This window comes from Eretmochelys imbricata, chromosome 13 (assembly GCF_965152235.1).
Source record: "Eretmochelys imbricata isolate rEreImb1 chromosome 13, rEreImb1.hap1, whole genome shotgun sequence".
Classification (NCBI taxonomy): Eukaryota; Metazoa; Chordata; order Testudines; family Cheloniidae; genus Eretmochelys; species Eretmochelys imbricata.
The window spans coordinates 24,879,804-24,947,473 of NC_135584.1; the positions used below are offsets into that span (position 1 = coordinate 24,879,804).

Here is a 67,670-nt window from a genome sequence, read left to right on the forward strand (position 1 = left end):
GAGTGTACACAGCGCTCAGGTACTTGAGGGTTAGAAGACAGGGTAGAAAAACATCTACATCCTGTCTACATAGTAATCTCTGGCTTGTGCAGAATTATAGGCTGATTTTTGGAAGTATAAGAGACAAAGCCTGTGTGACACTGAAGCCTATCTGTGATTAGTATCTAGCAAATAGGGAGTTGCATATTGCAGTTAGTAAAAATCAAGGCTACACTAGTTACAGCAGTTCCACTGCATACAAATCCCTGCCCTCTGACTGGCTACTGCTCTTAAACCACCATCCACATGGCAAAACAGCTATGATGGTTTCAACTTCTATTAGGGGAATGAAATGAAAAGGAACTACATAATCATGAGATTTCAGTGTAAGTGGAAGGATTCCTGATAGAGGGGGCCAGGAGCCACTGTCTCTTAATGGATGCTAGTTGTTTTTTTGTTTTAAAGGAGAGAAGTGCATGGTTATCCCTATCTACATATCAGCTTGGGAAGCTTACTCTGCAAGTTATAACAATTTAGTGAAAATGCTTCCCTTTGTTTCAAAGCTCACTACAGTAGGCCCATGAGCAATGCAAACAGGGACACCAGATATACTGAAGGATAAACCCTAGCTCTTGGTTGGTCACACACTGCTTACTCTGCATCCTTAGAGGGCCCTGCTGACTTATTTCTAAAACATATTATTGCAACAACAAGCACAGTTGGCAAAACACCTTTTAAAAGCTTTCTAAAGGAAGCATTTATTTACTGTCTAAAATATAAACACAGAAGAACAGCACAGGCTGGAGCTATCCATCACTCCCTAAATACCAGTAGGATTGCTGGAATCTGTGGTGCTTTGGTGAATGGTATTGACACAGTCTTGGAAAGATTGAGGTGGTTGTGTAAATCTTCCGCTGGATTGTACTAGCCAGTGTCCTGGGTGAACGGGGTAACTAGTTTGTAAGTACACAAAGCACACCAACCTTTTTTGAAAAATGTGATCTCTGACCAAGCATGATCATCTTCCACCACTGCCATAGAGCTGTTGGGGCGGACTGGGACCCTATGGAATTTAGAAGTTCTACACTTGTCTAAACAGTAAAGGATGCTGGGGACCATATTCATAGCTGGCACAAGTAAGCAAAAGCTTTTGAAGTCAATGGAATTGCCACTTCTGCCAGCAGCATATAGTGCATATTTGCATAGTGTCAACAGCATGCTAGGTGTTTTAGGCAGGAAAGAATGCTAGCTCCTCTTCCTGACAAGCAGCGTAAGCTAATGTTTTAGCATCCATGCCGGGGGGGTGGGCGGATTGGGCAACAGCAGAAAGAATAGGATTTTCACTCATCTTCACTACACCACTGAGGAGAGGATAAAGGTGAAAAGGCCTTTCCGAAGAAGCAACTTTGAAGGTAGTGATAGGGCAGACCAGGACTACAAGCAGGTGCCAGGGATAGAGGCCTGCATCTCAGACACGAGCAAAGAAAGGCGGTGGTTACTTGTGCATAATACACAGTTACATATGAGGAAGGGGTGCTCTCATGCAGTGCCAATTACAGGTTTAAAAACTATTAAGAAAAATAGATGTCCTTGCCCCTCTTGACACAAGCAGCTGGTTATTAACACTGGAAGAATGCGAAACCTTTTCATCATTTATGCTTTCGGTTTTCTTGTTTGCTCTACACTCAGCCCTATACTCAGCTTGTACAATTAAAGATCAATCACTTCCACTTTAATTTCAGTTCTTATGCAGCAACTCAGGGCTTGTCGACACTTACCTGGGGACACATGAGCAGCAACTGATGCATCGGCGGTCAATATAGCTAAATCGACCACCGATCGCTCTCCCATCAACTCCTGTACTCCGCCAGATGGAGAAGAGTAAGGGCTCCCATTGATATCATGTAGTGGTACACTGATCTAAGCTAAGCTATGTTGATTTGAGTTACGCTATTCACGTAACCCAAATTGCGTAGCTTAGATTGAATTTCCCCTGTAGTGTAGATAATGCCTCACGGTTGCAGTAAGCAGGTGGTAAATAGCCCATGGATAGAATAAATCCAAGCAAAAAGTATGGTGTGGCTTTCTGGTTTTGAAAAACACCTTACACTGTAGGCATTGTGTGAAAATGTTCCTTTTGAATTCTATGTATTCTTCCACATGGCTGCCCCTACCTTCTAAAATTTACATGGTGCCTTACACTTTACAAAGACTGATCCACAAAGAATCTTCTTATCTTTGCCTAAGTATACTCCTTTCCCTCTGTTTGGAAGCTCATCCTTTTCCTCTGTAGTGACAAACCTACTTCTCTTGACTGTCAATCAGGAGGCAGCCACAGGGTGAGAGATTAGCATATGAGTTTCAGTCCCAATTCTACTTATAGCTACATACTCTGCTCTCCAGCACACACACAAAAATAAATAAATAAATCACAGATGAGTGGCCTCTCTTCTACTATGCAATTAAAAAACTACAAGCATCTGTAAAACAAACATTTTATACTCAAACAAATTCTCCAAGCATTAGAGACAGGAAAATAAATACCAGAGACCGAAGTAGGGTTTGGAATGAAATATTTTCTTAACATAAGAATATTTCATAAATTACAGAATTATAGCTCCAATACAAAAATAGAAACAAGATTAAATATGGAATGTGTGTTACATAAAAAGCTTTTGAAAATTATTGCCACTTACAAGGCAAACCCTAATTTGGCATTAAAAAAAAAAGTACCAGTTTAAGACTTTATACATATTTACAACACCCAAAGGTTCAAAGAGAATTGCTGAGGCAATGTCAACCAATATATTGAATAAACAAGTAGAAAAATAATTTACACTGAGGGAGGTACAATAAATGTTTTTGCTAGGAAGGTCAGTCGGTCTCTCCCTCTGACAGGAAAATCCAGTGCTCAGTAACCATTCTGGAATCCAGCTTCACTTGTATCAATATCTTGTTCCTTTACAGGGGTGGGGAGAAGAAAGGACAATATACAGTAAAAGTTATACACTTAAAAACAAAACAAAACCCTTCACCTTTAAAATGTACTTTTACTGATGTAAACCTGGAAGCCCTATTAATGAAACAGCTGATCAGAAGGGAGGCATTCACAATTGACCCAGCAGCCCTAAACTTTGTAGCACCATCAGGAATGCTCTATTCTCAGTTACTGAGACCCAGAGCCTCAAAAGTATTTAGGCTCCTAACTCCCACTGAAATCAAAAGCAGTTAGGAGCCTAAATACCTTTGAAGATCTGGTTCTAACAGACTATAGTGACCTGGCTGGAGGCCCAAGCCATGAAGACAGAGTACCTTGAGTTGCAAGGAGGGAGAGAGAGACAGAGACACAGTAGGGCATGCAGTAAGCAGCAGAAGGGGGTATCAGATCTGAATGAAGCTAATCCCCCGACGCAGCCACAAAGAGCCGCCCTTTGCTGTGAGTAGAGCACCCCATGACAGAGGGTCATACCTAACATCATACTTTCCATACATTAGCTGTTCTGCTATTAAAACAATGTACCTGATTCAATTTCTTGAACTCCACCACTTGGAAGAAGATGTGCTCCAAGATATGCTTGGCATCTTGCTGCTCCTTTGGGAGTTTGTTTGTTACCCCTAAGATATCACCACATTTTCTGACATAAAACTCCAGGTCGTCTTCAGTACCTAACAAGGATGCACAGAGTGAGGGAGACAAATCACACACACTCTCTCTCTCTCTCTCACACTCACACACACGGAAATCATTCATGCATAAAGACATGGACCAGAAAGCAGAAGCAAAATGAGAGACCCATTAATATCAAATCAGCTGCAGTCCCACTACTGAGATTCACAGCAGGATCAGGGATTCTGACTGGCCCCACTAGATCCTGATACTGAACACTTTAAAGTATTTTTTAGAGTAATGTCCATCACAAATTAGTGAGAGGAATCTAGGATCCTTTAACATGTATGGCTCCAAGAATCATATTCTAGTGACCACAGCACTGGAAGTCATTCTGGACAATGACTGGAGAGGAAGGCAGGAGACTCAGAAAAAGAAGAGTCACTCTGCTATTAACATTTTGATCTACAACATGTCATGCATGTGAGAAGGATATTTTCCATGGACCTGATTTCCAGAGATACTGAGAACCCTTAACCCTAGATGAAATCAATGTGAAGCTGTAGGGGCACCGTACATCTGAAAATCAGGCCCTATATTCCTACTGCAGCTAAAATGTCTCAAGTTATTTTGCTAAAGTTTTTCTCAAAAGAATGGGACTTCTGTATAAATATGAATGTAATCCAACTTCAGAAGTTTGCCTTGCTTACATTTGTTTGTAATCTGTGCAAGACGAGCTTTCTCAGAGGAGAACGTTTCATCTAAGTCAAACAGGTCCAGACTGGGGGGAGGTAATTCTCTGAAAGCAGGTGGGAAAACCTACAAGAGAAGATTTAATGTATTTTACTGTCAAGTGTTTTCCTTACATGCTATAGAAAACTAGGAGATAGCTTTCAACTTGGATATCAGTAGAGCCTTTTGAAACTCTATGATAAGCCAAAACTCCACAATAAACTGAACACATTTCAAAACTTCATTTGTATTTCATATAGAGCTGTCGATTAATTGCAGTTAACTCGCACAAGTTAATTTTTTTTGAGTTAATCACGATTCATCGCAGTTTTAATCACACTGTTAAAAGAATACCGATTGAAATTTATTAAATATTTTTGGATTTTTTTCCTACATTTTCAAATATGTTTATTTCAATTACAACACAGAATACAAAGTGTACAGTGCTCACTTTATTTTTTATAACAAATATTTGCACTGTAAAAATGATAATAGTATTTTGCAATTCACCTCATACAAGTACTGTAGTGCAATCTTTATCGTGAAAGTGCAACTTATAAACGTAGAAATATTTGTGTTACATAACTGCACTCAAAAACGAAACAATTATAAATCTTTAGAGCCTATAAGTCCAGTCGGTCTTACTTCTTGTTCAGCCAATTGCTCAGACAAACAAGTTTGTTTACATTTGCAGGAGATAAGGCTGCCCGCTTTTTGTTTACTGTGTCATCTGAAAGTGAGAACAGGATTTTGCATGGCACCGTTGTAGCTGGCGTCGCAAGGTATTTACATGCCAGATGCGCTAAAGATTCAATATGTTCCTTCATGCTTCAATCACCATTCCATAGGACATGCGTCCATGCTGATGATGGGTTTTGCTCAATAATGATCCAAAGCAGTACAGACCAACACATGTTCATTTTCATCATCTGAGTCAGATGCTACCAGCAGAAGGTTGATTTTCTTTTTTGGTGGTTAGGGTTCTGTAGTTTCTGCATCAGAGTATTGCTCTTTTAAGATTTCTGAAAGCATGCTTCACACCTCACCCCTTTCAGATTTTGGAAGGCACTTCAGATTCTTAAACCTTGAGTCGAGTGCTGTAGCTATCTTTAGAAATCTCACATTGGTACCTTCTTTGTGTATTGTCAAATCTTCAGCAAAAGTGTTCTTAAAAATGACCTACAGGTGCTGGGTCATCATCCAAGACTACTATAACATGAAATATATGGCAGAATGTGAGTAAAACAGCTGGGAACATACAATTCTCCACTAAGGAGTTCCATCACAAATTTAATTAATGCGTTATTTTTTTAATGAATGTCATCAGCATGGAAGCATGTCCTCTGGATTGGTGGCCGAAGCATGAAGGGGCATACGAATGTTTAGCAATATTTGGCATGTACCTTGCAATGCTGGCTACAAAAGTGTTATGCGCACACCTGTTCTCACTTTTAGGTAACATTGTAAACAAGAAGCGGGCAGCATTATCTCCTGCAAATGTAAACAAACTTGTTTGTCTGAGCTATTGGCTGAACAAGAACTAGGACCGAGTAGACCTGTTGGCTCTAAAGATTTATAATTGTTTTATTTTTGAATGCAGTTATTTTTTGTACATAATTCTACATTTGTAAGTTCAACTTTCACGATAAAGAGGTTGCGCTACAGTACTTGTATTAGGCGAATTGAAAAAATACTATTTCTTTTGCTTTTTTTACAGTGCAAATATTTGTAGTCAGAAATAAATATAAAGTGAGCACTGTACACTTTGTATTCTGTGTTGTAATTGAAATCAATATATTTGAAAATGTAGAAAACATCCACAAATATTTCAGTAAATGGTATTGTTAAACTTATATCTCATAATATATAAGTAGTAGTATTGTTTAAATTTTTTTTTTAATTGCGTGGTTAATCATGGTTAATTTTTTTAATCGCTTGACAGCCCTAATTTCATAAAAATAACTAGATAGTCTACATATTGCCTAGGAACAAGCATGCCAGCACCTCTCCTTTTTCCCATTTCATTTTATTCTCTTAGTGGTTTTCTTTTTTAAACCAATTAAAACCAAGGACAAGAACTAGATCCTCTTCTGGCCTGGTTATTCCTATATAGGGGCCAAGAAACAGCTAGAGTCTGAATGTGCAGTTTCTATCGCATTCTTCTACTCAAGGCTCGTAAAAGATGTGTGTGTGCCCACCTCCACCCCCTTTCTACAGTCAAAGTAGCATGGGGTTCAGTCTCCAAAGCCTGTGATTCCTCGCAGCTGCAGGAACAGCTCTGATGTGAGCTCAGCAAGGATAGAATAGCTCTGGTTGCTCCGCTGCCTCCTTGTGGGAGCCCTAACGAGAGCAGGATGGGAGCCTGACTGCCTCTGCCTGAACCTAGGGAAAGAGTTAAGATACTGACTGTGGCCCCAGGACCTTTCTGAAATAACATTTGGCCTTCACACTAAAAACACTGGGCACCGCTGGCTCAGAGCAACATAAAGCAGCTAGGGAGACTTGTAGAAACACTAGATGTATGGAGCATTTTAACATCTTCAGGATATAGTGGGTTCTGCTGGCAGCTGTCTCAGTTTGCTTATCCTGTATGCACTTAAGGGGTTTCATTGTTTTCAGTCACATAATCTGACTGAACACACATTCATAAGACCATAAAGAGTGCTACGTCATAAAAGGCATGTATTAAGGCACTCAAATGGTTAATGTTCTACCGTTTGTCTCTTCCATATAGTTCTTTACAATAAAGATAGAATCCACCTTGTAACATGAACCTATGCCTCTCAGGGGTCAGTAAGGAGCTCAGTCAGGTAAGATTACTCACAGCTGGCTGGAGTGCAGGTAGTGGAGTCTCAAACTGAGGCTGAATGAGCTGGAGAGGTTCATGTTTCACATTCAGCTGTTCATAAGATCTACAATCAAGAAAAAGGCACAGTCTGAGGGGAGGAGATGATAATACATTGTCTGTTTACACTTGCATGTGTAAGATACAGACTGTGAATTTGAATTTGCCCAGGACACCAAGGTTAACACCCTATTTGTGAAAATATGTCATGGGTTCTTTTATGACCACACTTACACAGTAACTTTGATCTCTGCAACAACTACAAAGCAACTGCTTCTAAAAAATGGACAAGCACTCACTACAACGCAGATAGATTGCTCAGCTTTTCTATTTGTAACCTATGGCATGTTTAAATCCAAGTGTCCTAGGGTGAAAGTTCAGGGTATGCATCTAATCGGCATCTTACAAGATTACATTAAGGAAGTGAAAGTGTTTCCTTCAGTATAGGTATGCTTCCAAACACACCAAGAGGAAATGCAGAATAAGACCAAACACACAAACACTTCATAGTTGCTAACTTGATAACTTTAGGGAGGGAGGTTGTATCCAGCTGATAAATTGACATATCAAAAAGCGTTGTGAAATCTCGTGGGTTCTCGTCTCCCTCTTGTAGACACACTCGTAGTCGCTCAGACAGCGTGGCTATATCCGGAAGCATCGTATAGTCTGAAATCTGAACACAATGACACTGCTATGAGTAAGGGGAACTACCTCAAATACGCTCCTCCTACTTTGTACTTCACTTAAAAAAAAAATCATTTTTTCTAGATGAGATAACTTCAGTTCACACTTTTTCCCTCCCAAGACTCTTCACAATGCAGGTCACTATACTTCGTTAAGAATGTCACAGAGAACTATTTAGTTTTATGTGAAAAGAAAGTGAACACGAGCGCCAGCTTGCCTGCTGCAGGTGGAAGCTAGGGTGCCAGGCCAGTCGGTCGGCTGTCCCTGTGGCCCCGGCTAGGCGCAGGGGCGATCAGAGAAGCTCTGAATCTGTGTGTGCCTACCCCCAACCGCAGCCAATGGGAGCTACGGGGGCGGTGCCTGCAGGTGCACCACTGGCAGCACGCACCATGCATAGCTGCCTGGCCACATCGTGGCCGCTTCCGGGAGCGGCACGGGGCCAGGGTGGGGGGGGATCCTGCCTTAGCCCTGCTGCGCCGCCAACTGAGAGCTGCCTGAGGAAAGCAGCACCCAGCCGGAGCCCACACCCCTCCCTGCACCCCTACCCCTGGCCCCAGCCCTGAGCACCAACCCACTCCCAAAGAATGTACACCCACCCCAAACCCCCTGCCATGAGCCCCCTCCCACACCCTAACTCCCTTCCAGAGCCTGCACCCCAACCCCCTGGGGAAAGGATTGTGCCCAGACTAGGAAGGTGTCCAGTCTGAGAAAGAAATTTATTGAAGCATCTCTAAGGATGAGATTTTACCTGTATTCAGTTGTATTACTGTATTAGGTTTAGATTTGCGTGTTTCGTTTTTACTGTACTTGGTAATTCACTTTGTTCTGTCTGTTACTACTTGGAACCACTTAAATCCTACTTTCTATATTTAATAAAATCAGTTTTTACTTATTAATTGACCCAGAATACGTATTAATACTTGGGGATACAAACAGCTATGCGTATCTCTCTATCAGTGTTATAGAGGGCGAACAATTTATGAGTTTACCCTGTATAAGCTTTATACAAAGTAAAACGGATTTATATAGGGTTTGGACCCCATTGGGAGTTGGGCATCTGAGTGTTAAAGACAGGAACACTTCTGTAAGCTGCTTTCAATTGAGCCTACAGCTGTTAGGGGACATGGTTCAGACCTGGGTCTGGGTTTGCAGCAGGCTAGTGGGTCTGGCTCAGACCAGGCAGGGCACTGAAGTCCTAAGCTGACTGGGCAGGAAAGCAGGGTCAGAAGTAGTCTTTGCATAGCAGGTGGCAGTCCCAAAGGGGTTTCTGTGATCCAACCCATCACAGAAACCAGTGGCAAATAGGATGCAAACACGTCCATGACTGACATTTTATCATGAATAACTACCCAAATACGGCAGAAAATCCTAATCTACAAGTGGCAAAAACGCCATGGATATCTCCAAAATTCCCCTGAAAACAGTTTCAGTTTTTGAGACCTTGAAGTTCATTCACTACAACATCTGGATGCAATACCAACAAAAGCCACATTAGAAGGTACATTAAAATACTGTTTGTTCTTACATATCTCTCTAAAATGTTGAACATTTGAGTTCAGGATCCAAACTCAAATATCTAGATAAAAGCTCGACCAGAACATCAGGGTTAGCATCCATGCTGATGTCTCAAAGAGCGCAGATAATGAGGACTGAATTTTGATCTGTGAGACTCCAGATTATGGGGGTTTAAGTAAGACTATAACTGGATTTTAATGTCTTCTAGTTATTTTCGATCAGTGGCAATTGACACATTATTACTCAACAACAAAAACATTTAACAAAATGCCCTGCTAGAGAGAGATCTGACTTGCCAGGTTGCAGTCTGAAGAGACTTTCTAAACCTGAAAATTAAACAAAACTCTTAAGGCAGGGGAAGTCTATTTTTTGTCAAGGTCCAAATTTCTTGATTAAAGTATAGTCATGGTCCAGACTCCAGAGAAAATAAAATAATAATAATGATAATATGTAAATGAAAAGATTTAGGGGTCCCTTCAAAAGCATCTGGTGATCAGGATTTGGCCTGCTGTCTGCCTATTTACTACCCTGTCCTAAGGGATCTGTAATAAGAACAGGTTTCAGAGTAACATCCGTGTATCTGTAATAAGAACATAGATACAGCCTTGAACTATGGGGTGCTAGGCAAGTACTTCTGTAATTCTGGTCCTAGTGGATTAAAACATTATTAGCTATCACACGATGAACATCTCTTACCTCAGGGTCCTCTGCATCAATCTGATTTAAATGGATGTCCGTGGTTGTGAGCCACTGGAAAATCACATCCTGTGGATCCACAGATGCATGTTAATTTTTTTGGAGTGCCCGAATAATTTACTGTAATGCTAAAACATTTTAAAATTCCTTGTCAAATCCACCCGTTGGAAGAGATGACGTAAATATGAAAGAGCCGGATAAAACAACAAAGAATATCAGGGGGAGAAAAACGGTAATATTAAGAGTATTTGTATTACTTACCAAAGCAACAAAAACATGGCAAGGAGTGCACTTTATAATGGATGCAGGTCAATTGCAAGGCAAGAGGATGAAAACCAATTCAGTTCATCCACCTGAATAACGTGGGCTGTCTGAAGTTCATAAGTGTTCTTGAAAAATGCAATAATGGGTAAATGATTGCTGAATTGTACTTTTAGGGGGAATACTTGAACACTAGAGATTGCTAGCTACTGGACTTGGGCAAGGACTATGGGGACAAACTGGCAAGTGCAACTCAACTGAGTTGCGTTAACTTAGAGAGGTTAATTTGGCCTTATGTTTTTAACATGTATTTGTATAGCAATGCAAATCATGACAGTCCTTTATCAGCCAGTCAGAATACTCCTTTCATAATATTTGTTTTAAAAAGGAAAAAATGTATAGAGAGGTGCACGAAGCTCAAGATGCAGTTACAAATCAGCCTACAAAAGAAGTCATGTTACAAAGAAACACATACAGAAACTGAAAGAACATGTAGACACAAATTGCCTAATAATCTGGATCAAGTAGAACAGTTATCTAGGGCTAGAACAATGATTGTAATACCAAAATTCTCTAACCCCCTCCCCTTTTTTTTTTAAACAAACAGACAGGGGTGGTAATACATACCAACTTTTGTGATGCACTTTGTGATATTTAAACAAAAGGAGCTGTAAGTGCAAAATATTATTGTGTTGCCACATTTCTAGCTGTGACAAATTTCAACTATTTAATGACCAAAAAAACCCTACTGTATATTTTAAACACACACACACAAACAATCATGGTCAAGAGAGCAGAAGCAGTAAAAAGCTTTCCAGAATTCCGCTTTGCAATATACAGAGTTAGGTGCTCAACTGCTATCAGTGCCTTTGAAAATCTCTCTCACTATTTCAATGCCAAGTCTGGTTCTCCATCCCCCAACTATTTCATAGTGATGCTAGTATCTGTGCTCTGGGAACAAACTACAAGGGTTGGGTGTGCTTGTGAATGCTATGAAAAGACTAATGATAATTTTAAAATATATTTTAAAAGTCTACCATGATCTTGCCATTTTCTTCTTTATCCAAATATTGGTCACTGAACATGTGGCAAGATCCCAACACTGCCATTTTTCCACCTTGGTTCTGTCAACAAAGTTAACATATAAAAAAAAGTCAGATCCCAAACATTCAGGGGATTTCATACCATGCTCTAAACTATTACATTATTTTAATTAGAGGGAAATGGGAACTTTGGAACAAGAAGTAGGTATGACAACTTGCAAGAGGACAATCTGTTGAACGTGTAGCATTAGTATAAAATAAATGCATTATTTTAGAAGATTTATTCTTTTATTAAGATTACCTTAGAAGAAGTGCTCTGTATGAATGGGATTGGAGGGCTATTTCATGGGCATTCCACAAAGCAGAGCAACAAATAAGATTACATCAACAATAAGCAAATTGTATGTATTTTATTATAGTTTTTGACTCCTTAAAAAAAACAAACCTACTCATCAGTAGGAGCAAGAAAGATAAGATCTTAACTGAGATTAATACATAGGTGCGCATGAGATTAGTTCTCTTAAGTAATTCAGAGTCAGTACCTGCAAAAGTGAGGCATGCATGCAAGTCAACATAGCTTTCAAAGCCCCCAGGCTAGCTAACAAAACAAAGGCATAGCAATTTTTGCTGTTTATAAGTAGAGTTACAAAAAATGCAGACAATTATATTTTAATTAGCTGAATTAAAAATGTCATATAAAGAATTATGTAAAAGGACACCCTTCCCCCAAAGAAATAGTAAGTTTTCAAGACAGCACAACAACCAGTAATATTTCTTGTGGGCACCAAGATAAAAATTCATAGCAAATAATGTAACCATAAAAACTGCTGTTGTAAAGAACTTGAACTTGCTTCAAACAGGGTTCCAGTTTACTTGTATTGATCAAAGGATAAACATAATGGTAAATTTCTGAGTATGAATGGAATGCTTGTACTTTCTATTTAGCTCCTACTTGGTAAATGACCCCAGGAAAGGAAACAACCTAAAGCAAGTGACTTTTATCCCCTAACACATCCTCAGCTGTTACTGTTTCACAGAATCATAGAAATGTAGGGATAGAAGGAACCTTAAGAGGTCATCTAGTCCAGTCCTTCGTGCAAGACCAAGTACACTAGATCATTGTGACAGACTGTACCCCATGTACATTCTTTTTACAAAACCATTTTGTACAAAGTATACCTTGTGAGGTATCACTTGAAAACTCAATCTGCTGAACATTATTGTCCTGGTAAAATGTGTGGCAACACTATGTAAATTTATAAGATTCTACTGTATAATATTGCTGTGCCAAGTTCTAAAGTTAGAAAAACAGGCCCAAACCAGTTTTTCAGACACAAAAGACATACTGACACCCCGGCCAAGTATCAGCATAATCAAATGGACTATCGTGGGCTATCAACTGATTAAGAAGCCATTCTTTGGCCGGAAGAAGGGTAAGAATGAGAACTTTACATATTGGCAATGGAACAGCTGAGGGGTTTCTGGGTAAACAGACTGACTGTAACCTGAACCCCAGCTGGAGGTAATCCTCAAAGAGGGGAGAACGGTATAAGAATGAGAAACAGAGGCTTCCAAATCAACTCTCTCTACTCCACTCGTCTCTGCTCACAGCAGCAACACCTGAAGAAACACTGAACCGTAGGAGGGGTCCTGGTCTGGAGGCTTCCAGTCAATAAAGACTGTGAAGAGTACAGGGTGAGAAAAACCTTTGCTTTGATCCATTAAGCTTGCTAAATTGGATACCAATCTGCATTTTATCTTTTATTTTACTTGTAACCCATTCTGACTTTTATGCCTCATTACTTGTAATCACTTAAAATCTATTTTTCTGTAGTTAATAAACTTGTTTTATTATTTTATCTAAACCAGTGCGTGTTTGGATTGAAGTGTTGGGAATCTCCACTTGAGATAACAAGGTTTGTGAATATCATTTTCTATTAATGAAATGCATAGTCCAGTAGAGTGCTGGCCAGTAAAAGATGCACATTTCTGGGAGAAGATCTGGGACTGAGAAGTTGCTGGCATCGCTCTGTATGTAATTCATGAGTGACTGGACGCAGCATTCAAGTAATTCAGTTGGAACGGATTTTACATGTTAGAGGCTGTGTGTGCAAGTGGTTGCTCTACCAGCGAAGCAGTATAAAAGGCATGCCAGGTTAGAGATTTGAGAGGACACAACGGTTCGACAGTTCAAATTGTACTCTCAGGAATGTCACAATCTTCCTTGACAGGTGCTTGTCTAACCGGTTCTTTAAAATCTATAATGATGAGGATTCTACAACCTCCCTCGGAAGTCTATTCCAGTGCTTAACTATCTTTATAGTTAGATTTTCCAAATATCTAACCTAAATCTCCCTTGCTACAGATTAGGCAATGACTTCTTGTGCTACCTTCAGTTGACATGGAAAACAATTGATCACCGTCCTTTTTATAACAGCTCTTACGATATCTGAAGACTTATCAAGTCCTCCCTCAGTCTTCTTTTCTCAAAACTAAACATGCCTGGTTTTTTTAACCTTTTCAAATAGGCCAGGTTTTCTAAACCTTCTATCATTTTGGTTACTCTTCTCTGGAATCCCTCCATTTGGTCCAGATCTTTCTTGAAGTGTGGCGCTCAGAACTAGATACAGTACTCCAGCTAATGCCTCACCATGGCCAAGTAGAGCGGGACAGTTACCTCCCATGTCTTACATACGACACTCCTGTTAATACACCTCAGACTGATATTAGCCTTTTTTGCAACTGCTTCGTATTGATGACTCATTTTCAATTTGTGATCCACTATACCCCCAGATCCTTTTCAGCAGTACTACTGCCTAGCCAGTTATTCCCCATTTTGTACTTGTGCATTTGATTTTTCCTTCCTGAATGTAGTACTTTGCACTTAACTTTATTGAATTTCATCTCATTGAATTCAGACCAACCCTCCAATTTTCAAGGTGATTTTGAATTTTAATCCCATCCTCTAAAGTGCTTGCAACCCCTCCCAATTTGGGATCATCTTCAAATTTTATAAGCATACTCTCCATTCCAAAACCAAGGCGCTAATGAACATACTGAATAGTACCAGACCCAGGACTGATACTTGTGGGACTCCATTAGATACATCCTCCCAGCTTGACAGCAAACTATTGATAATTACTCTCTGAGTACAGTCTTTCAACAAGTTATGCACCCATCCTACAGCAATTTCATCTAGACCACATCTCCCTAATTTAATTATGAAATTAAGATATATCGTGTCTATTGCTTCCTCCCTATCCACAAGGCCAGTAACCCTCTCAAAAGAAGGAAATTAGGTTGGTTTGGAATTATATGTTCTTGACAAATCCAAGGGGCTATTCCTTATAACCCTATTATCCTCCAGGTGCTTACAAACTGATTGTACAGTAATTTGTTCCAGTACCTTTCTAGGTATCAAAGTTAGGCTGACTGGTCTATAATTTCCTCGTCCTCTTTGTTCCCCTTTTAAAAGATAGGTACAATGTTTGCCCTTCTCCAGTCCTCTGGAACCTCACTGGTCCTCCATGAGGTCTCAAAGACAGTCCTTAATGGTTCCAAGATTGCTTCAACTAGTTCCTTAGGATCAAGCCCTGCCGACTTGAATACATCTAACTTACCTAAATACAGTGGAACCCCATTAATCCAATCTCATTGGGACAGGGGCCAGATCGGATAATCAAAAATTCAGATAATCTGGAGAATGGACAAAGAGCTTCAGCTCTGGACAGTGGGCTCCCACTGTCAGCTCCGCTGGCTGCGGCTGAAGCATCAGTTTCCCATATTCCTGTATGTGCACACTAGTGGCTTGGTTAATACTGAGAGCCAGATAGTAGAGGCTCGAATAAAGGGGGTTCTACTGTATTCTTTAACCTGTTCTTTCCCTATTTTGGCTTATACTCCTTCTTCCTTGTTAATATTAATTGTATTATGTATCTGGTCACAATTTACCTTTTTAGTGAAAACTGAAGCAAAATAGGAACTAAACACCGCAGCTTTCTTCATGTTGTCATTTAAGCACTCTCCTTCATCTTTGTCTTACTCCTAATGTATTTAAAGAACCTCTTCTTATTGCCTGTTATGTCCCTTATTAGATTTAACTCATTTGTGCCTTAGCCTTTCTGATTTTGCCCCTACAAGCTTGTGTTATTCTTCTGCAGTCCTCCTTAACAATATGTCGATGTTTCCACTTTGTGTAAGATTCCTTTTAGATTTTCAGGACTTTAAAGAGCTCCTGATGGAGCCATGCTGGCCTCTCACTATTCTTCATATCATTCCTTCACATTGGGATAGTTTGTTTTTGTATCTTTAAATAGTGTCTTCTTGAGAAACTGCTAGCTCACCTGAACTCATCTTTCCCTTACATATTCTTCCCATGGGACCTTACCCCTGTTAAAATCTGCTTTTTTGAAGTCATTGTCCTTATTCTGCTGCTCTCACTCCTTCCTTTCCTTAGGCCTGGTCTCCGCTGGGGGTGGGGAGAAATCCATTTAAGTTATGCAACTTCAGCTACGTGAATAACGTAGCTGAAGTCGACGTACTTAGATCTACTTACTGCGGTGTCTTCACTGCGGTAAGTCAATGGCTGATGCTCTCCCGTCAACTCTGCCTGCGCTTCTCGCCCTGATGGAGTACCAGAGTCGATGGGAGAGCGCTTGGCGGTCAATTTATCGTGTCTAGACTAGATACGATAAATCAACCCCTGCTGGATCGATCACTGCCTGTCAATCCAGTGGGTAATGTAGACAAACTCTTAGAAAAATGAACTCTATCACTTATTAATCACTTTCACCCAAACTGCCTTCAACTTTTAAATTCGCAGCCATTTCTTCCCTATGTGTCAGAATCAAAACTAAAATGGCTGTCCACCTGGCTGCTTCCTCCACCTTCTGAAACAAAAAGTTGTCCCCCATTCATTCCAAGAACTTATTGGAAATTTTGAATTTTGATGTATTACTTTTCCAGTGGATGTCAGGGGAATTAAAGTCCCCCATTACTACTAGGTCTGTGTTTTGGATATTTCTGTTATTTTGTTCTCAAAAAGCCTCATTTACCTCCTTTCTGATTTCCTTATTAAGCTTATCTACTGTTCTTCTATTATATATTGCTATTTTTTTCCCTACCTCACTTCTCTCAAACAGATTATATATTTTCTTTCTAATCCTTTTCTCTGCCCTGACAGAGATTCTACCATTGTCTTCAGCTTCATCCTCCAGCATTTTGTCTATAATTTCCTCCAGCTAAATAGAAAAAAAGAAAGCCTAATTAAAGATCAGTTCTATTCCCTTGACTTTCATGCTATTTTCTTATATCAAAAGGGAGATTGCCAGGGAGAGCACGTGATGAGAACTCTGATGGAAACAACATTTTCTTACCCCCTCTGAGGAAAGAAGCAGAATCTTTAGAAGATCATTGGTAATTTTGTTGAGAATCAAGGGCCAAACTTCCATATAGTCGAGGCACGCTGTTGTGCTCACAAAATATACAAGCCCTTTCACTTGTGCAGTGAAATCAGATCACACACACAAATTATGAATTAGATGGATAGGCATGCAGAGTTATCTGATTTGCACATGCAATTGTTGCCTAAATAAATTTAAAAGACTGGCTTCAGATTATCAGGTTCTCATCTCACAGACAAGCGTTCATTTAATTTTCTCACTATATCAAAACCAAAAGAAAACTTATACATTCAGAAATTTAGGGAAGATAACATTCACTAAAATTTAATTAAAGAGCTTTTAAAAATACATTACACATTTATGCCCTGTCTCCTTTGCGACAAACCTGCTAGCAGCAACTGTGTTTAAATTCACATTTCTGATCCAGTTTCCTTGGCCTGTATGGTCTAGAATTTTTTTCATCTGACAACCCTGTTAGACTTCAGTTATTAACTGATGCAACAGATTACCTAAGGGTTGGGATAACCACTTTACAGTTTAGTCCATAGCACTGGTATGTTGTTATGGTTCTCAGATAAAATATTCCTGTCCAAGGAAAGAGTGCTAGAACTCAACTAAACAGCAGTTTTGAAATGCAATTTGAACCGGCACGGTTCTGATCCACGGGGGATCAAGGCTTTATATGGACTTGATGGTTAACATATTACAGAAATGTATGTTTGTGCATGTAATTTCAAAATGACCACATGTATAAACACTCGCTCCATAAATGTAAGTAAGAGTGGTGGGCGAGAAAACTATTCCGTCTATCATTGCCATGGAAGTAGGCAGGCTGCGATTTGGCAAGTGCTGCCCCAGGCTCTCCTGTCTTAAATGGGCTGGCGACCTTGTCATAATATGACTTCATGCACTTTTATTGCCTCTGATTTTTTATGGGGTCTATTTTATCCATAACATGCATCTGTAACTTTGTGCACATTTAGGGGAGGAGTCCCTACATCACTAAGATACCAAATATAAAATTTCATGTTAACATATTAACCATTAAATGTAAGCATCACTTAGTACTTATTATGGAGAAATGTTTGCAAACTAGCAAATACCAAACCAAAGTCAACGGCTAAGATCATGGATACAAACATCTTTTCAGTTCCAGAGTCCCTAACTCAAAATTGCCTACCTATGCAGCTGAACTGATAATGGTTACTAGATGGTTACAACAATGGTGGAAAGAGAGTAAAACTGGAAATAAGAAACAAAAAGTACATAATCTTTGGTGATGATCAAACATTTTTCTTCTTTGAACTCTGTGCAATAGAGCTTTCCAGAAAAAAGAATCAAAGAATTGTCAAGCGGGCTCAAGGGTTCATAGGTGCTTTGGGAGTAGAAACAGGTGTATGTAGATCTGACATACCATACCGTTGCATTTCTTTACTGGGGGATGGATAGCTTATTTCATGCAGTATTGTACCTTATAATGGTAAAAAGCCAGAATGGGTCTGTTGAGTGGAAAGCAGACAGATCCTGTGGACAGAACAGCCACTGCTGGTTTCATCACATTCAGTGTGGCACCAAATGGATACACAAAAGTGAGAGCCCTGCAGAAAATACAAGCATTTCATTAGTGTCTGCTAAATTTCAGAGACTAGATTTCTTAACTTTAGATTTGTCGATGATATTCCTGATAAGTGACTGATGTTCAATTCTGCATTGTTTGTTTAGAGTTAGAGGCATGAGTAATATTAACCAAGCTGAGACTCAGATTTTCAAATGCATAATTTGGCACACGTACAAGTCATGGTCTGTGTGCATAAATCCTGACTTGTGTCAGGAACAGTGCAGGCTCACAAAAGCACACTTTTGAAATCTTGCTGACTAGAATAAGATGTGGGAATATTTCCAGAGTTTATGGTTGGAATTTTCAAGAAGTTTAAGTGTAACGTTTTGGTTCTCTCTCAGGTATTCCTAGATACGAGAGACAAGTAGGGGTAATTAACTCTCAAATAAATATTCTGGAACATAACTATACTAAATGTTTCTGCACTTAAATTCTTTCCTATAATGAGCACCGTAATCAGTACAGCCCCGAAATAAACCATAAGAAAGAACACAATTAGCTACAGCTGTTTGTGGAAAGGCTGATGTTTCTTCAGTATTCTTCTGCCCAGAGCAAAGTAAAGGAATTACAAGGGGAAAGAAAGAGGGAAAACCACCAAATTCTTCAAGTGTATGAGTTTCCCTGGATTAGCACCTTTCCCCCCCTTCTATTGAACTCTTCTTGCCTATGCCTAATCCACTCAATTCTATACGTCTGCAAGGTACTAAGGATGTTCACCATTTTATGTCCTTTAAGCCTTTTCAAATCCACATACAAGGTTCATTTAATCATCACAGGTCTGGACAGTAGGAATAGATGGGACTCCCTTCAGAACCCTTCATTGTTACTCAGATTGGCTGGCAAGCGTTGCTAAAGAATTCATCCATTTAGGATTGAAACTAGAGAAGCAAGAAGCGGAGACCAAAAAATGAATTAGGACATCTTAACAGAAGCACTGTGTACTCCAGTCATTGCCCTGGCCCAATAATTTAACTCTTCATGACTGTACTAAATCTTTCCTTTGAAAAAGCTAGTGAAGAAAATACACTTACTGTGAGTCATTTCCACTGTTGTCTTCATCCATTATCCCAAGCACTGCTTTCCCTGCAGCTCTGCTGATTTCCCTAGAAGAGGTGGAAACACAAATCTGATTAAAGTTACATGAATTTGCAATAATGTTACTCACAGATTTAGATCCCCAAAACAATTACCTATTCAAAACTCCATTGGAGACTAAGGCTTCCTTAGGATGAAAGTACTTATAATATACATTTCTCACCACAGCATCTTAAAGAAAAAAGAAGAAATTTAAATCTTTTATGGAGGCAGTTTGTCTAGTACTTAGAACATAAGATTGAGAGTGATGAGATGTGGGTTCGATTCCTATTTTTAATGCTACAAGCCTGGGGCTTATTTGGTTCCCAGCGTAACTTGGAACAGCCTTAACCTATGGCCTCTTTTTGGACCTGCAACTTCAGGCATCAAAAGACAGTGGGAACACTTATTCCAAAATTCAGATGAAGATATGCAGACACCTAATCACCTGAAGTGCAGGCACAATCATGTGTCTACCTGCCTTCACTTGACCCTGCAATTATTTTCAAGCACAGACAGGGAGGCCAGGTTTAAAAAAATAAATAAATAAAAAATCTGGTTCAACAAGTTCAAATTTTTATTGTGTGTCTTAGAGGTTTCCAAAACTATGATAAACTCAATAACACTCTGGTGCAATAAAGAGTGAACCCACTACCCAACTGCCACTAAAACATCTGAAAAATGTCTTATTTGGTGAGGACACACTGCTTATTTACACTTGGATATTGCAAGAACAGCTGAATGGAATTTTACGAGGCTGCAAAAAAATTCACTGCTGGGTTGAGAATGAGTATGGAATAACTCAGCTCACAGAGTATTTTTCTCTCTCCTAAAAGACAAACACTTGAGGAAAAAGAAGGCTTATAATGGAAGTGGCTTTGAAACCCTAATTTGTAATAAGAACCATACATGGTTTGCATCTACAAAAGTTCAAGTTACCATTATTGACCATGATTCCGTACTCTTCTAACAGGAAGTTAATATTGGTGTCATATCGGGATTCACCACCTTCTCCCAGCATCACCAGGATATCCCCACCCTCTTCTAGATATTTCTTCAGAACCTCAAACTAAAACAATAAGATGGAAAAAAACACAAGAACACAGTTAGAGGCGCTAAGTATAGAACTCCAAAGAACTATATGGAAATGAGGCATAAATGGTTTCAGCTACTTGCAACCAACTTGACTCTAGAAGATCAAGAGGCGTTCAAATCTAAATGTGTGTAGAATAGGCTTTCCAAACAAAAATGCTATTACAGAATGTTTTGGGTCACCTTTCTTCTGTCTTCCTAGACAAATCTGGAAGCATAACTAATCTGCAAACCATTGTTGACTTTTTTTCTTCTTTATGAATATTTCTTACCTCAGCTGCAGTGAACTTCTCTCTGGGCCCTGCTGTAATCCACAATTTTACCCCAGCTAGCTTCTCGGATGTGATCTCATCTTTTAAACTATGAATAAATTAATAAAGAGACATATTACATTGTAATTTTAGATACAATCCACGACTGAATCCTGGGCTGCCTTTACATAAAGAACTAGGCAGAGGAACACAAAGCAAGTCACTTCAGTCAGTCACTTTACATCTGTTTACTCTGGTTTTAAATTTGATATTTTATTATCTCAAATAACTACCAATTTGAACTGATGAAGGAAAATAAGTATTCTAGAAAGACACTGTGGCAGATCCACAGCTGATGTAAATTGTTGCAGCTCAGTTGACTTCACTAGAGCTATGGCAATTTATATCAGCTGACAATCAGCTCCACTCTTATTTTTCTGTGTTTTAATTCTGATTACAGCAGGTGGGTGACCAATACCATAAACTTGATGTACAAAGGCTAGGGTTCAAATTATCTTGACATTTTTTCCTATCATTAGATATTCCATGCAGCACAGAGGAGTACACACACATTTGGAACCTCACCATTATCAGCTAAGCTCTGTCCTCTCCATTGCCACAGTACCTGAAAGTTCAAAATAAAAGTCCTCCAACACCATGCAACAGCAGAGCTACAGGTAATGCCACTGGGTAGAATCAAAGGAAATAATCCTTTTACCTTTCTATTAACATTCCCAAACATTTCTATATTATGAATTACCCTCCAAAGTCAGCATTAAAATGGTCCCATCTCCAATTAGCTTACATGTAATTACTTGTTCATGTCAGTTTCAATCTTGTGCTATAAAGCATGAAAAAGAGAGCTGAAGAAAATCCCCCACCTCTGTATCTTCCATTTACTACGAAGCCTCTTCTGTAAGGACTTGTAACCACTGTTGACAGTGAAAATCTCCTTTTTGGATGCATTGAAGACTATGGTGTTCCGAAGCTCTGTCTCCATAGTGACCTCAAGAATGAAAGGAACGGAGAGAACCAAAATCAGAAAGGAAGAACAAAAAAAGGTACTATTTCAGACCAGTCTCTGAATACGGAACGCATGCACGCAGATGCTGGCTGGCGTGGAATGTCTTGGTGCAGGAACGGAACATCTGAACTAGAAGAATTAGGCCTAAAAGTTTCTTTGTTGTTGTTACTTAAAACATTTACTGCAATTTTAAACAACATACAGACAGAAATATAAAATAAAACTAAAACCTACAAGAAACTTCCCTACACAATAAAAAGAAGAGGCAACATCCCAAGAAGCACCCAAGCTTTCTCATTTTGTTTCCTCAATATATGTAATCAAAAAGTTATATTAGATTCACTAACATTTTGTATTGAAAAAAATCACAAAAAATAACATTAAAATGAGAACTGCAATCTTTTATGGTTTTCAAAGAACAACTAGGACACCCCTGAGCTAAACTATTTGGACCAAGGACCTTGTCTACTTTCTGTAAAGTAGCTACCACGCTGTTGGAATTCTATAAATAAAATAAATAACCACTACCTCTGGCCCCTCCTGGAAGTCAAGGTTGAAGCATAATCACAGAGAATCAGACGGTTAGCTGGTTAAACTTAGGCTATGTTGACACTAGCATTTTCTGGCAAGTTTCACTATTGCACTACTAACCTGTTGCAGCAAAGGCATTTTTACCACTGAGTCACCTAACCCAGTTCAAAGCAGGTCTAAACACAGAGATAAATCTTTGGGACAACAGGGACTGTCTTTTTGCTCTGTATTTGTACAGTGCCTAGTACAATGGGGTCCTTATTCAGGGCTAAGTGCTACTGCAATATAAATAATAAAGCTATCTATCTCCATACTAGAGGGTAGCACAATGCATGCGGCGGGGGGGGGGGGTGGGGGGGGGAGTAGAGGGGAAGGGCATAGAGCAGGGGTGGCCAACCTGTGCATGAGCAGGAACCAGAATTTACCAATGTACATTGCTAAAGAGCCACAGTAATACATCAGCAGCAGCAGCCCCTGCTCCCAGCGCCTCCCACCCACCAGTAGCCCGGCCAATCTGCACCTCACCCTCCCTTCCTTCCCACACCTCCTAATCAGCTGTTTTATGGGGAGGCAGGGGAGGGGGAGGAGCGAGGGCAGGGCAGGCTCAGGGGAGGGGGCGGGAAGAGTGGACAGGGGCAGGGCCTGTGGCAGAGCCAGGGGTTGAGCAGTGAACACACACACAAACACACACACCCCGGCCCATTGGAAAGCTGGGGCCAGAGTCAGTGCCTGGACCAGGAGCCGCATATTAACTTCTGAAGAGCCGCGTGTGACTCCGGAGCCACAGGTTGGCCACCCCCGGCACAGAGCACCGGGGTGGTGCACCTTCACCTACTGTCTCCATGGGCAGCGTAGCACAGTGCGTGGTGGGGCGACCCCTGACCCACTGTCTCCGCGGGAGGGGTGGCAGGCTGGCTCTGCCTGAGCGATGGGGGAGCTATGCTCTGTGCGACGGGGTGGCACAGTGCACACGGGGGTGGGCAGTTGGCGCTACCCCTTGACCTGGTGTCTCCATGGGCCTCCGCTCCACCTCCTCTGCGTGCCCCTCACAGTCCTACCCACCATCGCCCCAGGGGGAGGGGAGCGTGAACTCCCGGGCCTTACCCGCGGAGTCGCCACCATCTTCCTGCGCCCCGCCGCCGACCTCGGAGCGGTAACTAAGGGCCGCTCCTTGCCTAGCAACCGCCCTTCTGCGCACGCGCAGGGAATGAATTCAACGGAACACGCCCGCAACCAACACGGCGGCCGGAGCAGGCTTCACGTGATGACATCACGCCGGCTCCGCCCTCTCCCACCATTCCAGGGGACGGGAAAGTTGCACCTACTGTTTCCTGGCACGGGGGGGGGGAGTTGGACTCTACCATTCTCGATGGGAGGGTGACGTGTGCCATTCTCTGCAGGGATAGCGCCTGGGACTCACGGAGCGGCGTGGCCCCTTCACTCGCTCTGAGCGCCAGCTGCTGCGTGCAGCGCTGCTCCCGGCACCTTGCTCCCCGGGCTGCTGGAGGGGAGGGCTCGGGAGCGGGCACGGGGCCAGCGCTGGATGGGCTCCCACCTTACCCAGATCCTGCCCTTCTCACTGGGCGTGCAGCTGCTGTCCATTCCACCCCCCCTCTTTTTTTGGGGGGGAGAGGGTGGGCTCCAGTAAGCCATCACTAGGTGGTGATAGCCTCGAGCCACAGCTGCAAGTGTGAGAGTTTTAAGTTGGTCACAGTCTCGGGGCGAGGGGGTGGGGGGCACCAGCTGATGCTCCAGCAAATGGACAGCTAGATAGCTCACTGAAAACTCTGGGTTTTTTCCTCCCCGCCCCCTCCCCCAGAATTGCAGACAAGCTGTGGAGGTGAATAAGTTAGAGACCATTCACTTTAAAATAGGACTTTTTTTATTAATATCTTCAGTATGTACAATAAAGGTAAAATTGGGCAAGATTAAAAAAAAGTTCCCGTGCTCTTTTCAATGCAAGTATCACCAGTGCTCCAGCCTGTTAATAGAGCTTCTAGAGCAGAAGACAATATGCTCATTTGGACCAGTCTTTAGAAATCCAGGTTTTTCGTGCTAACATCGTCCATGTGTGAACAAGTAGAGGAGAGTCTCAAAACACTATCAGACCTTATACCCCTTTCTCCTCCCCACAGAGACAGAATGATGAATAACATTTAAAAAACAAAAACAACCCAGACACCAGCATTTAAATTAAGGCAGAATGAATAAATTAGCCTTTAACACACACACACACACACACACATACATACATACATATCAGATTCCATTTAAATTTGGGAGCCTTTTTCAAAAAATCCTCCCACCTACATCATCTGGGCACTCAGATTGGCGGTTGCCCATGGGGTATTCAGTAGGTACTACCACATGTAGGATTTGGAGCACTTTCATACTTGGGAGATCTGAATTCTTTAATCCTGGCGGGAAACCAGTTCTCATTCCTAGGGTGCAGAGCTCCCAGCCTGGAAGGGTGGAATGTAGTTAGTCCAACACTCAGATTATGCACAAATTTGTCAAGTGATAGCTTGAGTGAAGTGGCTACGTCAAAAAGACTCCAAACCAGATCCTTAGCTGGTGTAAATTACTGTCACTCCACTGTAGTCAACAGAGCTATGCTGATTTACACCAGCTAAGGATCTAGCCCTTCCTTTAAAAAGAAGGGAGGGAAGATATTACTAAACACATATTAGTACCGGTCAGTTACCCTTTGGCTTGTTGTTAACACACGTTACTAAGGAAAGTTCAGGGAGTTTTGCTGGATGTGCATATTTAAGTAAAGAATCCTATGCCATCTTCCCATCACAGTGACTCGTCACAGCATAAAGAAAGGCCCGGTCTACACCTAAACCTTAAGCTGACAGAGCTATGTAACTCAGGGCTGTGAATTTTTCATACCCCTGGGAAACACAGTTAAGTCTGTCGACCTAAGCCCCAGTGTAGACAGCCCTCCCACAGAAGACATCTTTCATTGACTTAGCTCCTGCCCCTCGGAGAGGTGGATTTTACTACAGCAACAGACGAACTCCTTCCATTGCTGTGACTACACTACAGTGATGTAACCGCAGCGCTCCAGCTGAGCCACGGTAGCATTTCTAGTGTAGACATACCCGTAGTGTGAACAGATTTCCTCCTCACCGTTGATGGAGCAATCAGACAAGAGGGAGAAGACAGACTAGATACATGTACGAGGCACAGTTACACAGACACTTCCAAAATAAGTAGGCCAGTTGTTATTGGGTAAGTGACATGTAGTGTACTGAGATGTGGTTTTGGCATGAATGCTTCTAAACATAAATAAGACCATGGAGTTAACTTCAATTCTGTAGGAGTAAAATCTCCAACTAGGACGATCAGCAGCCTCCCTGCCAGAGAAAGGGGAAAGCGTTGGGCATTACAGTGAAAGAGTTCAGGTCCATGCCAGTTAGTGTGCTTGTCCAAATTTCTTTAACAGTCATGAACAGAGGACAGTGCCACTTTTAAAAATAAGATCATAAGTTAAAATTAGATTTCCCCAGTCCTATTTAAAAACCTGAAAGTCCTCATCAGTCGGTGCATAAGAAAACCCTAAAAAAGCATCTGAGACACTGGAGCCGCTGGCTGCTAAGTCAGGGGTCCGGGTGATGGAGCTCGAGACCACTTCTTGGGTGAACTCTGGGTCAAAATGTCGCAGATCAGCAGGACCAGACTGAAAAAAGAAACCATATATAACATCATGTCAGATTAACAAGCCTAAGCTTTCAGGCAGGTTATTTCTTTAGACAGAACTGTTTTAGACAACTGTGACCAAACCCTTATTTTATGTTCCCACAAAAGAGACACTAGCTTACAGTTCAGGAAGTATACTTAAACAGCACTGAAGAAGATGAAGTCACCAACTAAGACAACTAGCAGTGGGGCAGGGGAAGAGGGGGAATTCTGCAACACACACGGTCTCTCTCCCCCCTCTCCCGCCCCAGAACTTGCCGACTGCATCCCCTGATAAGTGGATCAACTAGATGCGCTGAATGTACTATGGGAAGATGAGGAGGAACAGACAGGAAGAAGATGCAAGTTACTTTTAAGTTTCCAGAGGATGATGATTTCTGCCCCCCAGCCTCACAATACCCCAAATCTAGAATCAGCTAGTATATTTGAACAACAGACCTTTGACCAGTGCAACCTCAGTTCCCTTCCCACTAAAATTATGCAGGGGAACCCTGCATCAGCCAACACTACTTACCACATTGGGGTTGAAGGGAGGAGTGATCCTCTTGTGATACAAGTCATCCCAGTTTATTGGGCTGAAGAACACATGATTCTTTATCTCCAGCTGTAAAGAAGGATGAAGGGGGGGAAATAATCACTCTCCCACCACCTTCCTCCTCAACCATCCCTTTTCCAACAGTCACCAAATAGGCACAGGCTCCCCGATAGTGGATGGTTGTAGCTTTACAGCTACATACAGCATGTTGGAAAAAAACAAGTTGTAATGTTCCTCATCTTGGCAGATTGGAGTATCCCCAACACAAAAGACTTCATGAGTTTACTGTATCCTGTTTATGCTACAGAAACACTACATACTGGCAACCCAGCCCTTCCCCACACCTTTAACCCATGACAGCATAAAGTCCCCTTCGCAGGACTTAACATCCTGTGCCCAGTTCTGAACCACAGCTTCCTGTTGTGTTGCTAACATGGAACTTTACCCCCCCCCCGCCACACACACATACACACACTCCCAAAGCCACCTCGAAGTTATATTTAGATACACCCCTGAAGAGACTGCAAGTCACAAGTCACACACAGGCAATATCATGGTGCTTTAAAAAGCTGCCAAGCCAAGCCTTATGGGACACTGCAAGGAAGCTAGGGTCCAGGGCTTGAATAATGAACGTTTACCCAGAGGAAGCTTTCTTTCTGCTATGGAGAGATGTCCTCCCACTTGACACTGAAGTCTTCCTAAGACTAAGATCAACCAATGCAGAACAGATATGAAAGAGAAGAGGGGCTCGGAGGAGGGGTGGGATTGGTTGTCTACGAAGAGAATAGGTTAGGATGGGAAACACCACGTACAAAATCCATCTTGGCCCCCAGCCTCCTCTTCTGGTCTTTGTGAAGCAGTCCCTGTAAGATATCACAAGCTGCCATGGTCTTGGTTCCTTGGATCTGGAGTGGCTGGTGTAAAATATTGTCATACATCTGAGACACATCCTGGCTGTAAAAGGGAGGCTGATAGGGAAGAGAAGAGAAAATCAGCTACATAAAACATGAGATCTGTAATGAAGCATGCAAACAATTTCACAGCTGAGAGACACAATTCATCACATTCCATTTCTATAGGTTTCAGAGTAGCAGCCGTGTTAGTCTGTATTCACAAAAAGAAAAGGAGGACTTGTGGCACCTTAGAGACTAACAAATTTATTTGAGCATAAGCTCCATTTCTACAGTGTGTGCGAGGGAGAGAGACAGGTGAAATGCTTTCATTTCAGTAATATTAGGATGACTATTTCCACTAGTACTTTCATTTATGTTGGGATCATACATGTCATGGTACCCTATACATGGAACTACTGCTTTAGTGGCCCATAGCCTTCAAGAGGTCATGGCTTTCTTTAAGGAGAGTCTCTTTGCTCTCCACCAAGCTGCAGTGTGTGATTTTAAGACTCACCAACCCAAACAGCATCTCATAGAGGACAGCTCCCAGACACCACCAGTCTACTGTTCTGTCATAGGGTTGTTTTCTTAGCACTTCTGGGGCCAAGTACTGTGAAGAGTCAGAGAGCTTTGTTTGAGACAAGTTACAAAGGCTTCCATGACTACATATTACAGGTTGCAGTTAATTAATCTCTAAATAAATGCATTAGGGAGGTTTGGAGCTGTGATTTCCATCAGATTTTTTTTTTTAGTCGAACTTCCCCCTGCCACAAGACTGGATCTAGAGCTAAATTTTTCCTAAAGTTTGAGAAGCTCCCATCTTCCTATACGAAACTTGAGGAAGGGAGTTTTAACAAAACTCAGATCAGTGGTGTGGCTCTTTCCCCTAGATGTACAAAATCATGAGAGGCTGACTAATACAGTTCAATTAATCTGGGAAGTTGCGGATTTCCCATCCCTGTATCTAGCATGAAGACACCTGTTATGTCAAGAGGTACTGGTGACTGCTAGATCACAAGCCTCTTTGAGACTGGGTGTGAATGTACCCTTCCATAAACATAACCGTCAGGATAAGTTAATCAGAAGCCCCCTCATCTAAGATCAAAGTGGGTTGTGAATCTGCCCAGGAGGTTGGACTGAATGGGTGGAAGGGGTTGCTGAGTAAGGGGGAAGAGGTAGAACACAGAGAAACTAAGAACAGACAGAACAGAGAGAGGCAGAATCATAAAACAAGAAACCCAGGCAGGAGTTGGTGAGGACAGCATGACCCTGGAGAAAGCTAGAGGGAGTTTTTGGGTGCGTTGGCTAACGAGGCTTGGGGCTATAAGCTAAGAAACTGCTTCATTTGTTCTTGGTTCCTCCTGCATTCAGAGAAGCAGAACTTTGACACAGTTGTATTTATTTACAAAGCAACACCTGATTATTGCCAGTTTCTACTCCCATCTGGCACATCCCTAGGGCCCCAAAATTTGACTAACTGCTTGGTTCAAAAAGAGGCAACAACACTCTTAAGAGAAAGTAGGGGTCATTTCACGGGGCGGGGGGGAGTACTGAGTTAACAAGAGACATTTGATGAATGACCGAACTGGGAGCAGGTAAATTACAGAAGTGTCTTCGAGTGGTCTTAGCCAGCTCCACAGACTATACTGGTAGACACTGCCCAGTAGGGGAGTTTTATGCTCTCAGTGCTGCTACTGCGGGGCATGGATCAGCGTTGACGTCGCACTCCCCATCAGTACCCGTCCCGAGCCGGGAATGCTAATAATCCAACCAGCAGACCAAATTCAGTGACGAATCCTGATCATGGGCCACCTGAGGCACGTTGCACATATGCTAAGAAGAAATGCTGCTACTTACATATTGTAAGACCCACATGCAAGATTTCAATAGTGCTTTACAAAGACAACAGCACACCAGACACAGTGGCATGTAGCTATTTTACACACTAGCAATCTCAGCATCGAGTAAGAAGGAAGAGTCAATACATCTAAGCTTCCACAGAACTTGTACTGAATTCATATCATATGGCTCACTTTGTGGGCCTCAGCAGTAAAACAGATGCAGCCTTAGAAGCATATCCTCAGTCGCTGTCCTGAGCTTATGCACAGCAGAGGGAGTTGAATGGAGCATGCCTGTAACATGGCAATGGACCAGCACTAGATTCAGGTGCATAAGCAGCTTTGTGTTGTGTGTGTTCTATTTCTCACAGAAAATTCTGCCAAGGAGGAGAATGGGACTGGAGTAGCTGCAAATACACCACAAGTCTCCCTTCCAGTTGCCTCCAGGGAGTCTCATTTCTACCCAGCACTCTAGTGAACAAAATCCAGGCTGGAGAGTTACTTAAATCTGGCCTGTTAGTGTTAAGGAACCAGAAGAGAACCCACCTATTGAATGCAGCCCCCTGCAGTCAGTCCGAGAAGCAGCAATGCTTCTAGCATTTCAGCTGCATTTGGGTGAGTGGGACAGAAAAGTCCGGTGAGTGGCAGGAAGCATTCCCTCTCCTATCCCAAGCAAAATATATTTTAAATTGTGTCCTTCCCCCACAGGGGACACATTTTACCTTGCCACCATGTACACCTGTGCTAGGAACAAAACATCCTATTCTTCTTGGTAGCATTTTATAGCCACTTTGCAGTGGTGATGTCACAAGGTGCAAGGCAGCAGAGAGGGTCACAACCTGCGTCATCAGGAGACACTAATGACCATGTGACTACGAACTTGGTGTTCTGTGAATTAAGGGACAGCCGCAAGTAAATATCTGGAACACTGTGCTCATAGCTACAGGAGTAAGTATTATAATCAAGGAGCGTAGCTACAGAAGGTCCTGGCTTCCAGTTTCAAAGTTGTTACCATGGCTACTGGAAGTCTTGCCAGGTTCTGTAGGAACTCCCATTCCAGAATCAGCAGGATTCCCCCCTCCCCAAAAAATTGCAACATTTTTAAAGCAAGTTTATTCAATGTACTAATCAGTTTAGTAAAAGCCATCCTGGCATAAGTTAAAATAAGGCCTTCTCTACATAGAAAAATTGTAATGCTTTAACTATAATAATGCAGTGAAAACAGTACAGCCCTGTCCCCGCCTCCCCTCCACACACACACCCCCCATGTGGACAGTTTTATCAGTGTAAAGTTATACTGATGTAAGCACCTTTATACTGGTCAGAAAATACAAAATATTTATACCAGTACAAAAGAGATGTGTGTGTAGACCAGGCCTATCTCCTGTTAATTGAATGCCCCAGTGAATTTCTCCTATTTGGATGTTTAAATCTTGAAACCTGATACCTGTGGAACAAAGTTTAAAATGAAAACAAAAAACCACATGGTAAAGATATAAGAGTCAGCCAGCAGTTTCTGCAAGGGTGGCATTGAGGGGAAAAAGCATCATTATTAGGTTTCAGAGAGGACACCCAATTGAGATGAGTAAGCTTTTTAGAGGTAATGGTTCACAGTCTATTGGTCCCATCTATACTCGGACCTTGCTACTGACAATGGTCATCAGCAATGGATCTTCCTCAACCCTTCTAAACCCCATGACAAGAACAGACATGTTTTCAGCACCATTCCAGGGAATAGAAACTAGGCCTTCCTCAAACACACCCTATTAAACTCAGGCCTTGTCTTCACTTCTAAAACCACGAGGTAATTAATGCATACACGCTATCCTGAAGTTAAAACCACAGGGAAGTCACTTTAGTGCAGACCTCCCCTAGTTTACCTTGTGGTAAAACTAACGTGCCTTGTCTTCACTGTGTTTTTACCTCAGGATACCTCAGACACATTACAGAGTAACAGCCGTGTTAGTCTGTATTCGCAAAAAGAAAAGGAGTACTTGTGGCACCTTAGAGACTAACCAATTTATTTGAGCATAAGCTTTCGTGAGCTACACTCCAATGAAGTGAGCTGTAGCTCACGAAAGCTTATGCTCAAATAAATTGGTTAGTCTCTAAGGTGCCACAAGTACTCCTTTTCTTCAGACACATTAGATGCCCCAAGGTAAAGGCTGTTTTTCAGCAGTAATAATCAGGTTTACCCCTCTCCCACCAGTTGCAGTAGGAATGCAAGTGGTGGGAAGAAATGGGGGATGGCAGTGTTACATTGCTAAAGGGAATAATGCTTTTGTAAAAAGGTAATAAGAACTTGGTGAGACCCAAACTGCTAAGACAGCAATGGGGAACAAACAGGAAGTTTTAGCCTCCTTGTTTCCTTTCATGCAACATGCCAGCATATTCAGCACCGTGCACATCAAAAAAGAGGCTGAGACTGTCTCAAATCTTAGTCCCCGATTTTTCAGTGGTGCTGAATACACACAGCTCCGATTGACACCTCTGTGAGGAACTGAGCACCTGCAGCTCTGATGTACTAGGCAGTTAGTGCCTAAGTAATTCCCAGTTAACAAGAAAGTTGTCAGGTTGGCCATACTGTACCTCTGGGGTGCCACAGAAAGTTGATGTCGTTTCCTCTGGCTCCATTCCTTCTTTGCAAAGTCCAAAGTCAGTCAGCACTACGTGTCCCTAAAGAGAAGAAGGGATTTCAGCCTAATCAAGCTCTCCCTGGGGGCGCATGGATTTCTAGCCCCCTCTGCTGTTTTCATGTGCACCTTTCAGCTTCCCAACTGCTGGGCATTTATACATACAAACAGATTGAACAGGCAATCTGATGGGAGACTTCTCACAAATATATGGTTTAAATGTAGGCTTGTAAGGATTTGATTTTTATCAGTAAATGTCAATTTCACTGTACCCACAAACAGGTGTAAAAATATACACTTCTATCTGTAATAATAAAATTGACACTTTTTTCAAAGTTTTAGAAAAATGCTGCTTGAGAACTTTTTAGAGTTTAAGGATATTTACTTTGTATATATTTTGACATGTGATATTGACAATCTGTGTTTTAAAATGGTTATAAAGCTTTAACTTTTTGAACCTCAATGTCAGCTATCATTAAATAGGTTTCAGAGTAACAGCCGTGTTAGTCTGTATTCGCAAAAAGAAATGGAGTACTTGTGGCACCTTAGAGACTAACCAATTTATTTGAGCATGAGCTCATGCTCAAATAAATTGGTTAGTCTCTAAGGTGCCACAAGTACTCCATTTCTTTTTATCATTAAATAATTATCTGACCTCCCTGCAGTGTCTGATTTCCCCCCCCCCCCCCCCCCCGGCAAAATTTCCTGCAACAGTGAAAATTTTGAAATTGGGGTCAACATTATTTAAAAAAAAATTGAAATAAAATTCTGCCATGCCTATGTATAAGTATCTATTCAGTCTAGCCAGACCGATTAGCATAGCACTGCCATCAGTTGAACAATTAGCCCTCGTCAGTCCAGGGAATTGCTTGGTTAGTAGAGCTTTACAATGCTCAAGTCTAGGCCTGCCATATGGGAGACTCAAAATGCTTGTCTACGGGTTAGTACTCGGAAATAACAAAAACGCTAACATCTGAGCTCTGGGAAACTACAGAGTAGCAGGAGCGTGCATGTGTATGCAGAGTTACTACAGCTGCTTGCTTTACAAGTCAGTGTTGTGGCTCCCCCTACTGAATGGATTTGGGGTATACCAGGTTATTTGGTGGGGGTAGGGCGGGAGGAGAGAAAAGGAAGGCAGTAATTACTCATGGTTCCTCTCTGTCATACCCAAGCTAGCGGTCACAAAAAATTGTGAGGAAGCAGGCGTGTTTGCAAGAGAGCCGAACATACCTGGCAGTCCAGGAGGATGTTTTCAGGTTTTAAGTCCCTAGAAGAAGAGAAAGACGTGATGCTGAACCAGATTTTCCGAAGAGCTCTACGCACAACAGCTCCAGTTGAAAAGAATGGGGACTGCAGGGGACTGAGAAATTTTGACAGTCTGGTGCACTGAGGTTTATGAGAACCCCATGACCATCAGGAACTCTAGAGTTACAGCTCTCACAGCAGCCGTGAATCAGCATAGTATGTGTTTGATATATAAATATTAGAGGCTGTTAGGCATATGTTTGAGTATCTGGTCGCACAGTGTGGCAGTTACAGCTGCTGTGGGAAACATCTTTAATTTCCTGACCTAAGACTTCGCCTCTAACGTGTTGTTACTAACTACCTACTCCTCCTATTCAAAACAAACCAAGCTAACTTCGCCCCCTCATCCCCAAAGCCAAAGCTCCATTCACGGACTGAAAGAGGGAAATCAGGGGATGGGTTATTTCCCTGAAAGGGGCTCAGGGAAATGCTACATGAGAAGTTCTGAAACACACGGGAGATCCTGGATTGAGAGCATAGTTCTGAAGGTAGCTGCCTAGTTTAGGAGGGCAACGCAGCCCTGCCCAGTAGTTCTGCACTTTGCTTTTAGGAGTGCCTCTTGTAACATGCCTGCATGGTTACAATATCAAGTAGTTTCCTGCCCCTCCTCAATATTATACACACACTTAGGGGCAGCAGGGCAGGGGGAAGGGAGGAGCAGGGAAGAGGGAGTTACTAGTGCTTGCTATACACACCAAGGATATGCACTCTACCTGTAGATTATGTTCAAGGAATGCAGGTACCCTACTGCACTGGCTACTTCAGCTGCATAAAAGCGGGCACGAGGTTCACAGAAACAGCGCTCCCTTTGCAGGTGGAAGAAGAGCTGAACAGAGAGGAAAGAGCCTGCTGGTTACTTGGGAGCAGTCCTCTCCCGTCGCCCCCCTCCCGCCCCCGAATAGTCCCTTTTCTACCTTCTGTTCATGCCCATTGAAAGCTGCCCTCCGCCCCCAAAGCACTAACACCTCCTTCCCAAGAAGGAGAGCTGTGCTGCTAATCTCAAGCCTTTGCTTGTCAAGAAAGAAGTCTCCTCCTACAAAGGGGCGAAGCCGCCTATTTGAAAGCCAGCCACCGAGTGACCACTGCGGTTTGCAGAGAGTAAGGTGTGCCAGCCATACAGAATTAGCTAGAGCCAAGCTGCCTTATTTAGCAAGCTAAAGGTTTTCCTGGATGGGTGCAGCCATGCCCCCCCACTGCACCCCCTCCCCAACATCACCATTACAGCCAACCTGATCTCAATATAGTCATGCCTCCACCTCGTTACAATGTGTAGTGTAGACTGGACCTGTAAACAGGCTACACATCAGAGACAATGTCTGGCAATGACACACCTAAGACCCCTTCCCTCCTATGAATTGTAACTGGGCAGGGAACAGCCAGGTTCAACCAGGCCTCGTCATGGAGCATAGAAGGAGCCTTTGCTGCTTCAACATTTGCTTTCAGTTGAGGTTCAGGAATGGGAGAGCAGGTGGTGCCACAGAGCAGCTTCCATACGCTAGAACAGGATGGATGAGAGGGACTCATACTAGAGTTTTGGCAAGCCAGCTATAGTCAGATTTGACCCCCAGTGGTTTGAGACATTGCCATTCCCCTCCCTCACCACCCTTGCCTCAGATGTTCCTTCACTGATGGGCAGCCCGACCTCTGCTGTGCACCAATAGGAGAAGGCCCACGTGAAAGATTGCAGCTGAAGCCACAAGGCAAGCAAGAGAGTTAGGTTGGGGGGGGGGTTATTTTACAATCTAGATCAGAGAGTGCCTATGTGGCCAGGCTATTGCATGCAGAAGATTTTGCCAGATGTTATTTCTAAGGTGCTTGGCACCAGAGTCTCATTCAAAAGACAGTGTTCCTAAGACAGGTCTCTGACTGGACTGATCAATGTCACAGTAGTGTGTGTCCAGTTGGAACAAGGCCATGTCAGCAACAGGCATGATGCTGCTTTAGCACAAACATCCACAGCCTGGTTCCTGATGGGAGACAAATAGAGCCGGGACTGTTAATGTGTACAGTGTGAGTCTAAAATGACAGCTGTTCTTGCACTCACCTCTCCTCCATTGACATAGTCTAGCACAAAGTAGAGCTTCTCGGAGGTCTGGAAAGAGTAGTGGAGGCCCACCAGGAAAGGATGTTTCACGTTTTTCAGCAGCACGTTGCGTTCTGCCATAATGTGGGTTTGCTGTGCAGAACCAGGCAAAGATGTGTTAGTACGTCAGTTCGTGTCGTTCCAGAGTCTGGTAGGCGAGCGGCCACCTAGTGCTGAGAGATCTTCAGATGGAAGGTTCTCGACAAGTTCCCGGTATTGTTATTCATTCTGAGGCCAGCTGACCATTCCTGGGGGTGACTAGGTTTAGTATCCGAAAGGTCAATACCCAGTCCCTCTAAAGGCTGCCTTGGAACCTGACTGAGTTAGCAAGCAAAAGCTTGTCAAACAGGATTCCTCCAGAACCATGTTTGACAATTCCTCCCTCTCCTACCTCCCTGCAGCCCATCACAACACACGCATACTCCACATTGTGGTACGCACTAGCGCCCACAGTCTACAGCGCAGGGTCTCCTCCTGGAAACACAACAAGACATAATGCCCACAACTGCGAGAGCTCATCAGTGAAGTTAATGGGTCTACTCACAGCTGTAAGCGCTATACTCGCTAGTAAGTATTTGCAGAATCAGGCCCAGGGTTTGGTGTGGAAGCAGAAATATTGTTAATGGTTATAGTGTAGACATAGGGGCTGGGTGGGCAAGGACTGAGCAGTGGCAGAGTTTGTTTGCACCATGCTCAAGCCAGTGCTGTTCAGCTTTCCTTTCCTCTGCACCATGATCATTCAAATGAGCCCCCTAAAAGTGAGGATCGGTCGGGGTGTACACCAGCAGTGACTAGAGCAAGCAGCACAAACACGCTAGTATGATGCCTTGCTTTTATCATGAAGAAAAAACACCAAGAAGAGAAGTGAAACCCTCCTCCCCTCCCCAGAGGGCTCATCTATAATGTACCTCCTTTTTCTTCAGGATGGATTTCTTCTGCAAGACTTTCACAGCATAAGACATCCCATCAGACTTGCGTTTGGCCAGGAGAACCTACAGCAGAAGGGCCAGGTGGATCTCTGGTGCTCAACACCATTCCAGTTTATTTCATTAGTGTTTCACACCACCTTTGCACTAGTGCAGGTGACTGCAGAAGGGGCCAGGCTATGATTTTAGAGCATGAGAAGCCAGCCAGGTGTTTTCCCCTTCCATCCCTTGACAAGGGCACACAGCAAACTAAGCTTCCCCTCCATTCCCCAGCTACCTTTCCCCTCACTCCACCCAGTATCCAACTAGAGCAGTTTCAGAGCACAGAGGGAAAGAATCCCCTTTCTACAGGATCACTGTCATCTCACAAAGCACAGACATGCCCAGGGACCCTCACCTAGTTGTGTGAGAACGTGCCAAGATGAGCAGTATTTCAAGGGCTGCTCTATACCCTACATCCTACTACCTTTGGGGTAGTAAGATACCACTCACCCTCTTCCTCTGGGCTGCTTGGAAGGAAAGTGGACCAAGAAACAAGCCTGGCTCTCAAGCCTTGCCAGGCAATGAAGGTGCAAAGCACTGGCTAGCCTGTTGCCTTCGACCTACCCTATTCACTTGTTTAGTGCTACAGGCCTCTTTGTTCCCAGGCCCGTTTCTGCACTGGTGACGGGCTACTCAAGAGAGGGGCACATGAAGCCCACTCCACTGCTGGTGGAAACTAGTTCAGCAAAGGAAAAGAGGAGACCATGCAAGGAGGCCTTTAGAAACCCATGACCGACCCCAAGCTACACCCACTTACTTTTCCAAAGCTTCCTTTGCCAATAACTTTCAGAAAATCAAAATCCGTTGGCTTGGCACTGTTGGACAAGGAGACAGCAGGTTACCACCCAGACCACCCATTCCATGGGCTAAATGTTAAGTAAGGTTTTTTTCGAAAGTACATGAGGAGGGTCAGCCCTGAAAGATGGGTGGGAGACATAATCTTCATTCACTAGATAAGCTTCCTTCCCTCCTCCAGCCACACATGCAGCAATCTGGGAGGCAAAGATTTTGTATGGGGCAATACAGACACACAAGGGCAGCAGTGGGGTGGAATTCCTAGCCAAGTATGCCAGACACATGGAGAATCTGCTCTCCTGAATATGACAGTGGCAGAGAAAGCCGTTAAATCCTCAAATGCACCTGAAGGTTAGGTGCAAATGAAGCTCTTTGCTTTCTCTCCCCGAAGACTGGGAGGAGCTCTGGCTGATAAAGCAGACAGCAGGGAGATGCAATAGAATCAAAATAAGGAAGCGTCTCCCTCCTCCACCCAGCACGGAACCAAAGTACCAGGTGGAAGCAGCAAAAGACAAGGGGCTGGGGGTGGTATTAGAGGGCAGGCAGGAGAAGAGGATCCTGGCCTCAGTCAAAGTGACAAAGCAGAAACCTGAACATGTGACTAGCTATGGCTGAGCCCCCAGAGAGCTGAAATTTGAGATACGCGCTATATCGGTGTCTGCCTGGGCCATTTGCTGGTTATGATTTCTTTGCTCAGATGGAGCAAATCAGATGGGAAGCCAATCATTTATTTCACTGCAAGGCTCACCTTGTGCACCAGGTTCAATACTCTCCCATGTAAACACAGGTTACTTACTTTGGATTAGCAGAAGGGCCAAGGTTGATGTTGTCAGTCGGTGTCAGAGGCTGGAGGAGACACAGATATTGAACTATTAGTCAGTGGTTCCCTGAGAAGGAACCTGGGATTCCAGTGAAGAGTTTCAAAGCAGACGTGTTCTTTCACTCGCTGCAGGAAGTCATGTGTTACAACCCCAAACAGACACGGTCAGCCTATTTTTGAGTCAGAATCTCAGCCAACAGTGGCCCTGAGACTGCAGCAGTTGGCTTTATCCCGCCACCCTCAGTTCCCAACTCCTCCAGGTTCACCAGCAAGAGTGGAACAAATCTTCTGGCATCTGGCTGGATAAGTCCCTCCAGAAGGAAGGAGGTCCGTTGCTGGACACTGCACAGGACAGGTATGGGGGGAGAGGGGGAAATGTCATTTCCCTTCCTCACCTAAGCCCTACTCACGCCCTAAGGCAACAGCATCAGCCAGAACCCACACGCCCAGGCAAGCCCCTCATCAGCCTGACTTAGCCATTCAGAAGGCAGCTACTCCTGTGAGGAAGTGACAGGAGGAGGTTTAGCTGCTGGCAGGGTTCGTGCGAGATGAACAGCCTCGGCGTCAGGAAAAGCCAGGTGCGATGTTACACTCACTGGTCCCTCTTTGCGCGCGAGTCACACAGGCCGCAGGAACACATGGGCGATTGCCACCGTCTGCACCGGGCGATGGACTCATACGCAAGCGCACTAGGGGAGAGCTCCCCATTTCTGTAGCACTTAAAGACCCTCCCTACCCTCGCAAGGGCTGGCAATCTCATCCCCGTTGATAGCGAGATTGCAGGGAGCCTAGGCACCTGCCAAGCACACCCAGGGCAGGAATTCAGAGCCAGGAAATTAATCTTCCTACCTCCAGACAACAGCACCAATCCAGCCCATGGCTCAGGGACCACTCAAAACTGAAAGCTACGCTAAAGCCCTGGAATTTTGATTTTCTCTGGTGGCACGGGGCGGGGGCGGAGCCCGTTCTCTTCCTGCCCATCCCCCATACACACAGGTCCTTTTCCTCCTCTTCCCCACCTCTAGCCACAGGGGGATTTTCCCTGTCCCTACACTTTACAGGAAACAAGCCCTCTCTGCCAGGACCGTGTGCTCCTTACACTTCTGCTTCCTGCAGTGACCCCTGGTCAGAATCAGAGCAGCTCCCTCCTCTCCATCCAGCATTGCCCATCCGTGACCACAGGGACAAGACAGTGCTAGAAGGAAGCAATCCCAGAGGCTGCCGAGGAGGCGTGTACTAGTTTTATAGGGTAGAGTCTGCAAGGACTAAAGCCAGGGAACACCCCCCACCCTGCCAAAACACCCTCTGCAATGAATGATTGTGGGTTGGGAAGAGACACGCGCACACACACACCCCGTGAGCATGGGGTGGAGCTAAAGAATCCCCACCCCTGGAGGCGTGTGATTGACTCGCCGAGCTCCAGGGGAAGTGAGGGGTGTCTACAGCCCTGCCAGGGGATCAGCTGGAGGGATAGTCACAGGTGAAGCACAAGGACCCTGCCCAGCATGGACTCACTGCAGCCCTGCAGGATTCTCATGGCAGGAATGAATCAAATATGCAGGTGTGGGGTTAAGAGTGCCCAGCCTGGTGCGGTTTTTGGGCACTCTTTTTTTGGGGTCATGGCTCAAGATCCACAGTCAACTTGATGGTGATGCTCCCAGCGTGGCTGAGGAATCCTGCAATAACGGGAGCTGACTCAGGGGGATCGCAAAAGTGAGGTGTCGTGAGTCACCTCCCACCCATGGCAAGACAAGGGTCATCTATCCCCCATACTTGGAGCGGAACGATTCCAAACAAACTGCTCTTTGCCTGAAAAGACACCCCAACCTCCTCCCTCTTTTCTGAGAGGAGAGAAGGATTAAGGCTAAATTGTCCAGCTCACATTTCTCCTACAAATGTCCTTCCTCCCTGTTACAATTAGCAGTAATTCTGCATAGGAGCCAGCAAACCAGAACCTTACCTGCGGGCTGTTATCCGGATTTTTAGAACGGTCCATTAAGAAGGCAACTCTTTCAGCACTTGAAAGAAAAAGATGATAATAAAATGAACCAGCAAGGAGACTGTTCATCAGCACTTAGCCCTTAGCCCCCAGCCTGTCAGGGTTCAGAGCCAGCCTTCAGCACACGGAAAGCAGGCATCCGTTAAGGGGACCTGCATGATCTTCCCAGATGAGAATGGATAGAGCAGGAAAAAGGATGTTACTACCCAGTAACTTGTGGCATTACAGATCATACTTCCAGCACAACGTCTGGAGTCATGAGGCCTGATTCTTCATTGCCCTGCAGCTTGTATAGCTGTTTCCATTGGTGCGGAGGGGGGTACAGAATGTACTCTCCCTCTCTCTTATTGGGTAGCATTTAGCGCCCTCATTGTGCACCCATGTAAGTGACAGCACAAAGTGCAGGCCTAAGAAGAATGAGGCCCAAGGTATTTAAGTGCCCAGGAGCAGCCACAAGACTATCTAAAACTCAATTATCAGGCCAAAGTTTTCAGGAGTGGCCACTGATTCTGACACTCTGTGTTTGGGTGTCTTACATGTGATGCCTAGTACCCCATTTTCTCAGCTGTTGAGCACCTGAACCTTCCATTGGGTTCAACGGGGCCTCAGATTGGGTGCTCCTCCCCACAAAAGGCACCTCAAAAAAGTGGCCCCTTTTGAAAAGAGGCACCCCACTTCTACTGAGCTCAGAGTGCAGATGGGAAGTTGCTGCTGGGACAGAACCAGCCAGAATTCAAACAGAGACAGTGTCTCATCAGAGCCTCTCTGGTTCAGCCAATTGCTGCAGACAGAGCTGGCCCTGGGGTAGTGTGGCCCTTTCACTCAGTCACACTCCACAGCCTCTCAAGAGGGGGGACCTTACAGCCTAACAAAAACCACGACCATCTAGTGCAGCAGCCCAGGTGAGGACTCTTCTTAGCTCACTGGATAGAAGTTCAAGCAGGTGCTGAGAACAGCAGGGATGCTACGCTTTCAGCCTCATGATGTGCTCGGGCTCAGTGCCCCTCTCCAGACACAGACGGTCCTTTTGGCTCTGCAGGGAAGCCAAGATAATGCAAGCTGGGTTTGACCACATGGCTTTTCCCAGGACGGTGCTGGCCCAGTTTTGATGCCGTTTCCCAAGCCAGCATAGACCAGGTCCACACACATCTGACACAGTTTTACAGACTTTACTAGCCCAGGTAGTAAAGCAGGTCTAGACCCAGGTGAGCTCTGGGCTGCAGGAGGCAGGCCAGCGTTACCTGGGGCATCTTTTAGGAGAGAGCTGTGCTCAGCGGTGGTTCCGAGCACCAGCTCCAAATGGCACTTTGGATCGACAGGTGCAGGAAGGAACCAAAAGAGACACTTTGTAGCTTGGCCCTCTCTCATTCCCGGGAGCTGGTTTTCTGTGGTTGGAGATCATGTAGATAAGAACAAAGGGAGCCAGCCCCAGCCTCCACTTTCCCTTCTAAGCCCTCCCCTTTAGCTAAGGTTAAATAATATCAAAACCAAGTTCCTTCCCCACCCCCCGAAAGCTTCACATATTGTCTTGGAGGAAGCTCTGCAGACATATGGGGGGTCCATCCATCTCTGGAGCATTATCCAGGCCCATGAAAACCCCCACCACTCTGTGCCCCTTGTAACCAGCCAGCCAAACCGCACACTGAACACTCCTAGGTCTCTCCCTCCCCCCTTCCCCCCAGTGCCAGTGTGATCTCTCACAGCAAGACGTTCCCCCTCTGCAAGACGCACGGGCCACCTGGACTCCCAGCAGCTAGAGAAAGCCCCTCCTCCAAAGCAGAATCAGTACCATGGCAGGGGACGCTCCCTGGCAGTGCCTGTTTGTGCTGGAGGCAGCTCCCAGAGCCCTGCCCACAATTCTGGCCCGTGCCAGCCCACTCTGCTCACCAATTATTGTCTAGAGCAGAGGTTAGCAGGCTGTGTTTTAAAGGGCTAGTGTCCCATTGAGAGGCTTTTATACTCACTAGGAGCACAGCCTGGAGCCCGAGGCCTTGATGGTCTGTTCTATCCTCTCGCACCCGTGCTTTATAAGATCTGCGGGAAAGAAAAGTTAGAAAACTAAGCTGATTAGCTGGCGGTGTGAGCACAAGAACACAGAGGCCTGTTTGTTCCTAATTGACCTTGCCCTGCTCTTCAACATCCTTCCCCCCCTCCACCCACGCACCAGAGTAGCCAGGCATTTATAGGAGCCAGGACAGCTTCCCCCAACTCCATCAGGGACCTTTCCTCAGTTTACAAGCTAACCAATGAGTACGGATAGCTGGGGACCCCCCAGAGGTCTGGTTTGCACAAGCCTCCCCCCACAAATCACCTCTCAGAAAAATTCCCTGGGTCTTAGTCTCCCAGCAAGGGAAAAAAAAAAATCACAAGACAGATGTGTTTACACTGGCATACATCATACTTGGCACTTGCATCGCCCCTTTCATTCAGGGCTCTCAAAGCACTTCAAAGCATGAATCAGGCCTCACAACATCCTCAAGCAAGCCTCGTTATTCCCCACACCCAATCATGGCACTGAAGTGACTTGCACAACAACATACAGCAACCAGGGTCAGTCAGGATTAAACCCTAAGAGTTGTCCTGCACCTTGTGTTGTCCTGCACCTTGCATCATCAGTCGCACCAGCGCAAAGCACGTGTCAAATGTCACCTTTCTGATTCGGTGGCATTTTACTGTCACTGTACAGTAAGTGCAGGCCAGTGGAAGAGTTGGGCCCAGAAATCCTGTTTTCTGGTCCCCCATCCTACAGGCAGAATAGAACTGGATCCAAAAACTGGAGCATTTTTTGAAAAACACACAAACATATATATTTACAGACACATACACACACATAAGATATAAAAACATGGCAGGTTTCAAAGAGGAATGATTTTTTTGGTTAGCTAATAAATATTTTCACAAAATTTCCGGGCCCTTCACTTCAACCCCCGCCCCAGCTTTGCAACGGAAAATAGTGGGGGAGGAGAAGAAAAGAAAGGAAACCAAAACATTTTTATTTAAAAATAATCTTTTACAAAAAAAAAAAACCAAAAAACCCAGAAGATTCCTTTTTTTAAAGGGGAAAAAAAAAGGGAGAGGGCATTTCCATGAAAACTAGTGTTTCACTCAACAAGTGTTGAACAGCTGTACTGTAGGACAAACTCAGCAGCACTGGCTGCAGAGGTACAATCCCTCCTAAGCTGGGAGTTCCTTTAGCTCAGGTAATAGGTTTGGAGATAAACATGAACAAATGACACTTTGCATATTAGCCTAAACACCTGGCTGGGAATTTGGCAGGGGAGCCAAGTCCCTGAACAGACAGGCGTAGCTGTGAGTTGAGTAGTTGTTAACAGGGCACAGTCCACTGGTCTGGGACCCAAGATTTAGATTTGGTGATGAGATAACAGATTTTACAAGCTTCTACTATAGATTCAGGGCAAAAGAAGTGGAATGAACCTTTATGTAGTCATTTCCCTGCAGCATTATGAGCCCAGTAAGACAGCAGCATTGTGCTGTTGCATGAGAACCAGAAAGTGATGCTCGGTGTGCCTGCCATTGCAGTGATGGCTGCAAGATCATCTTCCCAGATGCCCAAGGACCGTAATCTATTTGCATACAGATGCCCCCTCCCTTCCCCAACATAAGTGCACTAGGCTGTAACATTTACCTGGACTTTTCTCTCCTGTGATAAGCTAAGGGAAGTTTGTTCGATTCTACTACCAATAAAAGCTTGCATTAGAGTTTGTTTGCCCTCCCCTGAGGTTACCGGGATAGCATATCAGAGGACTGGTTTCAGAGTAGCAACCGTGTTAGTCTGTATTCGCAAAAAGAAAAGGAGTACTAGTGGCACCTTAGAGACTAACCAATTTATTTGAGCATAAGCTTTCGTGAGCTACAGCTCACTTCATTGGATGCATTCAGTGGAAAATACAGTGAGGAGATTTATATACACACAGAACATGAAAAAATGGGTGTTACCATACACACTGTAGGGAAAGCGATCACTTAAGATGAGCTATTACAAGCAGGAGAGCGGGGCGGAGCGGGGGGGGAGAGGGGAAGAAAATCTTTTGTAGTGAGGGCTGTATTTTATAATGCCATGGACCAGGCAGCCCATTGGCAGAGACCCACATAAACCTGCCGGATATCACTGTCAAAATGGAGAGCAATGTGAAGAGCAAACCAGCTTTGCAATGGATAACATGGCGACCACTGGCTTTGAGAGCACAAAGGCAGCCCCTGAATAGCAGAGCAACTTAACCCAAGCCACAAGGACTGTAGAATGAGAGGCAGCTCAAGAAGCAGCCATCCTTAAAGGGCAGGGAGGAATTTTAAGGATGCAATAGTCTTTCATCTCTGTGGCTTATGGACTTGTCTATGGAGTAACTGGGACTGAAATAATTAGTTGAAGTTGTCTGGTGCTAGTCTGTGCACAGATGGTCTTACTGTGAAATAAAAGACCCCTATTCTGGTATAACTTAAGCCAGCAAAAAAAAAAAAAATCAGTTAAAGTTATCAGAATAGTGTTACCTTACTCTGCAGTAAGAGCATCTATGCAGACGAGCATCAAAACCAAAGGAGTTCGCACAAGTGGTTTAGGTATTTCGGTTCCGGTGACCACTGCAGACAAGCCACAGCAGCCAGCTTTTGAAGACAGCTCAGCACATTGGGTATGGAGCTTTCCTGAAAATCTGTCCCATACGCCCGATTCTCCTCTCATTCACACCCATGTAAGCCCATTGATTTTACTGCAGATTTTCACAGGTGTAACTGAGAGCTAGGTTCAAATTCCAGACTCAGGTCATAACAGAGAAGGATGTGGTAGCTCCTAGCTTAACCCCTAGAGGACAGACTAGAGAGTCTCTCCAGGTCACTAAGAGCAAGGGGTTCTCAGGACAAATTTTTTGGTGGCCGAAGAGTGCGGCCACCAACTCTTGCTGGTGGCCGCTCTCACACTTTTTCCTAAAATACTTAATTAGCTTTAAGAAAAACAAATAAATATGCACATATACATGTCCAAATCATTGTAATTATTTATTGCTAGTTAGTAAATCTGTTGTGAAAAGTGATATTAACAAACATGAAAGTATCACTTTTCACAGCAGATTTACTCAGCCCCGGCAAGCCTGGGGACAAATTAAGCCCTGGATGCGGGGGACGAAGTAGGCAGTAGGGGCCGGGGCAATGGAGTTGGGGGGGGCGGGGGAGATAGTGGGGGGCCAGAGTTTGAAGACCCGTAGCCAGAACCCAAAGCCCCATGGCCAGGGATGGAGCCTGAAGCCAGGCAGCTGGAGCCTGCCGCTCCACCACTCTAGAGGTGAAGCCTAAAGCCTGAGCCCCACCACCCCTGTGAAAGTGGGGAACTCACCAGCTGCCTGTTCCTCCAGCGTTGTGCCCCAGCTGTCTCCAGAGTGGAGCAGCCAACAGCAGCAACACCAAGACGATGCATTCAGGAGCAACAGGGAGGGAGTTGGCTGCTGCTTTACCCCCAGCCCCCAACCACAGCCCAGGAGGCTGTGGCTGCAAGAAAAGCCACCGGTGGCTGCATTTGAGAAATGCTAGACTCTACACTGCGTTAAACCCAGAGCACTAGGTCTCAGAGCCCAGATCAGCTCAGGTGACTTAGGCTTGTGAGGCTGGGGCTGCAGGACTATAAAACTGCAATGTAAACAATCAGGCTTGGGCTGTAGCCTGGGCTTTGAGACCCCGTGAGGGTGGAGGGTCTCAGAGCCTACGATCCACCCAAGCCCAAACATCTACACTGCAATTTTATAGCCCTGCACCCTAAGCCTGCAGATCCAGGCCAGCTGTGCTGTGCCGCAGGTCTTTTATCACAGTGCAGACATACCTTTACCACAAGAGAGCTAGTCTCCTCCGGAGCTGGGCAAAATTTTTCAACAAACTTTTTCTCCCCCTGCAGATTAGGTTCTCCCCATGCATTCCGTGAGCGTGAGTTGATTTCAGCAAATAGTTTTGCTCAAACAACCTAAAAAGTTTTTCCAACTTTTTCGGAAGTTTTTCATTTTGATGTTTTCAAAGTGAAACGTTGAGACTTCGATTTGAAACAGCTTTTCTTCATTTCAAAATTCAACGGTTTAAAATAAAACTAAAAGTAAGAAGAAAAAAACCCCTCAAGATCTAAACAAAACATTTTGTTTGACCCAAAACATATTTGCTTGGTTTTTACACTTTTCTCAATGGCCAGCAAGCCAAAAAGACACTCAGTTCTGGTCTCCTCCTCCAAGCCAAGGCACAGGATGAGGCTAGTGAAGGTTGGCTGGGTCAAAACAGAACAGCATGGGCAGTGTGTTGGGCATGCAGGGCAGAGTTTGCACCGCTTCTGCTCATTTTAAGGTCCTCTCCAGTGGTGTCTTGCTGGATTCAGTGAAACTACTTGACAATTCGCTATGGGAGAACAGCAGCGCTTGCTTTGTATCTATCAACTGGGTCACTCAGGGACCAGGACCTCACTTTCTTATGCATTTGAGAAACACTATGCAGGTCTTAGTTCAAGGTCAGCCCTGTGCTCATAGTACCATTTTCAAGGCACCTATTGATATGGCTGTGATCAGAGCGGGGCCTGCCATCCTTCCCCACTTGGTCCACACACACCCCTTTTCTATGAGGTTGGCCTTCTCTTAAGTCGAGGCAGCTTCTGCCCCTCTGGGGGTTTCAAACCAAACAGCAGGTACGCAGGCAGTCACAGATCCTCCTTGCCCTAAAGCCTGAAGATCTTCCCAGCACACTTAAAAACTAAAAATAAGACCAGAAATAGGTCACAAAGATACACGAGAGTTCGGTTCGAAAAGAAGAAAGGTTGCCACGTTCTTGCCTCTCTTGGGGCTGCAGGGAAGCTCGAGGCATAGCAAGAGCTCCAGACTGGGGAGGCACATGATCCCAATTAGTTCACTTACATAACAGGAGCGCTGTACAGGTGGGAGACCGGCTGCTGAACCCACCCACCTGTCCATCTCCCCCCACCCTCCTCCAGTCTATTGCTGAGAGAATCACCTTGCACAGACCAGAGGCACTTCAGAGGTGGCCGGCACCTATTCTCACGGGAGCCATGCCACCGCACAAGTTGAAGCAGTCATTATAGTTAATAACAGCCCCTGCAAAAATACACTCTGTTCAGAGCACAGGACAAGCAGCTGCCTCCTCCAAACCCTCTTTCCACAATTTCACCAGACGCGACCCACATTCCCATGCCAGTCTATTATTTAATACTCTCCCTACATATAGATCACAAACATGATTCTTACCTTGCAAGAAGAGGCAATCTCATCATAGCCTTGTTTTGTGTGAGCCCCACTCCCCACCCCTCATCTCTGATGTCATCTCTCCCTCCTCATGTCCTATCTAACCTCATTGTAAATTCCTTGGAGCAGGGACCTTGCCCTTATCCTTGCCAGGAAGTGGCAGTAAGGACAGGGAAGCTATAATTGTGCAGGCAGTTTGTATTGTGGAAGAAGCATCAGGTTTAAGAGCCTGAAGGTCTGAATTAAAGAGGGGTGTGGCAAGGCACCAAGCTCCTGCAGCTAACCAGAGAGAGGTGTGGTTACTGACACAGAAAACACATTAAATGCGTAATGTCAATCCACGCTTTCCCAGAACAGTGGTTCTCAGCCAGGGTATGTGTAAATACAGATCTTCCAGGGGGTACATCAACTCACCTAGATATTTACCATGTTTTACAACAGGCTACATAAAAAGGACTAGCAAAATCAATACAAACTAAAATTTCATAGAGTCAATGACTTGTTTATGCTGCTCTATAGACTATACACTGAAATATAAGTACAGTATTTGTATTCCAATTGATTTATTTTATAATTATCTGGTAAAATGAGAAAGTCAGCAATTTTTCAGTAAGAGTGTGTGGTGACACTCTTGTATTTTTATGTCTGATTTTGTAAGTAGGTAGTTTTAAAGTGAGGTGAAACTTGGGGTACGCAAGACAAATCAGACTCCTGAAAGGGGTAGAGTAGTCTGGAAAGGCTGAGAGCTGCTGTCCTAGAACATGGATAGAGACAGTCTGAGCACAGAGTTGTTCCTCAGCTAAGGTTTCATTGTACAAGTGCTCGGGGATGACCAGCCATTCCTCCAATGTTTGCTTTAGCTGTCCAAGCAAGGCTCCAACTTCCCCTGCCACACATCTAAGAGATAGAGACACCCAAGGCAAGACAGCTCAGTTACACTTTCACCTCCCCAGAGTTCAGTGGCGTTTGCGGAGCTCAGGTCTAGGAACTAGCCAACAGCATGAGGAAAGGCTATAAGCAGAGGGAGATAGCTTCCCTTTTAATTTGTTAGTTACCCATCTCACAGATTCTGGCCTGTCCACATTTGCATGAAGCTTTGTTCTGAGCAGGCGCCCCCCCAGAATAAACCACAACCCTTGTGTTCTGATTCCTCGACAAAAAAGTCGCAGCTGTAGGACAAGCTCTAGCTCAGTGCTATGCGCAGGGCACCTTGTTCCCATGAGGATCAGCACACAGAAAGTCAGCCAAACTCACCCGCGTCTTAGAACAGTGAGACAAATAAACCTGACAAGCCAGAACAATAGCCAGATGTTTAAAATTGCCAGCATTTTGCAAAATACATGAGAACAGGAAAGGAAGCATCAAGAGCGCACACACACCTGTGATCACTTCTACCAGCAGAGCCAGCATCCGTGAGTAAGGAAAGCAATCCGCAGCAGGCTGGTTCAAAGACATCTCAGCACCCAGCTTTACCATCCTCTCCGGCACTCGTACCACAATCAGCTGCCCTCCCTGAGCATGTGCCTTTTAAAGGCTGTAGAGAAGCAGCAAATGCTGCTGCAACAGTCAGGCCTGCCCCAGGAAATTCACACACCCTCCTCTTCTCCCTTTGGGTCTTAAACATCCTCCTTCCTGCCACGGCTGCTGTCTCTATTGCAGACCCAAGGGGAGGAAGCTAAGAAAGGAGAGGAAGAGAGAGCTGATTTGCTGTGAAGACACCCATGCTGGAAGAAATAAAGCAGAGCAAGGTTTGAGACCGGCATGTAGGTGATGATGAGGCAGAGAGGATGGGCCCATTTGGTAGGAACCAATTAAATGCCTAGTGGGCATCCGAGTTCAGATGGCCAGTGTGGGACCGTGCAAGGGAGAAGCTGTCTCCCATTCCCCCACCCCCTTTCAGAACACACAAATCACCCATGGCCCCTGATTTTCTGCTTACTGTGTCATTTAACCCCTTCACTGCTGGATTACCTGCCACATGTTCCTATCCATGTTTGCAAGCTTATACTGAGTTTTTTCCCCACTGTGGACGGACTTCAGCCTTATCAAAATGGTGCCCTAGTAATAGCTCTTAGTATCACTACCCCCCAGGCAAACCCCTAGTGCAGCTAGGCAAAGCTGCTCTCTAAGGCACACTTGTCCTGGTGCACCTTACTCTGCTCTCAAGGAGTGCTGGGCCAAAAATGGGTTTTCCAGTTTGCTGGCAGTTCTGAAAAATTGGGGAGGGGAAAAGTAGTTTCAGGTTGACCTGAAAACAAACATTTTTGGAATTAAAAAAACATTTGTTTTAAGGTCAAATGACACATTTTGTTCAAGCACAAAATGAAACATTTCCTTTAGATTTCCAGTGTTTTTTCTGTTTTCATCTTTTTATAAAAAATAAAACAATAGAATGAAAGGAAAATTCAAAAACGTCCAGTCATTTTGACCCCCCAAAATCAAATCATTTCAACTTTGGGGGATTTGTTTGGTTGGTTTTCAACATGAACAGTTCAGTGAAACTGATGTGAATTCACAAAACATTTTGGTGCTGCTGAATCTGCCTTTTTGGTTGAAAAAAGCTTCGGCTGTAAAATTTCCCTCGGGGCTTGTTGGCACGTACAGTGCAACAGGCCTCGGTAGTGCTTTAGGCCACGTCTACACTACCACTTATGTCGGCAAAACTTACTTTGGTCACTATGCTTCTCCTGCCGACATAGCTACCGCCGCTCGTTGGGGGTGGTTTAATTATGCCGACAGGAGAGCTCTCTCCTGCCGGCATAGGGAGGCTGTGCCATTGTAAGGTCTCTAGTGTGGACAGAGCTTTAGTGAAGAAACTCCTATGCCGAGAGGAGAGTTTCTCCCGTTCCTGTAGTTAACCTACCTCCCCAAGAGGCAGTAGCTGTATTGACGGGAGAAGCTCTCCCATCAACATAGTGCTGGCTACATGGGGAGTTAAGTCAGTGTAAGTACGTTGCTCTGGGTGGATTTTTCACACCCGAGTGCCGTAGTTATTTCTATATCGATCTGTAGTGTAGACATGACCTGAGCTCTAGTCTCAGGAAGGGTTCACCTACACCACCGCAAACTGTGGCTGCTAGCTGCTTTGCTTGTCCACCGGAGGGGTTTGCTCTGGTGTAGCTCTGGCTGGCAACTCACGGCTGAAGTCCCCACTAGGACGAGGCCTTAGATCTGGGAGGACTTCCTGGCGCTCTTATAAACGAATGGCTGTTCTCTTAAAGCTGCAGATGGACCATATAGGTTACTAGGTCGACTGCGTAGGAGACTGAGCTGCTATTTGCAGGTGGCTGTTTGGTGGCATGTATGAAAAGAGTTGGCTGGGCCTCCGCGGCAAGTGCCCACATCACAAAACCAGACACGTTCACAGCTAGCACCCTGGGAGAGAGGTTAAGTGCTGTACGGGACTAATCTACCCTTGCGGATTTGTCTGCACCACAACTGCTAACGCTGTTGGGTCACACATCAGCTAAGAACTACACATTGTAGTGCAGAGAGAGCCCTGGAAGCAGTGCTTCCAGCTCAGGTTGGAGGTGCATTGGAGGAAGAGTTCACACACAGTTACTACCTTTGCTGGTACCTGAGTTCTGAAAAAAGGGATGATTTCAATGTATAGGGCTATCAATCTGGCACTTTTCACCTGCAGTAAATTCACACACCGAGAAAGAGAGAGAGAGAGAGAAACTGCTGCCATAAGCATGCAGTGAAAGAGTTAATAATCTTCTGATGTAACAGAAACAAAGCAGAAGCAGAGGGGGGAAATACCCATTATCAAGGGGCTACCCATCTTCTCCCATTTCATTAAAAATAAACATTTTCCCATTGATTCCACTCTCATTGCCAATAAAATCTACTACTCTCAGGTGACAGAGAATGTCATCCTATAATAATGTGCTTTGCATTGTTTTTAATGTAAAATGCTAAGTGAATACTGGGGACATCAAAGCATCAAGGGTGTGTGATACTATGCCCATAAACTCAATGGGAGTAGGATCATACTTTGTAAGACAAAGTAGGAGACATTCTCTCCCAGAGAGTATAAAAGGTCTAATTGGGGTGTGGGCAAGGACAGAATTATGATTTTTTTTCCTCCAGAGTTTCAGCTTTCATTAGGAAAAAAAAACCTTCCATAAGTGACCCAAGTATAACTGATATAGCAACCTCTTCTTGAGTTTGAAGAGTGGCTGAAACAATAGTGCTCAGCCCCCCTTATTTGAAAGTGGGATAACTCAGATACAACGATACTTTAAATGTCAACATTGTTAAATATTTTGCTGCTTATCATGTAAGAAGCGAAAGGCAGTATCATATTGCTTGAACCTTTCTTATTCCCATGAGATCAAATCCGGAAGTTCTTAGCTAAAAATCTACAGCAATTACAGCTGATCAGGAAATGATTATTTTTTCCCATGAAAATTTTTGACAAACACATACTTTTTGTCTAAATTTTTATTCAAAACAATTCCATTTTTTAAAATCACAAAACTGTAAGCCAAACATTTTCAGGTTTTCAGCAACCAAAAAACCAAAATGTTTCATTTTCAAATCAACATTTTCTGGTTTCCTCCCCCTCCCCCAATGAAAACCCCAATATTGTTGATAAAAACATCTATTTTTTCACAAAAAAATCTCTTTTGTCAAAAAGCCACTTTCTGTCAAAAAAATGTTTTGGAGAGAAAAATTTCAGCCCATGCTAATTGCAAGGTGTAATGGTGTAAACATATAACAGTCTGGAAAATGGTGATTGTACTCCTGGGCCCTCTCTTCCATTGACTCTCTGGTCTATTTAGATTGTAAGCGCTTTGAGGCAGGGGCTGACATTCCGTGTGTACAGCACCAAGCACAAGGGGACCCTGCTCTAGGGAAGAGGCCTGTAGGTGCAATCATAATTCTGGCCTTAACACTGTAAGTATAACTAATCCGAAAGGGATAAACACAAAGGCACTTCCACTGCATCCAACTTTGGGAAATTAATCCAATCAAAAGCCTTTACATTACATATTTTTAATTGTGATTTTTTTCCCTTCTGTGTATACTTTTATGCTCTTCTGATTTTTTCCCTTTGATTCCAGTTCCCCTGCTCTAATCACTAGGCCATGCCAAATCCCTTGTAAAGGCATGCTCCTTTTGCACATGCACACACGCCATTTTTGTGCTCACCTTGTAGGTGCAAATGAGGCACAGATGCCTGAAACTGTGACTCCAGGTGAGCAAAGGCTGGGGAGGTAGGATTAGCCTCTCCCAAAGCTGAGGAAGGAAATGAGCACAAGAAAAGACTGGGGTAAAAGAGCGGAAAGCCAGAGGGGTTCCTAAAACAATGGGCAAGGGGGAATTTTTGGCTCTTTAGGAACTAATGGGAACTCAGGACTCTGTGAAGATAGTCTCCTGCCAATAAGTGGGATAAAGGAAGCAGGAAAGTTTTACATAAGGGAGAATTAATGGGACTAAAAGAACCCTGCCCAATGACTCAGGGCATGTCTACACTACAAAAATCAGCTGACTTAAGGTAAGTTAACATACAGCCACCGCAGCAATTACAGTGGTGGTTCACATCCACACTGTGCTCCTGCTGTCAGCAGTGCATGTCCTCACCAGAGCACATCCACTGGCTTAAATGTGTGGGGCACTGACAGCAGAAGCCCCACTGCCAGGGGCTGACAGCCTCAGGGCTGGGGGCTCCAGCTGTGGTGGGGGCTCCCCCAGCTAGCGGGGTTCTGCCTGTGAGCCTTGCGTAGGGCTGGCAGCCAACAGACAATGTAAGCAATGCAGTGTGTAGAGGGACACTGCATTGCCCTAACATCGACCTTAGTGCTACGCCTCTCGTGGAGGTGGCATTATTAGGTCGGTGTAGTGGGCAACTTACATCAGCAGGCGCACCATTGTACTGTAGACGCTTACAGAGTTAGGGTGACGTAAGCTGCCTTACGGTGACCTAACTGTAGCGTAGACCAGGCCTCAGGATCTGTTTCAGCTGCTCCCAGAAATCCAATCCAGGTTGCTCTCTTCCTCCTTCCCAATGAAGAGGCATTGCCAGTCTGACCCCAGGGCAGGTTTCACTAGGTCCTTAACACTAAGGCTATGGCTACACTATGAGGCTGTTTGCGACAGAGCCATGCCGTTAAAAGCCGCGCGGCGTAGCTGCTGTTTGTCGGCAGGAGAGAGCTCTCCTGCAGACAAAAAACTTCCACCCCCCCACGAGTGGCAGCAGCTTTGTCAGCAGGAGAGCTGTTCGCACCAGCGCTTTTTGTCAGTAAAACTTTTGTCATTCAGGGAGGGCGGGGGGGGGGGGTAACACCCCTGAACGACAAAAGTTTTGCCAATGAAGTGCCAGATCCTTAGTCTTGGTCTACTCTTGAAAGTTATATCAGCACAGGGGCGTGAAAAGCTACACCCCTGGCCTGTGTAGCAATGCCAGCATAACCCTGAGTAGACACAGCTAGGTCAACAGAAGCATGCTTCATCATTTGGGACAATCGCATTCTTACCCTGATGGAAACCCCTGATGGAAATGCCAGTATAGTCTCCATAATGTAGGCACGTGCCGGGGTTCAGGGCCACAGGCTTCCAGCTCAGAGAGAGCTGAGGCACACTCAAGGCCGTTGGTGCTGCCATTTAAGGTCATGGCCTCGGAGAGCCATAGGACCTGACTGAAAGGCCTTGTCTGCAGTCCATCCCATGCTGTAGGCATTATAAAGCTACAGCCCACGAACTGCACAGTTCAGCCCTGCTTGCAGAGTCAACCAATACAGCTGTGAGGTTACTGTCCAGACTCAATGTCGAGCAATATTACAACCCTCCCTCTGGTCGACATTATGTCAGGCCACAGAAAAACTGCAGGGCTGAGCTTAAAGCCAGTCAAGTGACTGCCTAGAACCGCTGAGCTTTGGAGAAGTCAGGGGGCTCCCATTGACGTCAATGGGCTTGGGGTCAGACGTCTGGGGGACAGTGGGTTGTGAGTTGCTGAGGTTAATGCAGGGCCCCTAAAAGCAACTCACATCATGGCCCAGTTCCCGTCGGCCACCTGTTTTCCAGCCCTGATACTAAAGTGGGAGGCAATTCCCAGCCTCATTCCCCCCGCCACTCCCTCCCTCCCACCCACCCATTCATCCACCCTGCAGCTTGGAACCCCACAGCTCACACAGTCAGGCCCGGAGAGTCGCTTGACTTTTAAGATATGTACCGGTCAAGTTCATTACCCTTAGTCTTCCCCAGTGCTGTGGAGGGGGTCTCTGGCCGGGGCATGGGCATAAAGTCAGCCCAAAGAGATGCACGCTGCCTGAGAAACTCTGCTAGCAATTCAGTAATTGGCACCAGGTGAGTAGGCTCCGCTTCCTCGGGGTCCAGGAGGCAGGTAGACGTCCGGCAGGGAGGCTCGCAGAAGCTGTGCGGTTTCTTGGCCTTCCCCTGTGAAGATGAAGGTCAGGTCACAAGGCTGGATGCCAGCAGACCACGTGCCCAGAGATGCGCTAGCATGCTCAGAACATTAGCTCCTGGTCTCAGGAGCATGCCCAAGAGGCTGCCTTTACTAGACACCATCCCCTAACATCACAGTGGGTATTGATTGATTCCCAGACAAGTTAAGAGGTTTACAATGTGTTTGGTAAATCCATGGGGCTGGGCTTTTCTGTTACCTGGTAAGGACTTGAGTATTTAATTGCTCTGATTAGTCAATAGGCCAAATTCGTCCTTGGCGCAAATGCACTGACTTCAGTGGGACTGCACCAAGGATCAGGCTGGCCCTGCTGTTTGTACGGCCCGGTGGAAATGAAAAGAATGGTGTAAGTGCAATGTACAATCAGTGAATCATGAGTAACTATTTTTGTGTATTGATTATAAGGACCGGTTCCCTTCTGTAGAGTCAGCCTGGAGCTGGGAATTGGCCACACTCCTGAAGGGGTAGCAGTTCCCTGAGGCAGCAGCCAGCCAGCCACAGAGGGCTGCTAACCTGCATGACTGAAAGGCTAGTGGGCAGGTGTCTCTGCAACCTCCCTGCCTGGGAGCTGCCGGGTAAGAAAGAAGACCGCTCCCATCCACCGCCCTACTGGCTTTGTCCCCAGGTGCCCCTTTGTGCCAGCTAGGGGCCGGCCCATAGGGCAGACATAATGCCCAGGGCTCGGGTCCTCTGTGCCTGGTGCACAGTCAACTCTGCCAGCTTGGGGCAAATTCCAGGGCAGAGTGGAGGTGAAGCAGGGCAGGCCAGGGGTCGGTAAGAAGTTTGAGCGGGTGTGGCGGGGGCAGACCAGCTCCCTGGCAGTGTTGTACTCTCACAAAGTCACCCAGAGGCCCTTGAAGCAGTCCTAGCCTATGCCATGGGGCCGTGTTGGCCCCAACAGACACTGAATAGGCAAGGCATGAGCTGCCTCTCCTCTCTGGGTTAGCACCTTTGCCAGCCCAGGGGTGAACCTGTCTCTTAACTCAGAGCAATCGCTAGGGGCCGATCCAGCCCTTGGTCATGTTACAAAGTGCAGGCTACTGAATGGCATTGACCGTTTCATTTCCAGTGTGATGTACACACACAACTGGGCCACTCTGATCTTCGCTACAGTCCCACCAATTCAGTGCATTGCACCTGGGGTGAGTTAGGCCTATTAACTAATCAGATTAATTCAGACGCTTTAATAGGTGCAGTCCTTTTGGTTTCAATGGGAATTACCTCCACTTACCCCAGGAGTGACTCTGGCCCCTGAGCTCCCATTTCCCAGCCCAGCATCAGGAAAGGCCCCATGATGGCACAAGGCCTAATAAGCAGGAGTGAGTTATAAACCGTGTCTTCAGGTGAGAAATTATATTGTTTTTGCCGTGCCTGCAGCAGCGAAGGTGAGAGAATGTGCTATGCCTTCTTCCCCTTTGATACCGACTTAATTGTCAGAAGAGGAACAAGGCTCTTTAATGATTAAACATTGCAATTAAATATTAAACAGCCAACTTCTTCTTCTGACATTAAGGCAGCAGCTGACCTAGATGAGAGTTGCTTTCAGCTTATGACACTCGGTCCCTCTTGTTCCCCGGGCTATAAACCAGGCCAGGTTTCAGACAGCAGCTGCTAAGCACCCAGTGCCTTTTAAAGTGCCGTGTGACTCCATTCAAGCCAACGGTGTTGCCCTGATGTAACTGGTAGAGTGATTCTTAAAAGATTTTAAACCCCTCACCTTTCCCTGGTTCTTAAATGAACTGCATGTGGTATCAGCGAGCACTGGGACACAACTTTGGCACATACAAGAGTGAGCTCTGGACCCCCTGGGGCGTTTATCAACCACAATACATGGGTCTGCAATCAGCTGTTATTACCTCATAACACAGGGTGAGTATTTTGTCAGATTAAGTGCATATTTGGGAATTTGTATCTCTTTGCTGCTCCCTCATTAGACCCACATTTACTCCTGCTGTTGTATTCATTTGAGACCCCCTTGAAATGATTAGACCTGCCTAGCAGGTAAAGAGAGCCAGGAAGAGGTTAATTTGTAAGGATTGCCATCTGAGGCCATGTCTGTACTAGGAATGCTTACCTCTCTCCACTGCAAGACAGTTGGAGGCAACATCTGTTCCTATCCAAACCAGTCCAGCCCAACCCCTGCCCCCACACAGAGAAGTACTCACATACATAAACAACTCATACATTTTAAAGCAAGGTCAACATAGCTACTTTGGTGCGGGGTCTTTAAAAACCACACCCCTGACCAGCATAGCTCTGATGACCTAACTCCCAGTGTAGCCACAGCTATATCCATGGAAGAATGTTTTCACCAACGTAGCTACCAGTGTTCAGGCACAAGGTGTACCTACATGGAAAAACCGCTTCCATCAGGGTCGGCTGCATCCACACGACAGGGTTATGCTGGCATAGCTATGGCAACATGGCGATGTCGGTGTAGACTCTGTAGCGTACACATCCCCTGACACAGAAACAAGCACGTACGCACAAACACACATCCGCTTCCAAATGTTGTGCACACTCCTTCAGAGGCTGTTTTATAGAGAACTGCAGTCTGTAGACATTCACTTATATAATAATAATAACCATCATCATTATAAATGTATCACAGTCTTGAGCGGAACGACACTGCCCACATGAACCAGTATGTACATGGTCCAAACAAGATTAATACACGTTTCTTTAGCATACAAGATAAGTTACCTGCAGCCAGCCATGAAAAGATGACCTACAAATGCTTAATGCACTTCTGGAAGATGCTCAGATACTACAGTGCTAAGGGTGGTATAAGAACCTATATATAATAGAATAGCAAGGTAATTTCTTAAAAATTAGATATTCCCTCTTTATGAGGAATAAGAATGATTGAGCAGATTTTTGTTGATGGGTGGGGATTTTTAAAGTATTATTTTCTATTTTGTTTTACCTTTAAAATATCAGGAATATCAAAAATCTGGTGCCCCCTGGTTTTTCCTGGAGGTCTCACATTAATAGTGGGAGATTTCTCAAACCTTAATTAAAGGAGTGCTGTTAATGTTTTCACAAAGACTTTCTTTCTTCCAAGTGTTTATTAGGTGTTTGGCTTAATGTTAATATTAACAAAAGTAAGCAAACAAAGAATTTTAAACAATCTGCCTCCCCCCTGCACAGTTGTTTGACCTTAATCAATAGCTTTCTATTTCTCTATAGGGTTTCAGGGTAAATAAGATCTGAACTGCTAATGTAAAATGCAGGAGATTTTCTAACAAAGGTTCCAGGCCTTCTTCATTCAGCAGAAAAATGTAAAATAGGGGCACCCAGCTGTAATGTCGTCATCCCCCACCACCGCGTGGGACACCTTTTTAAATAACCTAACTCAAAGGGCCACTGCACAAGGCCAAAACTCCAGCTCAATCATAGTAATGAAGAAAAGGACCTAGGGGCAGCCTTTCAGCAGCACTCAGGACCTGATTTACAAGTGCTCAGCATCCACCATGCAGACCAGATTTTCCAGAAGGGCTCAGCACCCTGAGGTTGCTACAATGCTACTTATGAGCAAATATTCAAAAAAGCTCACAGCACCGTATCTGCTAAAAACCTGGCCCCATTGAGGGTGCTGAGCACGTCTCAAAATTCCAGCAGGGCCCACTCCCTTTCCTTTCTGCTAAACCCCAGGGTGCTTCTCACATGCAGCAGAGCAGACCTAGGGGATCTGCCATTTTACTGGCCACATCCCTTCCCCATGCTGCACGGGTGCCAACTCCTCCATCAGAGGAGAGGATGTTGGTCTGACTCTGCCCATTCTAACTCACAAGGCATGGGGAAGGATGTTTTAATCCCCCCCCCCCCCCAACACACACATACACACAAAGATCTGTCACTCAGGGAAGCAGCTAGTGATGGTTGCTGTCAGCAGGAGGATGCTGAGCTAGATGGACTGCGGGGCTGCTGCAGGCTGGCGTTGTCCATGTTCATATGTCTATAGGGATCTATAGGTCTTGGGCTGACCAGTCTAGATTGGACCAAGCAATGCTTAAACTGTTGACGAAAGCCATTATCCCAAGTGCAGAGTAAGCCCCACTAGGGGTTAAACCCCCAACCCTGACAGCTTGCTGCCCTGCTGCTAGCTGTTGAAATAAAGTAGAATACTTGTGTCTGTCTGTGCTGCAATCCCCTGCTGTGCTTGATAACATGTGTCCCCCTTATTCTCCAGTGGGCTGGTGTTGAACTCACTCATGGTGCCAGTGTTAGAATGAGGCTGTGCTGTTAAAATGGGAGGGCGCGGGTGTTGTTGAACTCCACTCACCCTGCACACACCAGCGGGACAACCAATTGAGCACCAGTTCCAGAGGGGCTGAGAGGGAGCCAGCTGAAAATCCTAGTGCAGACACAGCCCTGGCTGTCATGGCTTAAGGGCTTGGTTTTCTTGGCCCTGGCTGGTTTGGATTGCCCTGGGAGTTTAGCTTTGTATCCAGGTATCCCTGCCCTTTCTGGTTTTTAAATAGGAATTTACACATACTGTATAACATAAAATGCCTCTGGCTGCTTCTTATTGAAAATGGATGCTGGAAAAATCAGCTCTGAGGGGCAGACAAAACAATGAGGGTGATGGGGGGACGTGACAGGAAACCGCTACTCTGAGCACATGGTGGCTCTTCCCTTCTGGGAGAGAGAACGCCCGACACCGCTCTCCAAAGCAAGAGAAACCTTCCCTACCAAAGCAGCTTTTCCCACCTCTATTCAATATTGCTGAGAGTTTGATCATTTTGAAGAGGGGAACAAGCATGCTTCTGAAATCAGCCTCTCCTGCCTGCTGCTGCCACCCCTGTAGCAACAAGTCTGTGCCCAAGAGCCAGCCCTCCCCAAAGTCAACTCTTCTCTGGCCCTAGATTCTGACACCCATAGGTGCTGTAGGTGCTTCAGCACTCCTTGGCTTGAAGTGGTTTCCATTATATACAGGGTTTACAGTTTGGTTCAATGGCTCTCAGCACCCCCCACTCTATAAATTGTTCCACCATGCCTGCTGACACCCCTGTATGGGATAGTCCATGATCAAGGACCAGGCTTCCCTCAAACCAGCTCCTTTCTGTGCCCCAGAATAAGGGACCACCAGGGAATAAATAAGTAGATAAACCAAAGTGTTACCTGCCAAAAGGAGACAGTCAAGCAGGCAGAGCTGTCCAGTCACGCAGCACTGGAGGAAGCCGAGTGTGCTAACTAGTACCAGTTGCATAAGGGTGTTATTTACCTCTCTGTGTTTTTGTTTTGGTGAGTTAGTCTGAAGGTCAAAGGAATATTCTCAAGGAGTGGCCTATGCCAGGAAGTAAATTATTACCCTGCCATTGCTCTGCGGGGACAAAGAGGTCCCGGAGAGCCACTCGGGGGGAGGGGAGGGGGTGTGTGAGGACAAATCTCCTGCTGAAGAATTAGAGGGCAGCTCATCACAGAGGAAAGAAGTGAAAAAGGTCTGAACAAAGTGCTTTGTTTTCTGAAGGCAGGTCACATGCTGGGCACAAGCTGAGGTAATTAGGCATGTGGCACCTGCTAAAGGCTGGTCTCAGAGTAGCAGCCGTGTTAGTCTGTATTCGAAAAAAAGAAAAGGAGGACTTGTGGCACCTTAGAGACTAACCAATTTATTTGAGCTGTAGCTCACTAAAGCTTATGCTCAAATAAATTGGTTAGTCTCTAAGGTGCCACAAGTCCTCCTTTTCTTTCTGCTAAACGCTGGCAGCAAGAGCGGCAGGGGAATGTCAGAAGTCCTGAATCCGGACACAATCCATCTGCTAACAGCTGGAACATGGAAGTGGGATGATATCAGTGAAGGTCCCCATCAAATGCTGGATTCTCCTCTTCTCATGGCTCCCTAATAGCCTTGCGATTTATAGCCCCCTACAAGCCTCCTGCAGCCCTGTATGGAATTGTCACAGGTGTATGAAGAACCATGAAAAAGTGAGGATTTGGTGTAGTTTCTATGGAGATAAAGATACTCCTGAATGGGAGCGTAAAAGGCTTTCCCACCAGAAAGGTTGGTGTCTCCAGCTCCTGGCTGTATGTTACAATTACAGCTTGGCAGGAAATGACTTTCCCATGTCGGGAATATTTTGGAGATGTCAAAAAAAAGTTCCCATCTTGAATTGGGACAAAAATTGACATCACAGAAATTGTTGCAAAAATTCCATCCAGGTCAATCAAAACATTTTGCTTTGATCATGTTCAATACATTTTGTTTTGTTTTTGAAGTTGTTCCTTAAAAAACAAAACAAAACTAACATTTCAAAACAAAAAGTGGCTTCAACTAGAAAAAGTCCCCAAAACTTTTCTGCTTGAACATGTCAAAACAGGACTTTTCAACAACTTTGAAACTTTTTTCTCAAAAGTTAGACAAGTCAGGAGACTCATCAAAACCCATTTCGCAAACAGCTTAGGTTTAGATTAATCTGCTTTTTTTCAGCAAAAAAAAAAAACGGTTAATCAAAAAACTCCCGACCAACTCTCGTTATAATCTGCTACAAGGACACAGTACTTTTTGGGGGCAGTATACAGCAGGGAGCCAACCAATTGAGGGACACCGGTTACAGCTGGGGAAGGCTGGACTTTGCAGCTAGTCCTAACTCTCTAATGCACTGAATCAAGGTGCTGGATCCCAGCACCCCGAACTCTGGGGCAGCTTAAGCCCCTCTCAGAGATGGACTGTACATGCTTTGTTCTACAAGGCTTGGAATCGGTCAGACTTGGCTGTATCCCCTGCTGCCACAGATTACTGGGGAATAGGAACTCTCCTCTGGTAAGAAAGCCAGATGCCAGAAGTTTTGCCTTCACAGAGCGAATCAGTGGTTGCCTTGGCCCTTAGGACACTGTTTAACTTTGCACAGATATTTCTGTCTGCGCCTCTTGAACATGGCAGCAGATGCTGGTATGCAAAGGAGATCTTATCATATCAGACAGCTCAGCAGTTGCTTAAAGATCTCTCATGCCCCACGCCTGTGCTGGGGGCATTAAGGGGCTGGTATGAATCATGGTATTGTGGCTTTGCAGGCAGAGTGGAATTTTCCACAGCCATGTGTCGACGCCCTGCCCCACCCTTCCTTCACAGCAGCTGAGGCACGACAAGAACTCTGGCCTGAAGGGGAAACACCCCCAGCTGGATGTTAGCGGTGAAGTTGTAGCCGTATCAGTCCCGGGATATTAGAGAGACAAGCAGACTCACAGGGTCAAACGGAGAAGGAGCCGCAGAGCTCACTGATGGGAGATGGGGGCTCCTCGGCAGCAGTGGGGTTTACAGTCTCTCCACCCAGACCTGCCTCTCCTTGGCCCTTTGGCAGTTGTGCCAACTACAGCATTCATGGCACCTCTGAGATTTCTGAGCTCATCCTGCTGGTCCAAGAAATCCCTCCCCAAACAATCCCAAGCCAAAAGCCTGAGGTGAGGCAAGGTAGGCTGAGAGCCCGCCCAGAAGCAAGAGCAACCAGGGGGCAGAGGGGTTGTGTAGCATTGCTTCCCCTCTGGCTCTGCTGCTGAGGAGACAGAGCCCTGAGCTACCAGCCCCTCTGGCTGTGCTACTGGAGGGGCAGGGGGATGGGGTCAGATGGGGAACTTCATTCCTCTCTGCTGCCTTTGTGGCCTGCTCCCTTTCTTGTCCTTGCACCATCTCATGGGCTCCCCTAGGCTTGGAGCACCCTTTCTCTCCTCGGGCATGGATCAGCCACCCCTCCTGTAGTCAAGCCTCCCCTTACCCTACAGGACTTCTGCACAGCCTTCCAGTGGGCATCTGCCCCAGCCAGAAATGGTGAAGAGAGACTCTGCCCCCCGTGGAGACCAATTCTGCTGTATTCCAATGGTGCAAATCCAGAGCGACTCCATGTCATTCAGTGCTATAACCGAGATCAGCCTCTGGCCCTGGACTTCATCTACCATTGTCCTTCATGTGGTATGTGCCTGGTCTTTGCACTCCTGGCCTAATTTTAATTGATGGCTGGGGCTGTGCATTAGTCTGTCTTAATCAGCACCTTGTGCAGTAAGAGGCAGCGTGGGCCAATAGACAGCATACTATGCTGAGAGTCAGGAGACCTGGCTTCTGTTCCTAGCTCTGTTATATGACCTTGGGCAAATACTTTTCCTCTTTAGCCTTGGTTTCCCTTTCTGCAAAATGGGGATAAAGACACTTACCTTCTTTTGTAGAGCACTTGGAGAGGTCTGACTGAAAAGGGCCAAACGTGGGCTAAGAATTAATAACCAGGCACCAGCTTTGTATAATTCCATCGCTCACATTGATTTATTGTATTTTAAAACACTGACAAAAACACATCACATCTTGATTTGTTTGTTTGTTAATCCTCTGTATACTCAGGACACAAAGTTCCAGAATAGCTGCACCAGCGACGACGAGAGTATTTCGTCATGAAAACACACACACACAAAGGTGCCAATCCCCCAAAAACAAAACCAGAAATTAAATGAGTGCAAAATGAATGAAAGTGCAAAAAAGCTTTGTTGTCATTCACACACCCCTTCCAAAACACAAGCCCCTTTCCCCCCAACCAAATAACAGCAAACCCCACTCCCCAAAATAAAGGGGGGGGGCTCGGCAGAACCAGGCTGCAGCCTTCTACTAGTACCCTTTCCTTGGCACTGCGGGATAAACCGTCAGCCCAAGAAATTATGACAACAGGAAGAAGAAAAGCCAGCCAAGTAATGGCTTCCAAAGGCTCTCTCCTCCTCTTTTTGATTTCCGCCATTGCACTCAAGTCCAAAGGTTCTCCTTGAGTTCTCCTAGCTACCTAACCTCCTGGACAATTTGGATTTATTTTCTTTTTAAAAAGTGCTTGAAGTTGGTGCAGAAATAGCTTGGCTCTCATAGTTCTGGAAAGAAACAAAAGATGGGACACCCCATTCTCCCCCCCCCCCCGAGTTCTAAGCTAGTCTGTTCCCCCACCCCCAAAGTTTCTGACTTTAGCAAGATGCTGCCCCATTACCTGTGTGTGATTGGGAAGGAATAAATCCCAGCCTGACAGCTGACAGCTGCTCCTCCCAACCTCCTGATCTGCAGAACCACCACCCAACCCACCATCAAGAGACACCGCCACTCTTGGGAACAGACCTGAATTGGACATGGGACCGTGTTGCCTTACAGGGGCCTGATCCAAACCCCACTGAGGTCCACGGTCCCGTTTGCTCCAACCGGCCCTGCCTCAGGCTGTCCATGTGGTGATAGGCCCTCTGCTATCTCCAGGCTAGCCAAGGGAAGAGCGATGGGCTGTCTAGCTGACAGGCTGTCATTAAAGAACCGGGCATCAGACTTTCTGTCTGCCATGGGAATCTGGAAAAGGGGTCTGCTGCTCCCTTCTCCATCCCCTCACATGGAGGCAGGGGGGAGGGGGCAAGAATAAAGGAGGAAAAGGGATGGGAAGGAAATGGGGGAAAGAGACTGAGTGTCCCCAAAATCCTATAGTCAGCCCTGCTGGCTTGGAGAGTTCCTCAGGACACTGGGCAGACACTTTCTGGACAGGACCAGAACAGCTCCCCCCTTCCAGGCCCATGTTCTACCAGGCTGCTCCAGAAGCGAGAGTTGCTCCCAGCGACACTTTGTATCTGGTAAAAGTCGAACAAATCCTAGAAGCGTGCGGACTGTGCTCTTCTCCTGTCCCATGGGCCTGGCTGCTGGGCTGGCATGGGGATTATGGGAATGAGAACCAGGGCAGGGGCCAACCCCACCGCCTGGCTGAGCTCACACATAATGCTGGCAGCCTTCCCAGGGCAGCAGAGTGTCACAATCACAGTCAACGTAGCTGTTGTCAGCACCAGATGACAACGGTCACTGGGGGCTATAACGTGAGAGGGGAATTTGCTGCCGTCACAGGGGTGAAGGACTGGCTGATTGTCCTACCTGGCCCCAGCAGATAATTCTGTGCCACCTCTGCCACACCAGGTCCCAGGCCCACCAACTTCCCTCTGCTTCCCTCAGGATGGGCAGGCATAGCCAGAGACTGCAACTCAGAAGTCCATTTGAGACATTTTTAGCTGTTCTAGCCTCCCACAAAAGGAGTGCTGAGAAGACTCCTGGGCCAAGCTCATCCCTAGTGAAACTCTACTGATTCAGAGAGTGCCACCCGTGATAAATTTGGTCTGTTGGGAGGTTAAGGACTGAGACCCTCAGCGGGGGCTTTAGCTTTTCCTATGCATGGGCCTCAAGGCTCCCGCAGCTGGTGAAGCTTCTAACAAGTTTAAAACAGGGAGGAGATCTTGGCACGAACGCACCGCAGAGGCTGACAGTGATTTTTAGGAGGCGTTCAAAACAGAGGATAAAGCTCCTCCTTCTCAGCCCTCCCATCGGGGTCAGGGAGAAAGCTGGGCAGGGAATGTTTTGCCCATCCAGTTTTTAAGATTTAAAAAAAAAAAAATTCCATTCTGCACTGGGACAAAACTGAGAGCTTTCAGAGCTTCTCAAAAAAGAGAGAGAGCCCCCGCCTCCAGAATACGCCGTAGCCCCATAGCAAGGGCACTGAGCTGGGCTATCGGAGATCCAGGGTCAAGTCCATGTGTATCCTAGCAATGGAGGTTATAAGGAATTCTGGGGTCTCTCTCTGGTTTTGACCAGAAATTCCATCCTGGACCTCCGGAACCTTCCCGCCAAAAGTTTAATCAGACCTAGTATGTTCCCGCCAAAAGTTTCAATTTTGTTGAGTCAACGTTTTCTGACAAAAAAACATCTAGACGATAATTCCCAACCAGTTCCAATCAGGGAAGGGCTGTCCTTCTGCCCCCACATCCAGCTGCTGCCACATGGCCAGCTGTTCACATCTCAAGAACCACATCCCTCCAATGAAAAGAGCGTGCCACAAAAAACAGAGTTGGACAAACAGTAGAGGAAATAGCATCAATAGATTTTTCTCGCTCTCTCTCACATACACACACCGCTTTGGGTTTTTGTCTTTTTAAGAAAAAACATTACAAGCTTTAACAGTACATAGCCCTTGCCCGTCTACAAAATCTGTATTTCTCTCACCCAGACCAATTCAGAAGCTTCATATCTCAAAGGTCAGGAAATAGTCAACCCAAGAGGGGAATGGACTCATGGCTGAGGCAGCAGCTAAGCGAGCGTGACATAAGAACGCTGTCATTAACACAGGCACACACACACAGACACACACTCTATCTCACTTCACATTTCCAGTGAGGATCATCTTCTTGGAGAGCTCTGACCCGAGAAAATCCCCCCTGAGAGACCATTCCTACAGGTGGGCATACCAGTCCAGTCCGGTCTGTGTCCCAGGTTACACTGCAAGGATGTAAGAAAGCAGTTCAGGTAAATCTCCTAGAAGCTGTATGAAAGGGTTGGATGGACACAGTTTGGCCGTGGAGCTCTCAGGTGGCTACAGCCTACAGTCTCAGCAGGAATCAGGAAGTTAGTTTCACAGGAGCCCAGAAATCCAGCTGAAAGTCTGTAAGGTGTCAGGTAGCCAGAGAACAGATCACCCAGTGTCTCAGTAATAGAACAGATCACCCAGTGTCTCAGTAATAGAACAGGAGATTTAATCTCATTGGCCATTGAGATTCTAGGGAGACAATCCTGGGTGGACATTTACAGCTCCTGTTCTCTTCAAAATGGGCCCACTTACTGGAACAGCTTCCACAGGAACCAATCACTCGATCTTTTGTTGTAGCTTCAAATGCAGAGCACAACTCAGGCATCTGACACTCCGTTCGAGTGCCAAACCCAGAGTGCCCCTCTGGCATTCAACCAGCACAATGACTGCTTAGCTCACCTTTAGCTAAAAGACAAATGTAGTCACTTAGCAGGTTGAGATGGAGGTGATGAGAACAGGAGACTTCTTCCTTTCTTTCTCTGCAGCAGATGCTTCCTATAAAGACACTGACTGAGCCTTGTACGGGGATATAACGAGCTAATCAGGATACTTGCTTGAGTTCAGGGTGAAGTTTGGAAATATGTCAGGGGAGGTTGATATGGAGAGTCCCAAAGCTGAAGCCATGTTTGTATCCCAAGGTCGCTCCTCATCTTCCTCTCCTCCCAACCAACAACAGCCCAGGAGAAGAGGTCCTCTTTGGATGTGGAGGCCGGTTTGGCACCATTTGCTGAGGATCAGGCTGCATCTATGGAAGAATTGGGTCCAGAGCCCACAACTCCTCTCCTCCCATTTTGCTTCTCCCCGCAGATGAACATATGGCAGCATTTGAACAGATGGAAGAAAATGAAAGGGAAGGAAAGAGAACTTGCGAAACACACCCAAACGCTTACAAAAAAACCCCATAAATTGTGTAAAAATCTCTCATGAATAGCAAGCAGCAAACATTGGAATGGCAGGTCAAATGTGACCCCAAAGAGTCAATAATAAAAAGAGTCAAAATGCTGCATTTCCATGGGAAGCCTAGCATGAATTTGACCCATATGTACATGAAAGTGGACTTCATATGCCATGTTGCTATGAGACATGTTGCTGGTGCATATGGTAGGAGCTCTCATCCCTGTCTTCAATGACTGGGGAGAGGGAAGGGAAGCAAAGGAAAAGGTCGATTCCTTTAAGGAATTGCGGATCTTGGGAATGCAAATGTTTCTAACCTGACAGAGCGCGGTTTGGGGACTGTGGTCCCTCTGTCCAGCCTACACCTCTTCTGATTGGTCCTTCAGGAAGTTTTTACGTGGCTGGAGTAAAGGCAATTGGTCGCACGCCATCACACACCCTGCACTGACCTTTTCTTAGCCAATCCCAAGAGACTGTCTCGTTAATAACCAGCAGGTGATTGTCTTTTGAAAAAGCAGTTCGCAAGTCTTATCCTTGGGGATGTGTGTCAAGTAGCTAAGGACAAAAATTTGGCCCACCTTGAATTTCTTACAGTTCGATGGCGAAGGGCTGCTAAGATCTGAAAATAAAAACCCCACCATTGAGACAGAAAGGAAAAGGCCATTCTACCTCTGCAGAGGATGTCTGTGCTGCAGAGCAGCCACCTATCCAGCAGAGTGGATACAACTTAACTGACTAGCCTTATTCCCAGAGCTGTGATGACGTGGCTGGTATATTTATACTTAGGCTGTAAGCTCTTTGGGGCAGGGACCATTGTTGCGTTCTGTGTTTGTACAGCC

General features: G+C 45.2%; 2 protein-coding genes across 6 annotated transcripts; both read right to left on the bottom strand.

Annotated features, from left to right (window-relative positions):
- Nucleotides 1–2,535: 2,535 nt before the first annotated feature.
- Nucleotides 2,536–23,556, bottom strand: IFT52 (intraflagellar transport 52). Of its 5 annotated transcripts, none has more exons than XM_077832068.1 (14): nucleotides 23,459–23,550; nucleotides 21,681–21,805; nucleotides 20,821–20,908; nucleotides 20,396–20,525; nucleotides 19,573–19,648; nucleotides 19,414–19,485; nucleotides 18,236–18,362; nucleotides 11,357–11,443; nucleotides 10,059–10,127; nucleotides 7,682–7,836; nucleotides 7,143–7,230; nucleotides 4,297–4,405; nucleotides 3,500–3,645; nucleotides 2,536–2,938 (listed from the first exon to the last, which is right to left on the bottom strand). In XM_077832068.1, the coding sequence occupies exons 1-14, from the start codon at nucleotides 23,474–23,476 to the stop codon at nucleotides 2,891–2,893; spliced, it is 1,338 nt and encodes a 445-aa protein (XP_077688194.1). In that variant the 5' UTR covers nucleotides 23,477–23,550; the 3' UTR covers nucleotides 2,536–2,890. The 5 variants fall into 5 exon arrangements, with proteins under 5 accessions (XP_077688194.1, XP_077688197.1, XP_077688196.1 ...); XM_077832071.1 differs by lacking the exon at nucleotides 23,459–23,550 and adding an exon at nucleotides 21,385–21,424 and having other exon boundaries at nucleotides 21,681–21,733; XM_077832070.1 differs by lacking the exon at nucleotides 20,821–20,908 and having other exon boundaries at nucleotides 23,459–23,556.
- A 2,315-nt stretch (nucleotides 23,557–25,871) lies between these two features.
- Nucleotides 25,872–48,642, bottom strand: SGK2 (serum/glucocorticoid regulated kinase 2). The gene is made up of 14 exons (XM_077832005.1): nucleotides 48,546–48,642; nucleotides 41,893–41,962; nucleotides 39,890–39,947; nucleotides 37,906–37,955; nucleotides 37,072–37,129; nucleotides 36,255–36,338; nucleotides 35,308–35,439; nucleotides 33,977–34,089; nucleotides 33,189–33,225; nucleotides 31,915–32,001; nucleotides 28,002–28,097; nucleotides 27,407–27,562; nucleotides 26,574–26,663; nucleotides 25,872–26,039 (listed from the first exon to the last, which is right to left on the bottom strand). Exons 1-14 carry the CDS (start codon nucleotides 48,640–48,642, stop codon nucleotides 25,872–25,874), a joined length of 1,296 nt encoding a protein of 431 aa, XP_077688131.1.
- Between the last annotated feature and the right edge of the window lie 19,028 nt (nucleotides 48,643–67,670).

Coding starts and splice junctions, on each gene's coding strand:
- IFT52 (XM_077832068.1), bottom strand. Junction 19,486..19,572: donor TCCAATGGAGTTTTGAATAG/GTAATTGTTTTG, acceptor CACCTCTTCTAG/GGAAATCAGCAGAGCTGCAG. Junction 4,406..7,142: donor TACCTGCACTCCAGCCAGCT/GTGAGTAATCTT, acceptor CTTCTCTTGTAG/GTTTTCCCACCTGCTTTCAG.
- SGK2 (XM_077832005.1), bottom strand. CDS start 48,642: ATGGTAAAGCTGGGTGCTGAGATGTCTTTGAACCAGCCTGCTGCGGAT. Junction 35,440..36,254: donor CCATCCTGAAGAAAAAGGAG/GTACATTATAGA, acceptor GGTTCTGCACAG/CAAACCCACATTATGGCAGA. Junction 26,664..27,406: donor TGGGGGCCAAGATGGATTTT/GTACGTGGTGTT, acceptor CCTTCTTTACAG/CTGGAGATAAAGAATCATGT.